We start from the raw sequence: 72,089 nt of genomic DNA, 5'->3' as shown, positions 1-72,089 counted from the left end.
GTTAAATAATTAACGGTAAAAGATAACGGAAAAAGTAGGGTCGTGACATGCTTCAATTCCCAACACTTCTCAACAATTCATTCATAATTAATACTTAGATTTTACTGAAGTTTCCAATATAATGGAATACTGAAAACACGAAGAGGTAGATAATTTCGGACAGGAATATTTATGAAAATATCCTCAAAAATATCGAAGATATTTATGATGATATTTTGGAATTTCTAAGTTCGGAAGTTGATGAAGAAAACTTTTTCTCAAGATTTTAACATGACTTCGGAGCAAGATATTCTCTAAAGATTTCATCGGATCCAGAATTACCTGGATTCTTTAAATATAGAGTTTGGTCCTTGTCTTTGTCCTTGGTCTCCTTCATGGTTAGCTCAATCCGTCTTTCAGTACCGAATTTTCTATCGAGCGTTCCCAACACTCCATTCTTTATCGTCAAACTCTTGGCCATTTAGGCCATCTACAATTTTACTGTTTCCTCTGCATTTAATGCAGCCATATCTGAATCATCGGTTATCAATCCGAGGTGGTTTTAAAAGAATTGTGTTTTTAGATGATTAAACGTTGATGGTAATATGGTGGACTATAAAAGGTTCTCTGGTAACAATAAATGAGCACGCATATATATCAAGGTTATAATAAGGGTGTTTTGAATGAAAAGTCGAAGTTGTCTTGCTGAAGCTGTGACAAAATTGGCTATTTTGAAAAAGAACTGCAAAGTTATTTTGGGTAATAATAACACTAAAGAAATTAGCACAGCTACGTGTTAAACGTTTACTCAGGTTCCGAGTGTTTTCAGGTGCATAACTATATGCATCAATCTTTTCTTCCGTAAATGAAGTGCGGTTGGTTCATCCTCTCGATTGAGGTGTTTTCAAGAATCATAAAAGGTTTGAACGCAGATTGGAATCGTCAAGATACAAATGAGGTTTAAGATGAAATCAAGTGGCAAACTTGAAGAATTGTTTAGTTTCATATGTTATAATCAATATTTTAATTCATTTTAATTGTCCAACGTTATTAGTCCACAGTTGATAGTCCACAGTTAACAGTCCAATAATTCATATATAGTTTAATTTATAATATTCGAATTAATTAATACGTATCATGACCCGTATACGTCTCAGACTCGATCACAACTCAAAGTATATATATTATTGTAGAATCAACCTCAACCCTGTATAGCTAACTCCCACATTACTGCATATAGAGTGTCTATGGTTATTCCAAATAATATATATATATGCGTCGATATGATATGTCAAAACCTTGTATACGTGTCCCGATATTTAAAGTGCGTAAAATAAATAACAGAAATTAAATGACGATAAATTAAATGCGTAAAGTAAATAACAGAAATTAAATGACGATAAAAAAATTGCGAGAATATAAATTGCGATAAATAAACTGCGATAAAATAAAATGTAATACGGAATTAACAGTTAGCTAGGAACAATTAGCTAGGATCTTGTTAGCGTGGTTTCTTAACAAAATTTCATATTGTTAATTAGTCTGTTTCTAATCAATTTTTATTGTGTCCATTATTTCTTCATTATGTCACTTGTTGCATTCTGATAGATCAAAATCCAAATATCAAATTGAAATTGAATGAAAATAGTTATTCTTTGGTGAACGGATACGTATATCGGTGATTGTAAATAGAATAGTAAATGATCGCTGAATCAAATTCGAAGAATGTACAGTGTAACTTATTAATGGGAAATCTAAATATTCCTCGGGTATTACCTACCCGTTAAAATATTTTCACCATTAACAGTTTGTACAAAAGAATTTTTAATTACAATCTTTATGAAAACATATACATATATATTTTCTTCAGATGTAATTATGGATTAAATGAGTTAATATAATATTAAACTCATTTGATTTACCGTTAGAATAAGAATATATAATCTCTAAAATATTAGAGATTACATAATCGCCATGTCGAACGAAGATAAAATAGATAGAACGATAAGTAGTACGATGATTATATTCGAGGTACATAATGAGATATTGAGGCATGAATTGTTGATGGTACTGGTATTGATGTTGATGGTACTGTTGATGCCGTTGATGTTGCTGAAGCTGGTACGTTTTGCACCATTTTTTTTTAGGCTACAACTCGGGCGCGTAGTTCGTTGACTTATTACTCCGGGATGATTGTCTGTAAGAACGGGCGAATGAATAAAGTTTAGAATTTTAGATAGAATATAATCGTGGCGAGATATTCAGGAAATGAGGCTGAAAATGGTGTTTCGAACTGGTTCACCGGTAAGTACTTCGGGTTCTTCGTCAAGAGGTAAATTCGGTTGGTGAAAAGGATCGCCTTCTTCGCATCTCCATTGATTAAGTCGACTACGAACCCATCAGAAGAATTGGGGATGGATGATTGGTTGATTCATTCTGGTGACTCTGCTTTCGGAGCTCGAGTGAAACTCTATGTCGGAATAGCTGTCGGAATAACTATCGGAATAGCTATCAGAATCTAAAGGACTCAAACTGGTTGAGGGATTCATCTCGTACGATCAGATGAAGGATTTTTTTTGATAAGAAATAGATTATAGGATGTAGATTAGTACCCTGCAATATATAATTTATATATGCATATATAATACTAAAATCCCATAAGTTACGGAGAAATCTACGGAAGCTGTCAGGCAAAGGTAACAATAAAAGATACGCTAAGATATGAATTCATCTATACACAGTCTATGCAATAGAGGCAGTAAGACGTGTCTAGACTTTAAGGATGATAAGCAAATAATTTTTGACACTAAATGATAAGCAAAACTTTTGACAAGCAGATACGGTCGAAGTCCAGACTCACTAATGCATCTAAACAACTATCAGTTAGACACACTAATATAAGACCTGGTTCGCTAAGACCACCGCTCTGATACCACATGTCATGCCTCGTCCTAATCCGTCCGGACGAAGTCACCAACATCTGGTTCCATTGCGATGATCTACTCCAAATAATGTCTTTACAATGAGCAAATGCACAGCGGAAGATTTCTTTCATACCTGAGAATAAACATGCTTTCAAGTGTCAACCAAAAGGTTGGTGAGTTCATAGGTTTATCATAAAACAATAAAATTCATCATTTTGATAGACCACAAGATTTAAATGCTGCATGGTACAAATGGGCCCGAATCCTATACCCACCTGTAATGTACATGCGATATCTTTTAAATACAGTACACCTTTCTTGTGTACGAAATCCTTTTTCATAAATCTTAGTAACCGTACACATATCTCGTGTACAAAATATAATGCACATAACCTGTGTATAAAATCATTCTCTCGATATATAACATTCACTTCAATTGGTGGCAATTATCATGTCCACATAATTCAATGGTGGCAATTATCATGTCCACATAATTCAATGGTGGCAATTATCATGTCCACATAATTCAATGGTGGCAATTATCATGTCCACATAATTCAATAATAATCCGCAGAACTTCTGTCTGCATAATAATTCATTCGAGGAATGTTTTGCTTGTGTTTATCTCGTCAAACATTTATAAAAGTATTTCATGTATTCGCAGTTCAAAATATATTTCAAAAGCATTTAATAAAGCAGTTGTAAAAACAGTGCATGTATTCTCAGTCCCAAAAATGTAAAGAGTAAAAGGGAGCAAATGAAACTCACGCATATAATTATTGTAAAACAGTTAATAAAGCATTTGCATGTATTCTCAGCCCTAAAAATGTAAAGAGTAAAGGGGGAGCAAATGAAACTCACGCATATAATTATTGTAAAACAGTTAATAAAGCATTTGCATGTATTCTCAGCCCCAAAAATGTAAAGAGTAAAGGGGGAGCAAATGAAACTCACCTAATGTATTTTGTAGTAAAAATGCATATGACTATATTGAATAATGCAGGGTTGGCCTCGGATTCACGAACCTATATCAGTTTTATATATATTAAAACATATAATGAACATATAATGGTGTTCAGACTAGATTATATATATATTAATTATTTAATATATTACCTATTTAATATAGTAATGTATTTATTATTTCCAATGTTATAGATGTATATGTTATTTTTATATTAAAATAGCAAATTACTTACGATATACGTAATATATATATTTCTATATAAATATCTCTTGTTTATAAAAATAATAATTATAATAATACTAAAATAATTTATAGTAATAATAATAATAATAATATTAATAATAATAATGATAATAATAATAATAATGTAAAAAAATAATAATTTAATACTAATACTAATAATAATAATAATGATAATATTATTTATAAACATGATAATAATCTTAATATTAATGATACTAATAATAAATTGAATTATTGATAATAATAATACTACCTCAAAGTAATAAGTTTCCAAAAAAAATGCCACTCTCCAGGCTCGAACCCGCAACTTCTCACTTAACCATTTTCCTCCTAAACCAATGAACCATTAAGTTGTTTATGTTTTAACTTGCTCTTGTATTTAGTTATTAATTACGAAATTGTGTCTCATCTATTATATCCACCCCATCATTTAACAAGGTTCTTTATCAACATATCTTCAGCCCAACGTCATATTCGGCCCAACATCATATTTTCTCAGCCCACAACAAATTTAAAAGCTTTGGCCCAACAACAATAGGATTCACAACCCATTAAGTGATCCATGGGATATCATGGATTCAGTAACAGCAAAAAAATAAATATATAGGTTAAGTTGTCGTGATTGTGGGAAACAGAAACAAAAAGAAAAATAATAATACGCAAGCCATCATTATCTCATGTTTGTAACATTATTATCATCATTCACGATATCATGCTATCATCTGCATCCCACCATCATCATACCATCATAATCTTTCGAGCTTCTCCATCGTCCCCTTTTTAATTACCAACAAAAATAAAATAGGAACAGAAAAACACGTACAACAGCTGCAGTAACTTCGATTGAGGATGGTGATGTTGTTGTGATGAAGGTGAGGTGATTAGATGGTGGAGACGGTTTAAGATGATGAAGGGTGTCGGTGGTTAGAAGGTGATGGCACTCTGTGATTTTGTTTACGGTTCGAATAAAAGCAGAAAATTTAGCTACAGTCGCAGCTATCTAGTGACGAGAAAAAAAAATAGATAGATAAATAAAGAAAGTGGCGGTTTAGGTGGTTTACGATGGTTGTTTGTTCCCGGTGGTTCATGGTGGTAACGGGGATTGTATATGGTGGTCTTAAGGGTGGCCAAGGGTGGTTTTTGTGGTGGTGGAAGTGGCTCGGTGGTGGCTGCAGAAACGGTAAAATAGAAAGTAAAGTGGCTTGGTTGTGGTTGTTCTCGGTCAGGAAACGTATACAGTGGGCTGCAGTAGAAAACAAACGGGTTTTCAATGGTTCTTGTTGGGTTCGAATATAAATGTAAATAGATAACAGTTAGAACGATGATGGTCGATTTCGTTGTTCGTAGTGAGAGTGAACTGAAACAGAAGGTAGAATAGCTTTAGTTACAGGGGTTGTGTTTTCGAATTCAAAATAGAAACAGAAGCATTGATTTGTATTGAACTGGAAAAAAAAACAAATATAACAGGAACATGAATATATGGCATCACTTCCATCTCTTATTGTTAAGGTTTTCCTCAACCATCATTTAATATATCCTGGCTAGGGTTTATAGCGAAATGGAGAAAAACTTTGGGGTCTGTTTCACGTGATTTCCAATAGAAAAGAAAAAAAATATGTAACAACAGTTATAGTCGATGCGGCTGTGATTTATAGCGAGGAACAAAAACATAGGTGACAGGTAACGTGATGGTGGGTTTGTTTTGAACAAAAATTAGAAACAACTAGCATAAGGTTGTGATAAAGATGGTGCGTTTTCTTGATGATTGTTGAGTAATCATGGCCGTAGAAATTTGTTGCTGCAAGTCGAAGAGGGAAGGAGCAATTTGATATATAGACATGTTTTCTTCATCTAACAAACAATAAAATATATGCGGGTATTCTTGTTGACAATTGAAAATTTAATTGTTGATAATTGAAGATATAAAAGGTGGTGGGTTTGTTGGATAACATAGAAAGGAGTGAAGTGCAAGTTGTAATTGTGATGGGTGATGATAATGTATGTCCACGTATATAGATAGAGATAGGTGACTTAAATATAATATATAATAAAATAACATATCTTCAAGTGAAACGGGTAGAGTAAATCCAATAGTAAGCCATCGGAATATTTTGGATTCTAATTACCGACAGTTTATCACGGATGGCCATATCGTGTTCATATCTAAACAGTTAACGTATAAAAGTGTTCCTAAAAATCCCAAACTTTTAGATTAAATATATTTAATTATTTCACTCATTAAGTGTTTGAAACCTGATCAAAAAGGTTCAATAATTATTTAATTTATGTTCCAATTTATATGTACGGAGTGCTAATATTTAATCTTAAAAGGGTAAAAATATTTTTAACAAATCTAAAATCTTCGTAATCAATTTACAGTTCAACTTTTATTTCAATCCTTCATGAACATGTACAATATCTATATTAAAACTAACAAATCGTCAACCGAGTGCTACTGACGTTTACTAATTAGACTCGAAATCATTTATTTTTAATATATTCTCTTTCTATATATAAAGAGTTTTAAATAGTAAGTTTAACTACTAAATAAATATATGATATATCTTTAAACCATTGAATTTAATATAATTTATATATTTACAAGTAATATTTATATACATATTTATATATATAAATATATATCTATATATTTATAATAATAGTTTTCATTACATAGCATATTATTTTTCATATTTATTTTCAACAATTAAATCATATATTATTTCAAATAATATTTTCAAATTAATGTATATGTATCTATTTATATATAGTTGTTCGTGAATCGTCGAGAATGGTCGAAGGTCAATTGAATATACAAAACAGTTCAAAGTTTTTGAGACTCAACATTACAGACTTTGCTTATCGTGTCGGAATCATATAAGAATTAAGTTTAAATTTGGTCGGAAATTGTCGGGTCGTCACAAATAGCCCCATCATTCCGGGACACCCTTCGGATATGATATAAATTTCGAAGTACTAAAGCATCCGGTACTTTGGATGGGGTTTGTTAGGCCCAATAGATCTATCTTTAGGATTCGCATCAATTAGGGTGTCTGTTCCCTAATTCTTAGATTACCAGACTTAATAAAAAGGGGCATATTCGATTTCGATAATTCAACCATAGAATGTAGTTTCACGTACTTGTGTCTATTTTATAAATCATTTATAAAACCTGCATGTATTCTCATCCCAAAAATATTAGATTTTAAAAGTGGGACTATAACTCACTTTCACAGATATTTTCTTCCTCGGAAATAAGACTTGGCCACGGATTGATTCACGAACCTATACAAATATGTACATATATATCAAAGTATGATCAAAATATAATTACAACCATTTTTGTTATGTTTTAAAGATTTGAGTGTATTAAATCAGTTGTCCTCGTTAGTAACCTACAACTAGTTGTCCACAGTTAGATGTACAGAAATAAATTGATATATATTATCTTGAATCAATCTACGACCCAGTGTATACACCTCTCAGGCTAGATCACAACTCAAAGTATATATATTTTTGGAATCAACCTCAACCATGTATAGCTAACTCCAACATTACTGCATATAGAGTGTCTACGGTTGTTCCAAATAATATATATACATGCATCGATATGATTGGTCAAAACATTTGTATACGTGTCTATGGTATCCCAAGATTACATAATATATTAGAATACATGTATAATACAATATAAGTTAGCTAAGATATGATTTGTATAGATTTGTTAAACAATTTCCAGTAGCTAAAAAGATCAAAAATATCAAATCTTGTTTTACCCATAACTTCTTCATTTTAAATCCGTTTTGAGTGAATCAAATTGCTATGGTTTCATATTGAACTCTATTTTATGAATCTAAACAGAAAAAGTATAGGTTTATAGTCAGAAATATAAGTTACAAGTCATTTTTGTAAAGGTAGTCATTTCAGTCGAAAGAACGACGTCTAGATGACCATTTTAGAAAACATAATTCCACTTTGAGTTTAACCTTGATTTTTGGATATAGTTTCATGTTCATATGAAAAATCATTTTTCCATAAGAACAACTTTTAAATCAAAGTTTATCATAGTTTTTAATTATCCAAACCAAAACAGCCCCCGGTTTCACTACGACGGCGTATATCAGATTTTATGGTGTTCATCGTGTTTCCAGGTTTTAAATCATTAAGTTAGCATATCATATAGATATAAAAAATGTGTTTATTTGATTTTAAAAGTTAAGTTAAAAGGATTAACTTTTGTTTGCGAACAAGTTTAGAATTAACTAAACTATGTTCTAGTGATTACAAGTTTAAACCTTCGAATAAGATAGCTTTATATGTATGAATCGAATGATGTTATGAACATCATTACTACCTCAAGTTTTCTGGATAAAACTACTGGAAATGAGGAAAATGGATCTAGCTTCAAAGGATCCTTGGATGGCTTAAAAGTTCTTGAAACAGAATCATGACACAAAAACAGTTCAAGTAAGATTTTCACTCGAAATAAGATTGTTATAGTTGTAAAAATTGAATCAAAGTTTGAATATGAATATTACCTTGAATTAGAAAGATAACCTACTGTAAATAACAAAGGTTCCTTGATCTTAGATGATTACTTGGAATGGATTAAAAAGCTTGGAAGTAGACTTGCAAACTTGGAAGTATTCTTGATTTTTATGAAACTATACTTATGGAATTTATGAAGAACACTTAGAACTTGAAGATGGAACTTGAGAGAGATCAATTAGATGAAGAAAATTGAAGAATGAAAGTGTTTGTAGGTGTTTTTGGTCGTTGGTGTATGGATTAGATATAAAGGATATGTAATTTTGTTTTCATGTAAATAAGTCATGAATGATTACTCATATTATTGTAATTTTATGAGATATTTCATGCTAGTTTCTAAATGATGATTCCCACATGTGTTAGGTAACTCACATGGGCTGCTAAGAGCTGATCATTGGAGTGTATATACTAATAGTACATACATCTAAAAGCTGTGTATTGTATGAGTACGAATACGGGTGCATACGAGTAGAATTGTTGATGAAACTGAACGAGGATGTAATTGTAAGCATTTTTGTTAAGTAGAAGTATTTTGATAAGTGTCTTGAAGTCTTTCAAAAGTGTATGAATACATATTAAAACACTACATGTATATACATTTTAACTGAGTCGTTAAGTCATCGTTAGTCGTTACATGTAAATGTTGTTTTGAAACTTTTAGGTTAACGATCTTGTTAAATGTTGTTAACCCATTGTTTATTATATTAAATGAGATGTTAAATTGTTACATTATCATGATATTATGATATATAATATATCTTAGTATGATATATATACAGTTAAATGTCGTTACAACGATAATCGTTACATATATGTCTCGTTTCGAAATCTTTAAGTTAGTAGTCTTATTTTTACATATGTAGTTCATTGTTAATACACTTAATGATATATTTAATTATCATTTAACAAAATTAACCAAGTGTATCAATATCTTAATATGATTCATATGTACCTAGTAAAACGTTGTTATAACGATAATCGTTATATATATCATTTCGAGTTTCTTAACTTAGTAAACTCATTTCTTATGTATATCACACATTGTTAATATACTTAGTGAGATACTTACTCATCATAATCTCATGTCAACCATATATATATGTCTATATATACCACAACATATAGTTTTTACAAATTTGTAACGTTCGTGAATCGCCGGTCAACTTGGGTGATCAATTGTCTATATGAAACTTATTTCATTTAATCAAGTCTTAACAAGTTTGATTGCTTAACACGTTGGAAACATTTTGTCATGTAAATATAAATCTCAATTAATATATATAAACATGGAAAAGTTCGGGTCACTACACTTAGGAACACGTTTAAACATGAGTACCGCGTATCATCCACAAACCGACAGACCAAGCAAACGTACGATTCAAATCTCGAAAAGACATGTTACAAACTCGTATTGTTGCCTTTAGTTATTTCCTCTTACAATATTAGTTACCACTCGTGTATTAACGCCACAATTTTCGAAACCTTATATGACCGCAAATGTTGCTCTCCTATTCGTTGGACTGAAGTAGGTGACAAGCAAATCACCGGATCCGAACCCATGTAGAAAATAACCGTTAAGATCGTTCAAGTCCGAGAAGGGCTCAAGATGGCCCGTAGTCACCAAAAGAGCTATGCCGATGTTAGATGTAAACCTCTCGAATTCCAAGTGAGTAACCGCGTAATATTGAAAGAAAAAAAACCGCACCTTGGAAAGGTGCAATCCGTTTCGGGAAATCGAGGAAAGTTATATCCACAATATTGATCCTTTTAAAATCTTGGGGTGTATTAGAACCGCCACCTACCGTTTAGATCTTCCGACTCAATTAGGTTCCCGTCTATCCTACATTCCATGTATCAAACTTTGAGAAGTGTCCTGTGGAACAGGAACTTATTATTCCTTTTAGATGAGCTTACTATTAATGACAAACCTCACTTCATAAGAGAATCGGTTGAAATTATGGATCGCGAACTCAAACCTTAAGACAACGTAAAACCCCGACTGTCCAAATTCGTTGGAATGCCAAAAGAGGACCCGAGTTTACGTGGGAGAGACAAGACCGAACGAGAAGGGAGTACCTTCACTTATTCGTAGAATTGAAAACACAAGGTATCGAGGAAGAGACATCGACTACTACTTCCAACTAAATTTCGGGACGAAATTTCTTTTAAGGTATGGGTAATGTAACATCCCGCATTTTTCCGTTAAATTATTTTAACGCCCGTCTTTTTTTTATATATTATCTTTCGTATCTAGATTCGTATCCTCCGTTAGCTAACGTTCTTAATATTTTCATTATTGGATTACAACATCTCCCGTTTACTCTCGTGTATTTTAAAATAATTTGTTTGGTTAACTCACGCACCCGCATCCGAACTCGAGGGACTAATTTCATCATTTGATCAAAGATGTGACTAGTTGGACTAGTCAACATCCACCACCACCATTCATTTCATTCATCACCTCCCATCTTTCTCTACTACTTCCATTTTTACTCTCAAACACCCATTTCACTAAATCATCATCCATTTTGAATCTAGCAAGCATCAACTAAAACAAACTACATATTTGGAATCCTTGCACCTTCCTCTTCAATTCCATACCAACTTCATCTATTTTGGGTAACTTTATAAAAACACTAGATTCGTTGTGCTTGATGTTTTTAACTTGTAAAAGTGTTAATTAGTGTCTATGGTTCAAGTCTAACATGAATATGTGATTTATATGCTTGTTCTTGTCATTTTGATGTAACTAGCTTAATCTTGAAATGGGTGTGTTTGATTTTGAGATTTGGTTGCTTAAATATTGTTAGATGTTAAAAGTGCATGTATTAAATGTGTTACTAGCATCACTAGCTTCAATTTGGTATGTAGGTTGACATGGAAAAGCTTCATAATCATAATTGTTAAATTTGTGATTTTGAATTAGGGTTTGATAGAAGTAAAATGAACTTTTAATGCATTAAATGTTTTGCAATGTTATTTGTAAGTGTTTGATAGTATTGTATGCGTGATTACCTACGAAACGGCGTATTATATGTGTGTAGTAAGTTCCCGAATCATCTTATGCGTTTTACGAACTTGAAACCTTGATAACGAGCTTTAAATGATCAATCGACGAGAATTCGATTATTGTAAATGATGTTTTTGTTTGATGAAAAGTGTTTAGTTGTATTCCTTGTTAAATTACCTTTCCAACGATATAAGATACGTGTTTTGAGTGTTTTCGGTTCTTGATTTATGTTTGAAAGAAGTTTGGCTCTACACTTGGAAAAATTCAGCATTTCAGCACCTGGAGGACCCAAATTGCGGCCGTAACCCAGGCCATTGCGGCCGTAACCCATGCCATTGCAGCCGTAACATTTTGGTCTGTCCAAAATTGTCATTTTTCGTTTAATTCTAACTATGCTACGCACCTCCGATTAACATGAAACTTGTTCTAACATGCTCATATATGATTATTAGACTTAGAAAAATAGTTCGGGACCCGACCCGAACGTGTTGACTTTTTCGTTGACTTTGACTTGACCAAAGTTGACTTTTGCCCAAACTTAACCAAATACTTATGCAATCATTCTAACATGCTTTTATCTTTGTATCTTGCATGAAACTTGATAAGTTGACTCACATGCTATATTTATCGAGTCGTAACGAGCCATAGGACTAATTGAGCACTTTGACCAATCGTGTTTACCGTTATTGATACAACCTACTTGTTTAGGTCAAGACTAGCAATTGTCCTTGCAGACGTTTACTTGTGAAGTACTTTATTACTCGTGCACTCAAGGTGAGATCATAGTCCCACTTTTACTCTTTTAAACTTACATTTGGGATGAGAAAACATAAACGTTTCATTTTACAAAGTGAACACAAGTATGAAAACAAACATTCTACATACGAGTTAGAACAAAATCCTCAATTCGATTATCATTAGTTACACTTGTCGGGTGTAAGCGAGAACTTATGTTGTATGGCCATATGGGTTTGACAAACCCTCATTCGGACGGTTCGCTACCGTTACTTCGGATGATATATATTTTCGAGAAACAATGTATGTTCTAACACTATTGTGATGGGGTTCTATGAAAGGAAAGTTAAGCCTTGATAATTGGGTGCTCGTGATAACAATTTTTGGAATGGTTTACTATTATTGAAATGTTATAAATCTTGAGGTTCATTTTACTTACTCACTTACTTAAACCTATGATTTCACCAACTTTTTCGTTGACAGATTTCTATGTTCTTCTCATGTCTTTGAACGATATGTGATACATGCTTCCGCTCATTATTTTGATACTTGCATTGGATGTCGAGTATATATGCATTTATGGAGCGTCTTTTGGCTACTTTTAAATTGTGTCGCATAGGTTTCATTGGTACTTATAACGTAACTTGTGGTTGAACTATTCTTGTAAACTTTGAAACAATCTTTACATTTGAAATGAATGCGACATGCTTTTGGTCAAACGTTGTTTTAAAGACTTATGACCACGTAACGGGACCTAAGTAGACGGCGCCGTCAATGACGTTTTTGTCGAGTCGCTACACAAACCATTAAAACAAACACCAACAAACAATTCTGACTCAACTCTTCGCACCACACCAGTCGAAATTCAACATAAGTAATTAGTCAACTTGCAGTTGATGGCAAAATCTGTGACAATCTGAAGAGATCAGAGGGTAGCCCTAATACCCGTTATAAGCTCTATAAACTACAGAAAGCGGTCCCGCCGTACACCTACACACAAAAATAAGAAGCGTAACACCAAAATCGAAGACGTTGAGACAATATAAACACACGCCACTAAACATGACAAAGTGAATTTGCAACAACGACATTCAGCTTCGCCCTGAGATCTCAAAAGGCCTTAACATCAAGGAAATAACATAGATGTATGTAATAAGTGAATAATGAAACAAGTTCACAAATTCTAAGAAAGTTGGGACCTATGTTTGAAAGGCCGGAATTAATGGACTTTAAAGTGAGAAGTCAAAGTTAACGATTTGTAGACGAAGTTATTAATCGATGTTAAAAAAATCGAGTTAAGCTCTTAATATAATATAAGCTAATCTGGAGTTAACTTTTTCTTTGTAGTTTTTCTTTTGTTTTTATTTTATTAATAAAATAAAATACTAATCACATTTTTTACTTCAATTTTAACATCAAACCACTCTTCTAAAAATTGTAGTCAGTGTTAAAATCCTTTTAACACCGGATATAACATTCAACATATTGTTTCACCTTAATCCCAACACGCAGTTATATTGGACATTTTAATTTTGTAATTAATTTATAAGAGACCACTTAAGCTTGGCTTGAGTGGTATGGGGGTGTGATCCAACTTGGGGTACTGTCAACTCAGCTTCGATTCCTATTCCAAGTAGGGAGTTTTCCAAACTTTAAGGGTACTGTCAACATCAATGCGATTTGGGAATATCTTTGGGGGTTTCTAAACCATCGATGGTACTGCCAACATCGTCGCAATTTGAGTTTCCTCATAACGCGTTTGTGAGTGACAAATGAGAGTATCTGATGTCGATATCGGCGTTAAAAAATTAATTAAAAACTTACAAGTGTACACCATATTTTCACCTAATTTTCAATCATATTTTGACAAAATATTCAACACGCCACCACATTATTTTCAGTTTACCAACACGTTTGCTATATCAGCGTCAAACACTCTCCAACACTCCCATATCACTTTAGATGATCTAAGGTAGCAATTCTCCATATATGGTTTATTCAACAACTATAGTATTAGTATGGACAACTAGATCGAAGACATAACTACATGAGACTACGACTGAAAGAGAATCATCTTGATTGTTTTTTTTCATAACCCGCGAGGCTCATTAATTGCTATTTCTAGCCTCCAAGAAAGATGTCTGTTTCCCGTAAGTAAAATATCTCAGCAGAATATATATATATATACAAAATTATAATTTTCAAATTATAACAAGGTTTTTTATAACTATAAACCCGGGTCCTTCTCATTACGTTATATTTAAAACACTAATATCAAATTCTAGATCGGTTAACTGTTAACGTATGATTCATGATGTCAACCGTTGGAGCCGATAATCTAATGAGCAGCCAAATAATTAATCTTTAGTTTTGCATTTAAACATAAATTTATTTATGATTTATCCATATCATTCTTTTACACAGTCTCCATTACATATTACATACTACTATTAAGTTAAGGATGTTAGTATTAGGTTTTAGGTATTCAAAATATTAGTTTCAAGTAAAAGCTAAGCTACGAGTGGAGTATATTTTAATGAAAGGGCATGAAAAATAAATGAAAGCATGTGAAAGGCCAATTAATGCAAACGAGTTGGTATTAATTAGGGTCCTACGATATATGTATTTTAAAACCAGTTGAAGATTCGAAGGGCTATTGGCTAATACATGACAAACAATATATTCGATTAGCGATGTAGTTTCATCATACGTCTTATAGTTCATGATCAATCTATGCACATGTGTCTATATAGCTTTATTACCCAAAGTTTTACCCTAAATGAGAAAATCAATATGCTTGTCATAGAGAAGTTTCTTCGCTAATTTTTTTTTTTAAAAAAAAAAGAAAAAAGAAAAAAGAAAAATTAGAACGGATACCCCTTTGAAGCTAAATACATAATTCTTGTATGCAAGATATAGACACATCAGTTCTAAATTTCTAATACTTCGTACAATTTATTGGATTGCTTTAGCCTAACAACATGTTGTACATGTAAAACCACGAGTTTCTTAGTTAGTGCTTTAAAATCAATTGGTAGTATTTCTTTTTTAAAATAAAAACGGGTATTTGAAATCACTGACGAGGATCGAACACCAATTGGTAGTATCTAAAACTAGTTGGTAGTAGAATAAATTAAGATTCCCTATACGTAAATGTAGACATTAGTTTTTTCTTATATCCGATATGCGACTTTGGTTTGCAACCACAACCACAACCACTACACCTGATATGTTTATGGGTTCGCACAGAAATTAAACCTCCTAACAACAACTACGTTGGGTTTGCACTTGCGAGTAAAATGTTGGAGTTGAAGTAGGATTAAACAAAACAAATAAATGAAAAGGCTGGTGAAACAGAAAAGAATTGTGGCATGTTTCATACGTGAGACAATATGTCACCACGTGACAACTAGGATCGAGCATAAATTGGTTTTTTATGGAAACATGAATGTCACCATTGGTGACATTAATCTCACCAAACGTGAGAGTGAGAATCATTTACAGCCATGGGTTTATTTGTATTCACGAATTGTTTTAGGGAAGTATATAATTAACTAGAACTTGGATTCATGGATCTAGAATTTTCTAGCTTGCTCCTTAAGCTATTGTTTTCTCCTATAAATAACCAAATATGTAACCCTGTAAATTGTACCCACAAAGTTCAATAATAAGAATACTCTTTGGTGGGTCGTGGATTAAACCAATAGCAATATTGGATATAACCACGTTATATTCCCGTGTTATTTTCGTTCTTGCAATTTATTTTCTTTGTTCACTTGAATTATTTGTTTATTGTTCGTGGGTTTGACAACTTGGGGTTATCAAGTTCTTGTTGGGGCTCACTAATATTCCTAACAAGTGGTATCAAGAGCTCGGGTTACGAGTATTTTCAGGAACAATGGCAGATGAAAATGATGTGAAGATAGATCGGTTTGATGGGACCGATTTTAGCTTTTGGAAGATGCAAATTGAAGATCTACTCTATAAAAAGAAGCTTTACCAACCATTAATCGGTGTTAAGCCGGAAGGAATGGATCAAGGCGAGTGAGAATTGTTGGATATGCAAGCCCTAGGAGTTGTTCTACTTTCTCTGACCAAGAACGTTGTTTACAACATCGTGGGTGAAACCACAATGGCGGGATTGCTTGCGGCTTTATCTAACATGTATGAAAAGTCATCCGCTTTGAACAAGGTCTTCTTGATAAGACAATTGGTGAATGCTAGGATGAAGGAGAGTTCTTCGGTGGCGGATCTTGGAACGAATTTAATTTAATTTTGACCCGGTTGAAATCGGTTGATATTAAATTCGATGATGTGCTACAAGCATTGTTTTTGCTATCTTCATTACCCGATAGTTGGGCCGGTACGGTGATGATGGTTAGTGGTTCATCCGAAACTACTAAGTTAACTTTTGAAGGAATCCGGGATTTGATTCTTAGCAAAGGTATTCATAGGAAAGATTCGAATGGGAGTTCGGGTTCGGTTCTAAGTGTTAGTCGGGGAAGAGCTAGGTCAAGGAGTCCATCAAGGAGCAAGAATGTGGTGTGTTGGAATTGTCAACAAGTTGGTCACTATAAGTCGAAGTGCCCTAGTTTAAAGTCGGGTGGGAGCGTATCGACTATGGTGATCGAGGATGCGTTGATGTGCCAAAAAGAGGTTCTTGACGGATCTTGGGTTTTAGATTCAGGTGCCTCGTATCATGTTACCCCATACATGAACGAGATGGTAAACTTTAAAGTATACTCTTGTAAGGTTCAAGTTGCGAATGGGAGTACACTTCATATTGCGGGTATTGGTGATCTCGTGGTTAGATACTTGAATTATGCTTAGATCTTGAGGGATGTGCGATTCGTTCTAAAGCTCAAAAGTCGGTTGATCTCGGTTGGGCAATTAGATGACGATATTTGTCATGTCCTATTTGGAGATCAAAAGTGGGTAGTGTTTAAGGGAGATTATATTGTCGCTCGCGGGTTTAAAAAGGGAACCATGTATATGGTTGAAGTTCCTAAGGAGGAATGACTAGGTGATTTTGTGGGTGTTAAAAGTCCTAGCGTGCTAATGCTTTTCGGTATTGTTGAGAGGTCTTGTTAGAGTGGGAGCTCGAAGGAAGTTAAAGCTAGTGGAAATTCGAGTCGAATTTGGTATACTAGAGTCTTTGTTACTTCAGGTAGATCTTCTCCAATGGCAACCTTGTTGCGATCGGCCAAGGAAGATGAACAAGCGATTTTCTTGAGAGTCACTGTTAAAGATACATCCGTACAGTGGGAGTTGGCTCGGGATAGAAAATTGGGTTTGTCAAAAGACGTGCACACGTATGTGGTCGGTGTTCTAATGGTGAAAGCTAAGGTGGTTATGTGGAAGATCAAGGGTGTGATTGCATTCTCACACGGCTGCCTTGATGGTGTTATCCACATGTTTGTTCTACCGGTAGGTTTATTCTTTATTGGAAAATTAAATCGGGTGGATGATATTGTGTACGAGTGGATCGCTTGGGCGATGGGGTTAATTGGGTCGGGTCGAACTCAAATGACCCGTTATCTTCTAAACTAAGGAGGTAGGTGCCATAACCAAAGAATTGTTCTTGTTTCCCAAGCTAGTAACATAAAGATCGTATTATAGCTCACCAGTATTTTTTGATGTCGAAAGACTTCACTTGTTCGAAGGTTATCGAATGAAGTGCGGCGTGATTCCGGTGTCTCATCCGGCGGTATCAAAAGGAGGTATAATGAAACGTCCTGTTCATAATAATTATAAACGTTTCATATTAATTGATTTCGTTGCAAGGTTTTGACCTCTATATGAGACGTTTTTCAAAGATTGCATTCGTTTTTAAAACAAACCATAACCTTTATTTTATCGACAAAGGTTTAAAGGACATAACCTGGGTTATCAAGTAATGATAATCTAAAATATCACGCTTACACACGACCATTACATAATGGTTTACAATAAATATTATGTTACAACAAAGAAAACTTTCGAATGCAGTTTTTAGACAATATCATACAAGCATGGACTCCAAATCTTGTCCTTAATTTAGTATGCAACAGCGGAAGCTCTTAACAATCACCTGAGAATAAACATGCTTAAAACGTCAATAAGAATATTGGTGAGTTATAGGTTTAACCTATATAATTATCAATCATAATAATAGACCACAAGATTTTTATTTTTATAAACACATCTCATATCAGGCATTTCGCAAATTGCATAGAGATAAAAATCATTCATATGTTGAACACCTGGTAACCGACATTAACTTAATGCATAGAATATCCCCAAACAGAACCTCTCGTCTGTATAATAATCTCGAAGTACTAAAGTCATCCATAACCTGAATGGGGGTTGTTAGGCCCAATAGATCTATCTTTAGGATTCGCGTCAATTAGGGGCCATTTCCCTAATTCTTAGGTTACCAGACTTGAAGGGCGATATTCGGTTTAATAATCCAACCATAGAATGTAGTTTCGCATACTTGTGTCTATTTTTTAAAATATTTATAAAACTGCATGTATTCTCATCCCAAAAATATTAGATTTTAAAAATGGGACTATAACTCACTTTCAAAGATTTTTTACTTCGTCGGAAATTTAAGACTTGGTCACGGATCGATTCACGAACCTATAACAAATATATACATATATATCAAAGTATGATCGAAATATATTCACAAAATTTTTTATTACGTTTTAATGATTTAAGTTTATTAAGTTAGCGGTCCAACGTTAGTAATCTACAACTAGTTGTTCACAGTTAGATGTACAGAAATAAATCAATATATATTATCTCGAATCAATCCACGACCCAGTGTATACAAGTCTCAGGCTAGATCACAACTCAAAGTATATATATTATTTTAGAATCAACCTCAACCCTGTATAGCTAACTCAAGCATTACTGCATATAGAGTGTCTATGGTTGTTCCAAATAATATATATATATGGGTTGATATGATATGTCAAAATATTGTATACATGTCTATGGTATCCCAAGATTACATAATATATGTTAAAATACACGTATAATACAATATAAGTTAGTTAAGTTATGGTTAGTCTAGATTTGTTACAAAATTTTCGTAGCTAAAACTAGCAAATTTATCCAATTTTGTTTTACCTGTCATTTCTTCGTTTCAAATCCATTTTGAGTGATTCAAGTTGCTATGGTTTCATAATGAACTGAAATTTATGAAAATAAACAGAAAAAGTATAAGTTTATAGTCGGAAATACAGGTTACAAGTCATTTTTTAAAGAGGTAGTCATTTCCGTCGAAAAAATGACATCTAGATGACCATTTTGAAAAACATACTTCAACTTTGTGTTTAACCATGATTTTTGGATATAGTATCATATTCATATGAAATATCATTTTTCCATAAAATAAACTTCCAATTCAAAGATTAAGATAGCTTTTATTTTTCTAACCCAAAACAGCCCCCGGTTTCACTACGACGGCGTATGTCCGGTTTTACGGTGTTCTTCGTGTTTCCAGGTTTTAAATTCTTAAGTTAGCATATCATATAGATATATAATATGTGTTTAATTGATTTTAAAAGTTATGTTAGAAGGATTAACTTTGTTTGCGGACAAGTTTAGAATTAACTAAACTATGTTCTAGTGATTACAAGTTTAAATCTTTGAATAAGATAGTTATATATATATATATATATATATATATATATATATATATATATATATATATATATATATATATATATATATATATATATATATATATATATATGAATCGAATGATGTTATGAACATCATTACTACCTTAAGTTTAGTAGGTAAACCTACTGGAAGTGACAAAAATTGATCTAGCTTCAAAGGATCTTGGATGGTTTGAAAGTTCTTGAAGTAGAATCATGACACAAAAACAAGTTCAAGTAAGATTTTTACTCGAATTAAGATAGTTTATAGTTATAGAAATAGAATCAAAGTTTGAATATGAATATTACCTTAAATTAGAATAATAACCTACTATAAATAATAGAGGTTTCTTGATCTTAGATGATTACTTAGAATGGATTAGAAAGCTTGGAAGTAGACTTGTAAACTTGAAAGTATTCTTGATTTTATGAAACTAGAACTTATAGAATTTATGAAGAACACTTAGAACTTGAAGATAGAACTTGAGATAGATCAATTAGATGAAGAAAATTGAAGAATGAAAGTGTTTGTAGGTGTTTTTGGTCGTTGGTATATGGATTAGTTATAAAGGATGTGTAAGTTTGTTTTTTTGTAAATAATTCATGACTGATTTATAATATTTTTTATAATTTTGTGAGATATTTCATGCTAGTTGCCAAATGATGGTTCCCACATGTTTAGGTGACTCAAAAGGGCTGCTAAGAGCTGATCATTGAAGTGTATATACCAATAGTAATACACCTAGAAGCTGTGTATTGTACGAGTACGAATACGGGTGCAAACGAGTAGAATTGTTGATGAAAATGAATGAGGATGTAATTGTAAGCATTTTTCTTAAGTAGAAGTATTTTTATATGTGTCTTGAAGTCTTTCAAAAGTGTACTAATACATCTAAATACACTACATGTATATACATTTTAACTGAGTCGTTAAGTCATCGTTAGTCGTTACATGTAAGTGTTGTTTTGAAACCTTTAAGTTAACGATCTTGTTAAATGTAATTAATTCATTGTTATTATACTTAAATGAGATGATAACATCGTGTATGAATATATCTTAACATCATATATATATGTTAAAATACTATTACAACGATAATTGTTACATATATATATTGTTTCAAAATCCTTAAGTTAGTAGTCTCATCTTACTTGTATAGTTCATTGTTAATGCACTCAATGATATACTTAATTATAATTTTATCATGTTAAATATAGTATATCAATATCTTAATACAATACATATGTATTTAGTAAGACGTTGCTATAACGATAATCGTTATGTATATCTTTTCGAGCTTCATAATTCAATATTCTCAGTTTTTATGTATATCACACATTGTTAATATACTTAGTGAGATACTTAATTATCATAATCTCATGTTAACCATATATATGTCCATATATATATCATCATGTCATTTTTACAAGTTTTAACGTTCGTGAATCGCCGGTCAACTTGGGTGGTCAATTGTCTACATGAAACTCATTTTAAATAATCAAGTCTTAACAAGTTTGATTGCTTAACATGTTGGTAACATTTAATCATGCAAATATAGTTTTCATTTAATATATAATCATGGAATAATCATGGAAAAGTTCGGGTCACTACAGTACCTACCCGTTAAATAAATTTCGTCCCGAAATTTCAAGCTGTTGGAAGTGTTGACGCATCTTCTAGAAATAGGTGTGGGTATTTCCTTTTCATCTAATCTTCACGTTCCTAAGTGAACTCGGGTCCTCTACGAGCATTCCATCGAACCATAACAATTGGTATTTTATTTTGCTTAAGTCTTTTAACCTCACGATCCATTATTTCGACGGGTTCTTCGACGAATTGAAGTTTTTCATTGATTTGGATTTCGTCTAACAGAATAGTGAGATCTTCTTTAGCAAAATATTTCTTCAGATTCGAGACATGAAAGGTATTATGTACCCCCAACGAGTTGTGGTGGTAAGTCAAGTCGGTAAGCTACTGGTCCAACACGATCTATAATCTTGAATGGCCCAATGTACCTTGGATTTAGGTTCCCCCGTTTCCAAATCGAACAACGCCTTTCCAAGGTGAAACCTTAAGCATGACCATTTCCCCAATTTCAAATTCTATATCCTTTCTTTTAATGTCCGCGTAACTCTTTTGTCGACTTTGGGCGGTTTTCAACCGTTGTTGAATCTGGATGATCTTCTCGGTAGTTTCTTGAATTATCTCCGGACCCGTAATTTGTATATCCCCAACTTCACTCCAACAAATCGGAGACCTGTACTTTCTACCATAAAGTGCCTCAAATGGTGCCATCTCGATACTTGAGTGATAACTGTTGTTGTAGGAAAATTCTGCTAACGGTAGGTGTCGATCCCAGCTGTTTCCAAAGTCAATAACACATGCTCGTACCATGTCTTCAAGAGTTTGTATAGTCCTATCACTTTGCCCATCGGTTTGTGGATGATAGGCAGTACTTATGTCTAGATGAGTTCCCAATGCTTGTTGCAATGTCTGCCAGAATCTTGAAACAAATCTGCCATCCCTATCAGGGATAATAGAGATTGGTATTCCATGTCTGGAGACAACTTCTTTCAAATATAATCGCGCCAACTTCTCCATTTTTTCATCTTCTCTCATTGGCAGAAAATGTGCTGATTTGGTGAGACGATCGACTATTACCCAAATAGTATCATAACCACTTGCATACCTTGGCAATTTAGTAATGAAATCCATGGTAATGTTTTCCCATTTCCATTCCGGGATTTCAAGTTGTTGAAGTAGACCTGATGATTTCTGATGTTCAGCTTTGACCTTAGAATACGTCAAACATTCTCCTACGTATCTTGCAATATCGGCTTTCATACCTGGCCAGCAAAAGTATTTCTTGAGATCTTTGTACATCTTTCCCGCTCCGGGATGTATTGAATATCTAGTTTTATGTGCTTCCTTAAGTACCATTTCTCTCATGTCTCCACACTTTGATACCCAAATTCTTTCAGCCCTATACCGGGTTTCGTCTTCCCGAATATTTAGATGTTTTTTCGATCCTTTGGGTATTTCATTCTTCAACTTTTCTTCTTTTAAAACTCCTTGCTGCGCCTCCTTTATTTGAGTAGTAAGGTTAGCACGAATAATTATATTCATAGCTTTTACCCGCATAGGTTCTCTGTCTTTTCTACTCAAAGCATCGGCTACCACATTCTCCTTCCCTGGGTGGTAACGAATCTCAAAATCGTAATCATTTAATAATTCAATCCACCTATGCTGCCTCATGTTCAGTTGTTTCTGATTAAATATATGTTGAAGACTTTTGTGGTCAGTATATATAATACTTTTGACCCCATATAAGTAGTGCCTCCAAGTCTCTAATGCAAAAATAACAGCGCCCAATTCCAAATCGTGAGTCGTATAATTTTGCTCATGAATCTTCAGTTGTCTGGACGCATAAGCAATTACCTTCGTTTGTTGCATTAATACACAACCGAGGCCTTGCTTTGAGGCGTCACAATATATCACAAAATCATCATTCCTTTCAGGCAATGACAATATAGGTGCCGTAGTTAACTTTTTCTTCAACAACTAAAACGCTTTCTCCTGCTCATCCTTCCATTAAAATTTCTTCCCTTTATGCGTTAATGCAGTCAAGGGTTTTGCTATTTTGGAAAAATCTTGGATGAACCTTCTGTAGTAACCAGTCATTCCTAAAAATTGGCGTATATGCTTCGGAGTTTTCGGGGTTTCCCACTTTTCAACAGTTTCAATCTTTGCCGGATCCACCTGAATACCTTCTTTGTTCACTATGTGGCCGAGGAATTGAACTTCTTTCAACCGAAATGCACACTTTGAAAACTTAGCGTACAATTTTTCCTTCCTCAATAATTCTAACACCTTTCTCAAATGCTCACCGTGCTCTTGATCATTCTTTGAGTAAATAAGTATGTCATCGATGAAGATAATGACAAATTTGTCAAGATATGTCCCACACACTCGGTTCATGAGGTCCATGAACACAGCTGGTGCGTTAGTTAATCCAAACGGCATAACCATAAACTCATAATGACCGTAATGCGTCCTAAAAGCAGTCTTTGGATTATCATTCTCCTTCACCCGCATTTGATGATACCTAGAACGTAAATCAATCTTCGAATAAACCGACGAGCCTTGTAGTTGATCAAATAAGTTGTCGATTCTCGGTAATGGGTAGCGGTTCTTGATGGTAAGTTTATTCAACTCTCGGTAGTCGATACACAACCTGAATGTACCATCATTCTTTTTGATAAACAAAACAGGAGCTCCCCATGGTGATGTGCTTGGTCGTATGAAACCACGCTCTAAAAGTTCTTGTAATTGGCTTCGAAGTTTCTTCATTTTGCTGGGTGCGAGTCTGTATGGAGCACGAGCTATTGGTGCAGCTCCTGGTATAAGGTCTATCTGAAATTCAACGGATCGATGTGGAGGTAGTTTCGGTAATTCTTTCGAAAATACATCTGGAAATTCTTTTGCGACGGGAACATCATTGATGTTCTTTTCTTCGGGTTTGACTTTCTCGACATGTGCTAGCACAGCATAACAACCTTTTCTTATTAGCTTTTGTGCCTTCAAATTACTAATAAGATTTAGCTTCGCGTTGCTCTTTTCTCCGTACACCATTAAGGGTTTTCCTTCTTCTCGTACAATGCGAATTGCATTTTTGTAACATACGATCTCTGCTCTCTCCTTTTTCAACCAGTCCATGCCAATTATCACATCAGAACTCCCTAACTCTACTGGTATCAAATCAATCTTAAACGTTTCGCTAACCAGTTTAATTTCTCGATTCTGACATATTTTATCTGCTGAAATTAATTTACCGTTTGCTAATTCGAGTAAAAACTTGTTATCCAAAGGCGTCAATGGACAACTCAATTTAGCACAAAAATCTCTACTCATATAGCTCCTATCCGCACCCGAATCAAATAAAACATAAGCAGATTTATTGTCAATAAGAAACGTACCCGTAACAAGCTCCGGGTCTTCCTGTGCTTCAACCGCATTAATGTTGAAGGCTCTTCCTCGGCCTTGCCCATTATTATCCCCCTGATTTGGACACATATTTTTATAATGGCCCTTCTTTCCGCATCCGAAACAAGTATTGTCGGCATAAATTGTTCCGGCATTATTTGTTCCCTTGGTCATTGATCCGTAGATTTCGCACTTTGTCGCACCATGGCCCTTTCTTTTACACTTAGTACACACTGCCGTACAGAGCCCAGTCAGATGGTATCCTTCACACCTCTGGCATGGTTTCTGCCTCTTGTTGTTATTGAAATGGTTGTTGTTGCGATTGTTATTATTGTTGGGACGGTGGTTGTAATGGTTATTGTTGTTGGGATGGTTGTTGTTGCGAAATTTGGTGCGATTGAAGTTGTGATTGTTGTGTTGATTGTTAAAATTGTGACCCTTGTCACTGGTTTCTTCCCAATTTCTCTTGACTTGTTTTGTGTTGGCTTCTTCGGCCGCCTGCTCTTTAATTCTTTCCTCAATCTGATTTATGAGTTTATGAGCCATTCGACTCGCCTTTTGTATGGAGGCGGGCTCGTGTGAGCTCACATCTTCTTGAATCCTTTCTGGTAACCCTTTCACAAACGCGTCGATTTTCTCTTCTTCATCTTCGAACGCTCTTGGACACAATAAACACAACTCTGTGAATCTTCGCTCGTACGTGGTAATGTCGAAACCTTGCGTTCGTAATCCTCTAAGCTCTACCTTGAGCTTATTGACCTCATTTATGGGACGGTACTGCTCGTTCATCAAGTGCTTGAATGCTGACCACGGTAGTGCGTAAGCAGCATCTTGTTCCACCTGCTCGAGATAGGTGTTCCACCATGTTAACGCAGCACCTGTGAAGGTATGCGTAGCGTACTTTACTTTGTCTTCTTCAGTGCACTTACTTATGGAAAACACCAATTCGACTTTCTCGGACCATCATTTTAATCCGATTGGACCCTCGGTTCCATCGAATTTCAGAGGTTTGCAAGCAGTGAATTCTTTGTAGGAGCATCCTACACGATTTCTTGTGGCGTTATTTGCATTGCTAGATTCAGAGTTATTGTTGTTGTTTTGCATTGCAACCTGTACTGTGGCTATGTTTGCTGCAAGGAAAACACGGAAGTCTTCCTCGCTCATATTCATGGTGTGTCGAGTCGTCGGTGCCATTTCCTTCAAAAATAGCCAAAAGAATTGAGTTAATCATATAGAATATTAAGAGTAGTCAATAGTATTTTGTAGCATAATATGAACTTATTTATAAAAGCTTTTTCTTCATATTAGCGTTTTATAAGTTTTAATTCGGGTAGTACCTACCCGTTAAGTTCGTACTTAGAAGTTAACATACAATTCAACTACTACAATTCTTTATGAAAAACTGATTATAATAAATTTCACGTTCAAACTTTTATACAATATTTTACAAATTTACAATACCGCTATTTTACATATAGCATAAAATATAGCACACAATAACTTTGATACAAAGTAGTTTCGAAGACAATCCTAGTTAATACGCAAGTCGTTCAACAAAGGCAATAAAGACACGTAATTCATAAGTCCAGAAACAAGTCATGCATTCTGGTTGTACTAATATTATTTCCCATCCTTGGTTATGTGGCAGATAACCATTGTGACCGTTAGCTAGGCAGCATGTTGTAATGTCGTCAAAAGGACGAGGGTTTCGTAATGTCCAACAGCCCCGTAACAATCTAAAAACCTTATTTCTCACCCCAACTACCGAATCCGTCACTTGTGGGAAGGTTTTATTTAAAAGTTGTAATCCGATGTTCTTTTTCTCACTTTGGTGAGATGCGAACATCACTAACCCGTAAGCATAACATGCTTCTTTATGTTGCATGTTAGAAGCTCTTTCTAAAGCACGAAGTCCTATGTTGAGATATGTTGAGTCAAAATAGGTTCTTAACCCGTAGCGTAAAATTGCACTTGGGTTCCCCGCATTTAACGCTTTAAAGAAAATACGGCGTAACTTAAGGTCTCCCCAATGTGATATACCCCATCTTTCAAAAGAAAGCCTTTTATAAACTACGGCATGCCTGGAATGTTCTTCAAATGTTCTACAAACTAATTTTGCCGTAAATAATTGTGCCGACAAATTCTGACCGACTCTAGACAAGATTTCATCAATCATGTCCCCGGGTAGGTCTTCTAAAATTTTTGGTTGTCTATCCATAACATCCATTTTGTGTTTTTATACTGTAAAAATAGACGAGGGTTAGATTCATAAAAGATACTTAACAAACAATACAAGCAATCTTTACATATATCATAAAAGCACAAGCACACTATATTACATATATTACATCGCATGATTACAACTCTTTATTCCGACTCACTTGTTTCTTCTTCTTCGGACTTGGTTTATTTCGCTAATTTCCTAGGGATATATTGTGCTCCCCAAATACGAGCCGTTCTTTTCACAAATTGTCTAGAAAAACCTGGTGGCTTAGATGTTCCCGGGTTATAGCTAAAACTTAAGAAATACGGGTGTTGACGGTATTTCCCATCGGGATATTTCATGTTAACATAGAGGTAATCGGGGTTGGAATTAAGTTTCTCTATTTTGATGCCTTTTTCCTTATTATTTTCTTTTGCCTTTTCAAATTGGGTCGGGGTAATCTCTATAACATCATCGGAATCCTCATCGGGATCCGATTCATCGAAAAAATTGGTTATCTTCCCAATATTTTGCTTCCTCGGCGGAAACACCATTGACCATTATTAATTTTGGTCCATTGGTTGAGGGTTTTCTTTTATTTATCTGTTTTTCAGTGGTTTCTAATATTTCCTCCTCCGGAACCTCTTCTTCTTCTGGTTCCTCTTCTTCCAGTTTCTCTTCTTCCGGTTCCTCTTCTTCCGGTTCCTCTTCGGGAATTTGTGAGTCTTCCCGATATATATTCGACTCTTCATTATTATTAGGTGAGTCAATGGGATTTGTACTAGAGGTAGACATCTATCACACAATATCAAACACATTAAGAGATTAATATATCACATAATATTTACATGTTAATAATATATAGTTTTCAACAAAAAGTGTTAAGCAATCGTTTTTAAAGAAAAATATACGGTCGAAGTCCAGACTCACTAATGCATCCTACAAACTCGATAAGACACACTATGTAAATTTCTGGTTCTCTAAGACCAACGCTCGGATACCAACTAAAATGTCCCGTTTATAATAATTATAAACGTTTCATATTAATTGATTTCGTTGCGAGGTTTTGACCTCTATATGAAACGTTTTTCAAAGACTGCATTCGTTTTTAAAACAAACCATAACCTTTATTTTATCAACAAAGGTTTAAAGGACATAACCTGGGTTATCAAGTAATGATAATCTAAAATATCACGCTTACACACGACCATTACATAATGGTTTACAATAAATATTATGTTACAACAAAGAAAACTTTCGAATGCAGTTTTTAGACAATATCATACAAGCATGGACTCCAAATCTTGTCCTTAATTTAGTATGCAACAGCGGAAGCTCTTAACAATCACCTGAGAATAAACATGCTTAAAACGTCAACAAGAATGTTGGTGAGTTATAGGTTTAACCTATATAATTATCAATCATAATAATAGACCACAAGATTTTTATTTTTATAAACACATCTCATATCAGGCATTTCGCAAACTGCATAGAGATAAAAATTATTCATATGTTGAACACCTGGTAACCGATATTAACTTAATGCATAGAATATCCCTAAAAAGAACCTCTCGTCTGTATAATAATCTCGAAGTACTAAAGCCATCCATAACCTGAATGGGGGTTGTTATGCCCAATAGATCTATCTTTAGGATTCGCGTCAATTAGGGGTCATTTCCCTAATTCTTAGGTTACCAGACTTGAAGGGTGATATTCGGTTTAATAATACAACCATAGAATGTAGTTTCGCATACTTGTGTGACAACCCAGAAATTTCCGACCAAATTTAAACTTGATCTTTATATGTTTCCGACACGTTAAGTAAAGTCTGTAAGGTTAAATCTCAAATATTTTAAACTATGTTCATATATTCATTTAACCTTGACCAAATTCCGACGATTCACGAACCATTATATAAATGAATATGATTATATATATATGTATATATATTATAACTTGAGAATGTTAACAAAGTATTAAACGTATAATACTTTACACGAAAACATTTCTTCAATATATTTAACAACGGAATTACAAGATAATATCAAATGATTGAATTATTAGATACATTATGATATGATTATGGGTCTCTGTTGTGAGGTCCACTATGATTTAAGAAATCTCTCCTTTTTAACAATATGCGGAATAAATGGTAAATTGATCTACATGTGAGAACAAAGTGTCAATTAACGATAACTAGACAAAAGTTAATGGAGATTCCTATTTGATTTCCAGTACATGCTTTACAATAATTTAACCGTGACCTTTGATAATGTAACTATTTAATTTTCATATTAATTAATGGTGAAGTTATGAAATGTAGATTACTTAGAAAATGAATATCGATAAGTTAAGTAAATCGACGTTTATATAATTTCAAACACTTAACTATCCATTGGACCTTACCCGACAATTCACAAACAATAGTTGTAAATAAATATGTATATATATAAGCTTATATAATCAAATGAAATAATAAAATACAATTTAATCAATTGATTTAATTATGTAAAACATTACACAAGATAAAAAGTTGTTATTAAAAATGAAGCTATATATAAACATATATAATTTCTATATATAATTATTATTATATGATAATATATATAAAATGTATAAATAACAAATATTCAATAAAGGTTAAAATACAATACATTATATATTACATAGGTAATAATACATATATATATATATATATATATATATATATATATATATATATATATATAATACAACTATAAATATAATTGTTATAATAATATGGTTATTACTTTCAACATTAATATCAATACTAGTGTTATTAATATTATTTAAATCTATAACATTCAGATGTGAATTTGATATATATATATATATATATATATATATATATATATATATATATATATATATATATATTTTAGTTATTATTGTGATAATTATTATATTTATAATTATTATTACTATTATCATAAAAATTGTTAGTATTATTATAGTTATCATAAATAATATAAATTAGCATTATTATCATGAATAATAATATTATTATTATTAATAAAATGGTTATCATTAATATTAGTATTGTTTCTATTATTAATATTTTTTTAGTATTAATAATATTAATAGAATTATTAAATTTAACATATTATATTATATATTTATTAATTTTAATTATGAAGCTTAATATAGATATCAGATTTATACGCGTAGCAATTATAATCACTGATTAATTTTTTTTTCTTCTTTCTCGCCTATTACCCTCACACCCGTGATATATTGTCGAGGGGAATCACCATTATTAAGCAATCGATTGTATCATGTGTTTATAAAAATTGTGCAATTCTTCCATCATCTTTTATCTGTATCACAGCCTTTCTTCATTGAATTAATCAGAAATACAAATTAAACTGCTCGATACCTCTGTACGTATAACTTTTCACCCATAAACCGATTTTGAATTAAACTTCAATTTCTGTTAAAGCAGATATGTTAGGAATCTTATATTCGAAGTATCTGCAAGTTTTCATCATTCAATTCGTCCATTTGGTTTAGAATTTAGGAGTCAAAGTATTTTTGTAAAAAAAGTCAAATAACGAGTTCATCATGAAATTTGAGTTCATGTTTGTGTTTCAAGAGCAATTAACGATTCCAATAGTTCCTATATACGATTACCAAACTATTTTATGTTATAACCAAAGTCTAATACGCGTTCGAAATTGAAAATCATATTATTTTTTTTGTTTCCAACAGCGACAGCAGCGAAGCTGCAATGATTTTTTTTATTTTTTATTTTTTTTCTCGATTTCAACTAAATATAAACATGTGATATTGATTTATGTTATCTGGAATATTTAAAAGTCACGTTTTGGAGGATTATTAAATTCCTGATCGATGGTTTTCATGGAAGAAGAAGATGATATTATAAAAAGGGAAACGGGTTATATTGTTTTTGGGAGGGATTAATTTCAGAAAGAAAGAAATGGAGGAGTGGTGTTGGGAGTTTGTGTGTGAGCGGGAGATCTCGGGTTCGATTCTCGTTTGGGCCATTTTTTTTTAGAAAAACTTTCAAAGGGTATATACTCTTAATTTTATTTCCATTATTAATGTTATTATTCTTATTATTATTAATATTGTTATTGTTATTAATATTATTGTTATTATTGTTATTGTTACTAATTATTAATACTATTATAACTATTATTGTTATTGCCATGATTATAAGTAATATAACCATTATTGTTATTATTAACATTATTAATGTATTTATTATTATAAATTTTATCATCTAAGTATTAGTTATCATTATTATTATTATTACTAATATATTTATTAACGACTAATATAAGTATTATCATTATTATATTCTTAACACAATTACCCTGATTAATATTATTATCATATTTGATTATATTTTTGTTAATAAGTAACATCATTAGGTATTAATAGCATTATTATTGTATTATTAATATTGATATAAGTATTATTATGATTAAGATTATTATTATTATTATTGTTGATATGAAAATAATACAAACTATTATAATTATCATTAATATTAGTATAAGTAACATTTAGAATTTTTATTATTAACAAAAGTATTATTATTAAGATTGCCACTAGTAATAAGATTGTTATTATTATCATTATTATGATTATGTATTAGGTATTATTATCAAGATTATTATTTTCATTACCATTACTATTAAATTATTCACTTTATTAAAAGCTTCTATTATTATCATTATTATGAGATTTATTGTATAAACTATCATTAATATTATCATTATTATTAATATTAACATTATCATTACTATTATTGTTATCACTTAAAATATTATCTTAAAATACTACTTTAACAAATAAATGATATTTATATATAAATATATTTAATAAATATAAAATAACAAAATTTAATATTCTTATGTACAAAATGAATATATGAAACAAATACATATTATTAATATAAGAAGGATATACCTCGCGATGTAATCATATGTTATTGTATTCATTCCTATGGATTAGGACGGGTCGTCTCAACTTGTGTCTATTTTGTAAAATATTTATAAAACTGCATGTATTCTCATCTCAAAAATATTAGATTTTAAAAATGGGACTATAACTCACTTTCACATATTTTTACTTCGTCAAAAATTTAAGACTTGACCACGGATCGATTCACGAACCTATAACAAATATATACATATATATCAAAGTATGATCGAAATATATTCACAACATTTTTTATTACGTTTTAATGATTTAAGTTTATTAAGTTAGCGGTCCAACGTTAGTAATCTACAACTAGTTGTCCACAGTTAGATGTACAGAAATAAATCAATATATATTATCTCGAATCAATCCACGACCCAGTGTATACAAGTCTCAGGCTAGATCACAACTCAAAGTATATATATTATTTTAGAATTAACCTCAATCCTGTATAGCTAACTCAAGCATTACTGCATATAGAGTGTCTATGGTTGTTCCAAATAATATATATAGATGGATTGATATGATATGTCAAAACATTGTATACGTGTCTATGGTATCTCAAGATTACATAATATATGTTAGAATACATGTATAATACAATATAAGTTAGTTAATTTATGGTTAGTCTAGATTTGTTACAAAATTTTCGTAGCTAAAACTAGCAAATTTATCCAATTTTGTTGTACCCGTCATTTCTTCGTTTCAAATCCGTTTTGAGTGATTCAAGTTGCTATGGTTTTGTAATGAACTGAAATTTATGAAACTAAACAGAAAAAGTATAAGTTTATAGTCGTAAATACAGGTTACAAGTCATTTTTTAAAGAGGTAGTCATTTCCGTCGAAAAAACGACATCTTGATGATCATTTTAAAAAACATACTTCAACTTTGTGTTTAACAATGATTTTTGGATATAGTATCATATTCATATGAAATATCATTTTTTCAGAAAACAAACTTCCAATTCAAAGATTAAGATAGTTTTTATTTTTCTAACCCAAAACAGCCCCCGGTTTCGCTACGACGCCGTATGTCCGATTTTACGGTGTTCTTCGTGTTTCCAGGTTTTAAATCATTAAGTTAGCCTATCATATAGATATAGAACATGTGTTTAATTGATTTTAAAAGTTATGTTAGAAGGATTAACTTTGTTTGCGGACAAGTTTAGAATTAACTAAACTATGTTCTAGTGATTACAAGTTTAAATCTTCGAATAAGATAGTTATATATATATGAATCGAATGATGTTATGAACATCATTACTACCTTAAGTTTAGTAGGTAAACCTACTGGAAGTGACAAAAATTGATATAGCTTCAAAGGATCTTGGATGGCTTGAAAGTTCTTGAAGTAGAATCAAGACACAAAAACAAGTTCAACTAAGATTTTTACTCGAATTAAGATAGTTTATAGTTATAGAAATCGAATCAAAGTTTGAATATGAATATTACCTTGAATTAGAATGATAACCTACTGTAAATAACAGAGGTTTCTTGATATTAGATGATTACTTAGAATGGATTAGAAAGCTTGGAAGTAGACTTGCAAACTTGAAAGTATTCTTGATTTTATGAAACTAGAACTTATAGAATTTATGAAGAACACTTAGAACTTGAAGATAGAACTTGAGAGAGATCAATTAGTTGAAGAAAATTGAAGAATGAAAGTGTTTGTAGGTGTTTTTGGTCGTTGGTAAATGGATTAGATATAAAGGATGTGTAAGTTTTTTTTTTTTTTTTTTTTTTTGTAAATAATTCATGAATGATTTATAATATTTTTTGTAATTTTGTGAGATATTTCATGCTAGTTGTCAAATGATGGTTCCCACATGTTTAGGTGACTCACAAGGGCTGCTAAGAGCTGATCATTGAAGTGTATATACCAATAGTAAATACATCTAGAAGCTGTGTATTGTACGAGTACGAATACGGGTGCATACGAGTAGAATTGTTGATGAAAATGAATGAGGATGTAATTGTAAGCATTTTTGTTAAGTAGAAGTACTTTGATATGTGTCTTGAAGTCTTTCAAAAGTGTACTAATACATCTAAATACACTACATGTATATAGATTTTAACTGAGTCGTTAAGTCATCGTTAGTCGTTACATGTAAGTGTTGTTTTGAAACCTTTAAGTTAACGATCTTGTTAAATGTAATTAATTCATTGTTATTATACTTAAATGAGATGTTAAATTGTTATGTTAACATGATAACATGGTGTATAAATATATCTTAACATCATATATATATATATATATATATATATATATATATATATATATATATATATATATATATATATATATATATATATATATTAACATATATATATATATATATATATATATATATATATATATATATATATATATATATATATATATATTGTTTCTAAATCCTTAAGTTAGTAGTCTCATCTTACTTGTATAGTTCATTGTTAATACACTCAATGATATACTTAATTATCATTTTATCATGTTAAATATAGTATATCAATATCTTAACACAATACATATGTATTTAGTAAGACGTTGTTATAATGATAATCGTTATGTATATCGTTTCGAGCTTCATAATTCAATATTCTCATTTTTTATGTATATCACACATTGTTAATATACTTAGTGAGATACTTACTTATCATAATCTCATGTTAACTATATATATGTCCATATATATATCATCATGTCGTTTTTACAAGTTTTAACGTTCGTGAATCGCCGGTCAACTTGGGTGGTCAATTGTCTACATGAAACTCATTTCAAATAATCAAGTCTTAACAAGTTTGATTGCTTAACATGTTGGAAATATTTAATTATGCAAATATAGTTTTCATTTAATATATAATCATGGAATAATCATGGAAAAGTTCGGGTCACTACATATAATTAGCGGGTCAAGTTGTTATTGTGGGATGATATTGATGGTAACAAAGTCAGGTTAGAGATGAGTTTGTTTAAATACTCCTTCAAGTGGGAGATTGTTGGAGTTGAAGTAGGATTAAACAAAACAATTAAATGAAAAGACTGGTGAAATAGAAAAGAATTGTGGCATGTTTCATACGTGAGACAATATGTCACCACATGACAACTAGGATCGAGCATATACTGGTCTTTTTTTTTTTTTTTTTTTTTTTTTTTTGGAAACATGAATGTCACCAATGGTGACATTAATCTCACCAAACGTGAGAGTGAGAATCATTCACAGCCATGGGTTTATTTGTGTTCACGAATTGTTTTAAGGAAGTATATAATTAATTAGGACTTGGATTCATGGATCTAGAATATCCAAGCTTGCTCCCTAAGCTATTGTTTTCTCCTATAAATAACTTCATATGTAACACTATAAATTGTACCCACAAATTTCAATAATAATAATACTCTTTGGTCGGCCGTAGATTAAACCAATAGCAATATTGGATATAACCACGTTATATTTTCGTGTTATTTTCGTTCTTGCAATTTATTTTCTTTGTTCACTTGAATTATTTGTTTATTGTTCGTGAGTTTGACAACTTGGGGTTATCAAGTTCTTGTAGGGGCTCAATAATATTCCTAACATAAAACCCCTATGTGATGAGCTCTCGAGCGACAAGACCTGTAATCAAATGAATTACGCACATTGACGCCCCATGCGGTCAAGAACCTATTTAATTCGATCTTGAGCATTTCGAACATGGGTCAACAGCTAATATGCTAAACCAAGTTATACATGTACAAACTTAGTAAGCCTGTTAAAAATATATAAACTAATAACTGATGTGTAGTAATAATAATCTATTAAAAAAATTCACCATTAGCTGTAACAATAATTCAATTCTGTCAAAACACGTAAAATTTTATTTCATTTAAGTTTAATTATATATTGTATATGATAATAATACTAAATACTAACAACGCGTTGATTTAAGTTACTATAACAAAACAGTTAACGTGCTACTAATATATAAATAAGCACAAAGAGCTCACTACCATTCTTCACATACCAAATCTTGGTACACCTCATTCTCTTTATCATACTTCCCAACACACACACACACACACACACACACAAAATGGCACCTGCAGGGCATTCTCCATGCGCATCATGCAAATTACTACGAAGACGATGCACCAAAGATTGCATTTTCGCACCTTACTTCCCACCGGAAGAACCTCACAAGTTTGCCATTGTTCACAAGGTCTTCGGTGCTAGCAATGTTAGCAAAATGTTACAGGTACATATTAACATTGTGTTGGATTGCGTTTGCTTTTGAAAAAAAAAGAAAAAAAAAAAAAAAAGAAAAAAAAAAAACATATGCACATAAATAATGTTACCACCTCTGTTTATTATGTACATGGAAACCAAGGGCTGTAACATAAATTTAACACATGCTATCCTTTTCGATATATGCTTAGGTGATTATACATGTTCTTTTATTATCGTTTTATATAACGTATAAGAACAATACAAAAAGTAGCTAAATTTAAACGTTTCTTTTAGGAGCTGCCACGTCATCAAAGAGCGGATGCAGTGAGCAGTCTAGTCTACGAAGCAAACGCAAGAACGAGGGACCCGGTGTATGGATGTGTAGGAGCTATTTTCTACTTACAAAACCAGGTTTCACAGTTGCAAGTGCAACTAGCCATGGCTCAAACAGAGATGCTATGCATCCAGATGAACCAAGAGCCATTAGCACCTGCCTCGGCATCATCGGCTAATCATTTAGTCCCTATTCAACCGGCGCACAACAGTATTGTAACAGATCAGGATGTTATTTCTAGGGTTTCATCAGATGACGTATCGTATTCATGTCTACACAACATCACTAATCATCATCAGTACTTTAACTTTAATTCTACTAATGTAATTCAGTATAACAATCTAAAGAGAGAATCTTCTTCTCTTTGGACATGAAAAACCTCATTTTGATTGGTTCAATTATAATATTAGTTTCTAATTTTTTTTTTTTTTTTTTTTTTTTTTTTTTTTGAAAGGCAAGTTAGTTGTTAGTTGTTAGACTCGAACCTGGGTCACTCTCGAATCCATGAAACATGGATACCAATGAAGCAAGGCCTCATTGGCATTAGTTTCTAATTCTAATCTTGACTTTTATTAAGTCTTACATTAGTTGTTTTTGTGTGTGATTTCCATGGGTGTGTTAGTGTGTGAAAGAGTTTATTTAATTTGTCTTCATTAGAAATAGAGACAAAACAATAGTACCAAGTTAGGAGCAGATAAATGTTTGAAAACATGGGTAGTTTTAATGAAGTCAACCATAGCATGTGCCACAATTAAAAACTCAAAATATGATAAACAAACATCGATTTTTTTTTTTTTTTTTTTTTCTGAATCAAGCGCGTTATCAATTCGCGAAGTGTAGAAATTCTTTGATTAGGTATTCAAGGTAAATTAGTTAATTGGCTAGACTATCATTTGAGTAAAGGATAATCCAGTTAGTCTGCTCGCGTACATCTGAGTAAAACTATTCCCTTCTCCATCCATGTAATCTGAATGGAAACCTTTATATATTTACGCGTTTAGACTACATCTAATCACATAATGAGCCTAAGTATATTTGATGGGTGAAAAATCGGGTCGCGATAATGGCAATAGTCAAACCAACCATAAAAAAACGTAACTAGTGAAAGTTAATGTAGAATAATTATAATTCTATGATATGATGATTAAACCAATATGAATGTCTGAATCTTTGTATTCTAAATTTCTAATATCCATAATGTCAAATTTACATATTAACTAATAGACAAAAGTTATGGATAGTATTAGGGGTATTTTTGACTTTTCATTTTTTTTTAAATTATTTTAACTAAATTTCATTTTACCAACAAAGACCCCCACATTTTTTTGAAAAATTCAAATCGACCCCCCAAACAGGGGGTAAAGTGTCAAATAACAATTTTCATAAAAAATCTTAAATAAACTCCACTCAAATATTCAACGGGTCATATCTTCTCGCTCGCAACGAGTTAAAATTTTCCGACACCATCGTTATACTCGAAATAATTTTAGGAACACAATGTCACTAGATATACGCAAAACGGACGTTTTTTAAAAAACGCTAAATATTTGGGGTACTTTTCATACACGTTGATTTTGCGTTAAATTTTTAAAAGTCGACAATTCCATAGCGAAACGCGGAGATACACATATATTGTTAATTTAAAATAACATTTAAATCTCTCACGGGTTATACCTTTTAGTTCGACTCGAGTTACGTTTCAACGATATCATCGTTAGCCACAAAATAATTTTACTAAACGCAATAAAATACATTAAAAATCGAACCCCGGCGCGAAGCGAGGCATTTGTGAACTAGTAGTCCATTATATCAAGCAACTAACTGAAATTTATTTATTTATTTCTTGTATAAATAAACTGCTGATGAGCCTTAATTGATTTCTTAACGGGTCGGTGCTACTGTGAAAAGGACAAGATCTGCTAATTAGAACCAAATAGCATGTTCTCAAATCAGACTTAACATATTATTAAAGGACTAAAAAAGCATCTTTACTTAGATTCTTTGCCAAATGCCAATCACATAAACCTCAAACAATCTAAATGTTTAACTTTGTATATCATAATAGAACTATAGATTCTGAGGTGCATTGAACACTTTGTACTTGCTGCATCCATAGCAGGACAAAGTTTGTGATGGGTCTCCACTCTCCAACGTGATCAATAGAGCTTGTTCACGTGAAGAGGGTGGTTTAGGATATTATGAAATATTATGACTAATGGGTTAATTAACCTTTTCATATAATATGAAGTCAAATATTATTTTTTAAACCTGTTTCTACAACGATAACGTGTATGCTATATATAATGATTCAATCAATCCAAGTCATGTTAAGATAAATTAAATGAATACAAATGCAAGTGAACTTGCTACAAGATTCCTCATATACATATTTTAATGACCAAGGCATTTTTTAAAGTCAAAACACTGCTAAGAAAAATAACTCCAATAGTTTATACAATCAATGTCATATAACTGCCCCCACCTATGCATTAGAGAAAGTGTTAGTGCTAGGGATGGCGATGGATGTTTCATCCATGGACATCCATCCGATCCGATCCATTTATAATGGATATGGATGATTTAAATGAATGATTAACGGATATGGATATGGATATGGATATGGATGATCTAAATATTTCGAGAATCGGATATGGATGAAAATTTATCATCCACGGATATATCCATTATCACCCGAAATACATCTATATATACATATATACGTACTAAAATATATGCATATATATCTACATATCGATATAAATATACATATAACCTACAAATTCTTAATTTATTAACGAAAATGAGAGTTGTGATAGTCACAATTATTATATTGTTACTAACCATATTCAAAGTTACATATTTAGATTAGTTTAGACGTATATTTCTTTATATTATAACGTATTTTGCTCAACTAAATTCACAATCTGCGAGAAATTACAATCCAAACATGTGTAAAAGATCAAAAACATAAAGATTAAATATTTACATTTGTTGTAATCTATATTAAATTGATAAAATCGTCGTTAGATTAACATTTCATTTGATATCCAACTTATATCCATTAATCCGCTTAATCCATCGGATATGGATATGGATGGATGAACTGAAAGTAAATGGATATGGATATGGATATGGATGAACAGAAATTAAATGGATATGGATGTGGATATGGCATCATCCGATCCATATCCGATCCATTGCCATCCCTAAGTGTTACAGATTAAAAATTATATCTTAGATCTACATGATTGATTGAGTACTACAAAAATGTCCAACAGTTACAATTCATATTTACACATGCAATATAATCCCAAGAAAGAATAAAAACACAGTAACTGACGCATAGTAATTTCGAAACTTAACCATCTTTACAGCTGATTTAAGTTGAAAACGTTATTTCAAGAAGATACAAGATGCCAACTTTCTGAAAACTTCTAATAAAGCTAGAAAAAATCTGTGCTAAAAAGCTAAAACACGTGCAACTAAGCTAATCAAAACATCAATGTTAGCATTATTATGTATTATGTATTAGTACTATTTTGAGTCCGTGACAATATCTGTGTCACAAAAGACAAGTACTACGAAAATTATGTTTATGTGGCAACAAAATACTATGAAAACAAAGTATAGAACATACCAAGAAGAAGTGGGTTAGAATGATTATTAAGGACAAACAAAAAGTCAAGAAGGTTAGTCAACATGATTGAAAATTAAATAATTGGAAAAGAAGTGGTTCATTTTTAGGTATAAAAAATCTTTAACTTGTAATAACCCATTTGACTATGGAGGGCTCGAGGGGAGATGCTTCCAAATGTGGGTTGGTTTATGTTTCAAAAAACATTACCCTGTTTTGGGTTTGGTTTCTTCTCCAAAGAGAAAACATACCCGAAAGGTGTGTTGGGTTCACATTTAGTGTGGCAAAATACTTGGTACCAAAGTCCAATATTCTATTTCTTTCTTCTTTCTTCTTTCTTCTTTCTTCTTTCAAGAAAGATATGTCAAATAACCATCTTATGACTTATGAGCACATGTGATGTGCTTAACAATTCTTAATCTATCAAACCCTTACTATTCATCCTCAAATATATTAATACATTAACATTAATATTACAGTAATACATACCATCACAAGAAGACCTCGTGTTGACGTCATGATATCCTTATAAAAGATTTTAGGTTCAAATCCACTAACAACATATCTTAAAGTGGCTTGGTAAAAAGTCATAAACGATCACCTGAACACCTAAATAGGTCGTGTACCTCCGAGTAAAAAACTGAACAGTAAAACCTTCTTTGTTTACATCAATATTGACACATTAGACAAACTTTATCGATCTATCAAAAGATTACCACTTACATGAGGAATTCGTAGATTTCAAACCTTAATAAATCCTTATAGAATGGCACCTCTTTACCATTAGTTAAGGGGTATTCATTTTTGAATATCCAAAGGACTTTTTCTCCGTTGGTCCCTGTATTATACCCCATATTGCTAACAGAGTCCCTCGATTTTTAATTTGGCTTTTAGAATCCTCTGTTTATCAAAAATTTGCAATCAGCATTCCTCCGTCAAACTGTCGTTAAAATATTCCGTTAAGTCTTGACATGTGTCTTGCATATGAGGGTAAAATCATCTTTTTACATCTCTTTTTCAACTTTATTAAAAATGAGGGACCACCAAATCTTTATTATTTCTCACACATGTCACAAACAAAAAACATAAAACAATCAAGAAACCTCTATCTGATCACTTCTCACACATTATCACCAAATCTTTATTATGTTGTCTTTTATTACATGATTTATATGGATATTGTTACTATTAATTGTTAATTAATATTGCAATCTGTCTGTTATTAAATTAAAATACATATACTGTTGCCGAATACACAAATCGTGTGGTCCTCAGAGTGATTCCATCAATCTCATATTGAATTGAACAGAGATTCAGGTTTATATTCGATCACTCAAGCTTCGTGATGCTTTAATTCGGATTGAGAATCACTATCACGAGCTAGATCCGAAGGTCAAAGGCTTGAAGATTTTGCTCAAACTTTCAATTACATCCTCGAGTGTTGTACATTCGATTTGAAACATATCTCATGAAGGATTCGTGTCCTGAAAACAACTGAATCGAGCTTTTAATTTTGGTGTTCTTCATATGCAAACCGTCACTGTTCCAGCTTTAATTTCTATTTTTATGATGTTTTTGGATCTGAATCCTCCTAAGAAAGTGTTAATCGCCATCACAGGAAGCTATTAGAGTTGATTTAAAGTTCTATTTCGACTGATTAGAGTTTTTGATTTTGATTTTCATACTTTCATACTTTCGCGGATAGTAAATCACTTTAATTTAAGTTAAACCGATTGTATGTAAAATACATATATAATCCACACAGGTGAATCTATACATTGAAATAAACCTCCAGTCCGTATCATCATTTTGAATTAAGGTTTCTAATTTTGAGTTTTTTTGTTTGATTTTGATGAGTTTTGAATTTGGGGTCTTGGATTAGATTTTAGGTTTTATTTTTGTTTGATTTTTAGGGTTTTGATGGGTTATTGATGAAGATGAAGAGGCTGATGAAGATGATGGGTAAAATGAAAAATTTGCCCTCGCATGCAATGCATGTGTCATGACTTAACGGACTTATTTAACGAAAGTTTGACGGAGGGATGTTGATTGCAAATTTTTAATAAACAGAGGATTCTAAAGGCCAAATTAAAACCGAGGGATGCTGTTAGCAATATGAAGTATAATACATGGGCCAACGAAGCAAAAAAGTCTATCCAAAGTTTCAGGTACCCGAAGTTCAGATATATCAAATTTGAATACTGGATTTCACTGCCCAGACTTAATCCAAAACTACAAAACTCGAAATGTTGCCATATGAAGCGGTTCACCCAAGTTAGTTTAAAGGTAAGCCGGCTAAATGGACTAGGAGCTTAGCTTGCTGGCGAGAAAGGGTGAGTGTTCAGTACGCTCTTTAGCCTTTAACAAGGGCTAAGCCGCTAGGAATGGCTTGCTGAGTGGAACGAAGTGATTCTCATTAGAGAAGCACGAGTGGAACGCTTTTAGTGTTAGTAGGTGTCTAAATGAAACGATTAAGCGTCGGGGGCTTTGATGGCTATTGAGATATATGAATACGCAAATAAATTTTTTTTTAATAAATTTTTAAATTAAATAAATCAAAGATATTTAATGATTGATTTAAGATCTAAAAAAAAAACCATTTAACATTCAACGAATAAACTAAATAACTACAAAATTTGAATTATATTATCAAATTTTAACAAAATTTGTACTACGTTATATAAATCTGAAGTTTATATATAAATACATATCCAACTTGCCTAAACTTTTTTTGAAAATCACTACTCAATACCCCAACTCAAAAGTTCAGATACCCGGAAATTATATATTATATATCTATATCTAAAAAGCAAAGGCCAAATGAATATTACTATTCCTTTTTTCACTTTTCGCAAACTTAACTTCCCAACTTTTATTAAAATACAAATCACACCCTCACTTTATACTCTTATTAAAATACAAATGGCACCCCCACTTTATACGTATATTTTTTCCCAAATTATATATTATATATCTATATCTAAAAGGCAAAGACCAAATGAATATTACTATTCCTTTTTTCACTTTTCGCAAACTTAACCCCTCAACTTTTATTAAAATACAAATCGCACCCCCACTTTATACGTATATTTTTTCCCAAATTTCACAAACTTAACCCCCTAACTTTTATTAAAATACAAATCGACCCCCCACTTTACTAACTTTTTTTTTTACTAATATTCAATTTTCACAAACTTAACCCCCTAACTTTTATTAAAATAGAAATCGAACTCCCACTTTATACGTATATTTTTTTCAAATTTCACAAACTTAACCCCCTAACTTTTATTAAAATACAAATCGAACCCCCACTTTACTAACTTTTTTTTTTTAAATAAAACCCGAACGCTAAAAGAAGCAACTTTCACAAAAGGAACAACCCTTCAATGTTAGATGTCGAAAAAAATTCTTTTTTACAAAATAGATCAAGACTTTTTTTTTTAACTCGCATTCAAAACGGAGCCCCCGGCGCGAAGCGAGGGCTCCACAACTAGTTTAATCCAATCAAGAACACATCAAGAGCATGATACATGGTCACGAAATAATATATAATATCAGAAGATTCATTTTACAAAGAGCAATAAAGCAGAATAATCTACAAACCTTCAACATGAAAACGAAGAAACAAAGGCATCAAGAACTAGTTTAATCCAATCAAGAACACATCAAGAGCATGATACATGGTCACGAAATAATATATAATATCAGAAGATTCATTTTACAAAGAGCAATAAAGCAGAATAATCTACAAACCTTCAACATGAAAACGAAGAAACAAAGGCACAAACTTGGACGATGAATTCGAGACTTGAAGCACCCCTTGCAACCAAAGTTCCGGATAAGCTTCCACGAACGCTACTCTTAACATACTTTAATTCTTGTGATGACTCGCTTGATCCAGTTTCCCATGTATACAGTACATGGAAAACAAAGAAGCAACCCTGCTAATCAATCTCCACAGGATATTAAGATAAACAGTTTTAAACTTTTAATAGAAATATGACCAAGAACTGCATAAAATTCTGATGATGATGAAGTAGCTTGGAGAAGTGATTCACATTTAGCGTTTAATTTGTAGCACACAGCATGAATTCCAGGTGATGTCATACAGCTAAGAATTTGAAACGGCACCAGCTTGGAGAAGGGATATAATTTGCTTATGTATGTCTGTTAAAAAAGCGCATCATACAGGTAATTTATGCTTATTAGGTACCCGAACATATAGCACATGTTTCAGTTAACAAAAAGACAACACAATAACAACCCACCATGAGATTGGGGTTCAAGCCCTGGGATAGACACATGTGTATATATTTGTGATATGTGGTGCTGTGTAAGTATTTGCCTTTCTAAAAAGAAGAGACAACACATTGAAAAATTTAGGAAAAACTTCATTTTCAGAACACCTACCACATAACTATAGATCCGGGCATTGAAGAATGCATAACCTAGGTTAAATACCTGATATATTGTTTTACAATAGGTATCTTTTCAGTGTCCAAATTCACCTCATTATTTATCTTTTAAAATCGAATCAAACAGAATTTTTAGAACACACATAAACGTAAGGTAAAAACAACAAAGCCTTGCCCATAACAATTCCCCATTTACAAATAAGAAGAAATGCACACATTAATTATTTTGCATAAACCATCACTAGATAGCCCAGTGGTTAGGGCCCTAACAGGGAAAACCTTCTACCTTTTTTAAATATTTTGCATACATAAGAGTATTACTTCGTACTAATTATAATGGTCCTGCCATATATCTCAATTGGATCTTTTAAAAAAGTAAACCTTCTACTTATAAGATTTATTTTCTTATGATCAATGACACAACTCCTACACAATTCGAGTTGAAAGTTCTAGTGAAACGACCTCGACTCATTTTCAAAAAATGACAATTTTTCTTTTTCTAGATCCCATTATGGGATCCCAGATCCCACTATGGGATCCTGTTCTGATCAAAACAGTGAATATGGCCACATTTTTGCGCCTTGACCCATTTCGACATCAGACCATATGTCATTTCAAATTTATTTAAACACTTTTAACAAGTTTATATCCACTTGATATTAGACTGACCCGTGGTGGCAAATTCAACCTATTTTAATAAAATGTGGCTATTTTGACCCAAATGACAAAAAGACAACCAAAAGATCAAAGCATGATTCTTGGGATATCACTATCCCACCCAAAGCGCCTACCAATGGCATCTAGCATCCACAACTAATCCATAAGCAAGTCATCCAAAAGCACATTATAACATTAAATAGCTAATCGTCCATCATACTCTTTCTTGTCCAAACCGGAACCTATAAAAAGTTAAACAACGGAGTAAGCGAAAACGCTTAGTGAATACAATATGTGCATACGAGTTAATAACATCCATAAAGATAGTCAATTATCCGCATATCACAAAACAATCAAGTAATACAATTCACCATCACATATGGTTCCCGATGCGTTCCCAACGTGAACCGAGAACTCTCTGGATCCTGATGCGTTCCCAACGTGAACCGAGCCCTCATACCAATCAACATAGACAATTTCACACAAATATCAACTTTATTAACATGTATAGACAATTACTCACATACCACAAATAATCAAGTCCCTCTATATGCAATCACATATGGTTCCCGATGAGTTCCCAACGTGAACCGAGAACCCTCTGGATCCTGATGTGTTCCCAACGTGAACCAAGATCCCGCCCGATGCGTTCCCAACGTGAACCGAGCCCTCATACCAACCACAATACAAACAATCGCATACCAATACAAATCTTATTAACAAGTAAACACACATTGTACTCACCTCGATTTCCAAGCAAGCAAATATTCAACGATACTTCCAAATGGTCACTTTCAATCTTTCAAGCACAAGTTACCTAGTAACAAGCATATCCACACACATATATCACAATTTACTCATACATAGTCTTCAAGACCCAAATTCACTAGGGTTTACTCCATTGACCCATAATCATTTTGACACCATTTAGACAGGAACACAAGTCTTATAACTTGAGTCTTTCAATTTTACAATCAAAATACAAATTACTCCAATATGGTCAACCAAGACCAATTAAAACTAGGGATTATCCTTAAAACTCACAAAACACATTTTGACATCTTCTAGACATGAACACAAGACTTACAAGTTGTAAGTCTTCTTATCTCATTACCAAAATCATACAAGCCTTTAACTTGCACATAAACTTTCTTAACATAATCAACAATTTCTTCTAAAAGTGAAGACTTAGATTTTGACCTAAACTAAACCACTTACAATTTTACTAGTTAAAACTACCAATTTCATTAAACTAGTTCACCATCTTTACAAAATCCCCAATTCCATAACCCTAACCCTAATTTCGAATTAGGGATTTTAAGAAATCAAAAGCTTGATTTCTAACAAGAACAACACCATCTAACTCATAAATTTCGAATTTAAAGAGTTAATTGTTCATACCTCAAGTTAGGGTTTTCAAAACCCCCAAATTGCTAGAAATAAGAAGAAGATGGAAATTCAAGACTTCTAGTAGAGCTAGAAAGCTTTAGAGATGTTAATTACAGTCCTAAATCCATTTGCATGAACATAAATCAAAGGATTCTTAGACTTACAATGGAAAAAATTACCCTTTTAACCTTCTCCTCTTAAGGTATCTACAAAAATGGGTTCCCAACTAGTCAAAGTGGAGTCAACACTTAATTAAATAAATAAATATATCTTAAAATAAAAATGGTATGTTACATCTAGCTAATGAGATTCTGTCCTATTTTGCAAGACGTGTAGAAATTGAACCCGAACGTATTCAAGCATATGTGTACAGAATCTAGAGTTTTAAAAACAGAAAATTATAGGAATAGTATTGATCGACTTTGAGTACATCCCACATAAAAAGTGAATAGTACATGTGATAGTGCTCCAAATGAACATATATTTAGTAGCAATATCCTCCCAATATGTAAATTATTTAGTTGTAATTGTCCTATTTTAAGTTGTAATCGTTTATATTAAATAAGTGCGAAGACAAAAGGCGAAAACGACGATTTGAAGACACAAATGACCAAAAAGCTCAAATGTACAAGATACAATCCAAGTGGTTCAATTTATTATGAGAAACGTCTAAAAATGACAAGAGTACAAGTTGCGGAACGCAAAGTACACGATATAAAATAATACGCAAGGACGTTCGAAAATCCGGAACCGAGACATGAGTCAACTCTCAACGCTCGACGCAACGGACTAAAAATTACAAGTCAACTATGCACATAAATATAATATAATATTTAAATAATTCTTAAAATTATTTATATATTATATTTATTTATATATTATGTCGGCAAAGCTAAGATCCAAATTGATGTGAGCTGGAAAATCAAACTCCACGACTCGCGGAGTTTGAAGGCCAAAAACTCCACGACTCGCGGAGTTTGAAAAATCAGAAATCCCTATAAAAGGCCACGAATTCTGCGAGTTTAAATAACATAATAATAATAATACTCCGTAGTATAATATATATATATATATACATATATATATATATATATATATATATATATATATATATATATATATATATATATATATATATATAGTATAGATTAGTGTTATATTAGATTATTTGGGTTATGTAAAAGTTATTTTTACGGGTTTTAAGGTCGGAGCTCTGTCCGTGTAACACTACGCGAAAAATAATCAATGTAAGCTATGTTCTCCTTTTTAAATTAATGTCTCGTACTTAAGTTATTATTATGCTTATTTGAGCCAAAGTAATCATGATGTTGGACTAAATATTAAAGACGGGGTAATTGGGCTTTGTACCATAATTGGGGTTTGGACAAAAGAACGATACTTGTGGAAATTAGACTATGGGCTATTAATGGGCTTTATATTTGTTTAACTAAATGATAGCTTGTTAATTTTAATATAAAGATTTACAATTGGACGTCCCTATAAATAACCATATACACTCGATCGGACACGATGGGCGGGGTATTTATATGTACGAATAATAGTTCATTTAACCGGACACGGGAATGGATTAATAGTCACTAGAATTATTAAAACAGGGGTGAAATTATGTACAAGGACACTTGGCATAATTGATAACAAAGTATTAAAACCTTGGGTTACACACAGTCGATATCCTGGTGTAATTATTAAACAAAGTATTAAAATCTTGTTACAGTTTAAGTCCCCAATTAGTTGGAATATTTGACTTTGGGTATAAGAATAATTTGACGAGGACACTCGCACTTTAAATTTATGACCGATGGACTGTTATGGACAAAAACCAGACGGACATATTAAATAATCCAGGACAAAGGACAATTAACCCATGGGCATAAAACTAAAATCAACACGTCAACCATCATGGTTACGGAAGTTTAAATAAGCATAATTATTTTATTTCATATTTAATTTCCTTTATTTTATATTTAATTGCACTTCTAATTATCGTACTTTTATTTATTGTCATTTTAATTATTGTTATTTATTTTATATTGTTATTTAAATATCGTCATTTACTATACGCTTCGCTTAAAATATAAATCGACAAACCGGTCATTAAACGGTAAACCCCCTTTTATATATTATTATATATAATTATATATATTTTGTACAAATATAGTTATTTAAAAATATAGTGTGCAATAAGCCCGCTCCCTGTGGAACGAACCGGACTTCCTAAAAACTATACTACTCTACGATTAGGTACACTGCCTATAGTGTTGTAGCAAGGTTTAGGTATATCCCATTTGTAAATAAATAATTAAAACTTGTGTAAAATTTTAGCATATTTAATAGTATTTTCTAGTAAAAATATAAACTATTTCGTACCCCTAAGCTTTAACATCAAGTTTTTGGCGCCGCTGTCAGGGACTCGGCGAAACGCTATATTTTTAATTTATTTTTGTATAAATATATTTATATATATTTTTAGAAAAACAATATAAAATTTAAAAAAAAACACGTTTTTCAAACTCCACGACTCGCGGAGTTTGCAGGCTTAAAACTCCACGACTCGCGGAGCCACCCTGACGCGCCTGCAGAAACCCTAAATTTGCATTTATTACGGAGTTTTAATTATTATTATTAATTATTTAGTATTTAGGGTTAATTAATTTAGTATTTAATTTAAGTTTTAATTAATTTGTAATAATTAATTTTAATTAGTTTTATTTAAATTGTAAAATTAATAGTTTTATAAAATAAATAATATAAAAATAATATTTTTATAAAAATTGTACTTTTTACAACTTTTAGTATATTTTTATATTTTGTTCCTTTTTAATTGTTTTAGAGTAATTTTTGTATTTTTTTATTTAGTTTTAAGATATAGTTTTTTTGCCATAATTATTTTTACTTCTAGATTTTTAGGCTTTGCCGTAAAATCCCTTAAGTGCTTTTTCTTTAGACTAAGATCTAGGTGCTTTAGAATTTTGCGACGCCTTTTTAAGTTTTAGTACCTTTTTAAGTTATTGCCATTTGGGATATAGTTTTACTTGTAAGCTTTAATATTTTTAGACGCAACTTTTAATTTTTTAGTTTTTAGTATCTTTTAAGTTACGACGCGCTACTTTCTTTTTATTTTCAACCTTTTATTTTTCGACATTTTTCGACGCGCAATCTTTTTCTTTCTTATTTCTCGACACGCTAGTTTTTAGGACTTAGAATTTTCTCTATTTCTTCTCTATAATTTCTTTAAAATTTCAACGAAAAATTATTTTAAGCGGTTAAATTGATAGACATCCAAATTTTCTGCTTGGTAGTAATAGTTGGATTTGTTAGTGGCTGAGTTGTGAGCTTCCGATTTAAAGGGTTCTGGCTCCCTGCTCATCTTTTGGCTATTCGAAACGTGGGCAAAAGCAGAAAAGTCTATTAACTGGACAACTTATATAAGTTTTTCTATTTTTATAACTAATAGGATAATTAGTAAATGCACCACATTGTAGCTAAAATTTGGCCATCGCAATAAAATGGAAAATTTTGAAAACAAGGCTATGGAAACTCTTTTTGATATCCAAAATCAATTAAATCAATACTCTCAAACGGGTGTTGATGACAATTCGTTCGGTCAATCTTGGATCACGAATGACGAAACAATAACTGGTTGTGAAATCTGTGGAGATTATCACTCAACATGGGAATGTTATTATTACGTTCCTATGGAAAATTACGCACCCACGGAACCCGAATGGAATGATTATGAAGAATACAATTCAAATTGGGATTATTCCCAAGAATATTTCTAAACTCAACAACCAGTAGACGAGGAAAATTACGTGTCTGAAAATTTATTAGACAATATGAAAATCAAACTCGAAGAACTCAATGCTCAAAATGAACAAATGAGAGAGTTTGTAAACCGGCAAGCTGAAACTCTATCAGACTACACACCTGTTGATCTGAGGAGTATTGTGCAAGAAAATCTCATATCATCGAATTTTGATGAATTCGAGAGCTCCGAAATCACCAACTATCCCGATGATACTTTTTATTCAGTTTTACCAATTTCACAACATATCGATACATTAGCCTCTACCAACGAAATCATCGATCAATCAATAAATGAAGAAGAAGTAAGGGTGACAAATTGGTACTCTTGGGAAAACGATAACGTTGAAAATTTTACCCCCGAGACCAAAATGGTGAGACCAATAAGTACCATTAATGAAGAAGAATTTTCTTTGATCCCGAAATTCACGATTCCACAATCTTCCAACCCAATATTCTCAATAGACGAGTCATCTACCAAAGATGAACTACAAGCTGTAATAGATATTGACACCTCGAATTTCACCCAAATGGGTAATAGAGGTGAAAACTTTGATCCCGAGAATAAACAGAAGGAAATGTTAGGAATTGTCCACCCTATAGTATGTATGTCGGTGTATATCGATCCATTTGACCAAGAACTAGAAAAGAGATATATCCATTTACTAAAAGCTACACTTAAAAAAGAATTAAGTAGTGACAATCGGGCGAGTCTAAACTTTAAACCCATTGATATATTATACACCACCCGAGATGTAAATAACTGGCTCACTACTCTAATTCGTGGAACTCATTCTACCGACTTCACATGTCGTCAGCTAAGTGTGGGGAAGTTTAACCCCACTTAACGTTAAATTAGGGGTTCGGGTTAGTGCATAACTCGTTAATAAACATGCATAATAAATTAGGGTAAAAGACGCATTTTTAAAGATTAGCAAACAGTTCAGAAAAGCAACCGTTTTTGAAGAAAAATATGTGTGATAAAACAAGAAAGAATGAACGATGAGGCGCGCCATCTATCATTCGACGAGCTTTGTAATTACAAACTGGGTATTTTTAATCACTTTTCTACACTTATCACCCTCGTGAATTTATAATTAGAGTCTGATTTCATGCAAATGAGGGCATTGCATGATCTCAAGTGTGGGGAAGGGTTATAAATTCTCTCGGGTTTATACGCCAAATTTTATGAAAATTTGAAAAATTTTCAACTAAATGAATTCAAAATCATGTTTATACATATTTATGAACGATGAAAACTAGGTGTTAATACCGAAATTATCGTTACCTCGAAAAGGACATAAATTGAGAAACAACTAAAACGCTTGAATTTATTTATTAAGATATAAAAAGACGCATGAAAAAAGTCAAGTGTGGGGAGAATGTACCAAGTTATTCAATTAAAAACTATCTATCACATGTTTCTGTAAAGTTATTGCAGGTGCTTTTGTTTTGGACTAAATTGACAGTTTTACCCGATTTACTGTAATACATTTGAAAGAAAAGATGGATCTACACGATGAATCAATTCCATCATTAAAAGGAAGTAAAGTCTTCCGAAAAAGAAAGCGCTTCTTGATATAGGTCAGGAAGTTGTCGTCCAGACCAGCTGTAGGTTGACGAAAAATCTAGAAAAGTCATCTCTAAAATCAGCAGGAAATCCACCTACCTCAGCATCAAACAGGGTCGCCAAGTGGTCAGATTTATCCTAACCATGAGAAGGATTTATCTCGTACAATGGGGGGCACCGTGCAAATTAGCTTGATAAGACTAATGAATCAGATCCCCAGAAAGGATAATCTCCTTAAAAGATCAAAAATCAGCTTTTAAGCCTGATATTACTCAATCCTTGTGATTGACCTTAAAGATTGAGAATTCAAACTCATGGAATTCAATGATATCTAAACTCGAGCTTGAACGAGAAAATATTTTGATCAAATTATAAACCGATTTGTTTTCTGAAAACCCATTTTCAATGCGTTCATTACCATTGAACGTAAAATCCTAGAAATTCACCTGGAATTCATTAGGTCACCTGAACCAAATCGGGTGTCAACCGTAAGAACGGTGGTTGCATAGCATGTGTAGTGACCCGAACTTTTCCATGTTTATATATATATTAAATGAAATTGTTATTTACATGATTAAGTGTTTCCAACATGTTAAGTAATCAAACTTGTTAAGACTTGATTAATTGAAATAGGTTTCATATAGACAATTGACCACCCAAGTTGACCGGTGATTCACAAACGTTAAAACTTGTAAAAACTATACGATGACATATATATGGTTATATATATAGTTAACATGATTTTATTATAAGTATGTATCTCATTAGGTATTTTAACAATGAGTTATATACATAAAAATGAGACTATTAATTTAAGAAACTCGAAAACGATATATATAACGATTATCGTTATAACAACGTCTTACTAGGTACATATGAATCATATTAAGATATTGATATACTTGGTTAATTATGTTAAATGATAAGTAAATATATTATTAAGTGTATTAACAATGAAATACATATGTAAAAATAAGACTACTAACTTAATGATTTCGAAACGAGACATATATGTAACGATTATCGTTGTAACGACATTTAACTGTATATATATCATACTAAGATATATTATTTATCATAATATCATGATAATATAACAATTTAACATCTCATTTGTTATAATAAACAATGGGTTAACAACATTCAACAAGATCGTTAACCTAAAGGTTTCAAAACAACATTTACATGTAACGACTAACGATGACTTAACGACTCAGTTAAAATGTATATACATGTAGTGTTTTAATATGTATTCATAAACTTTTGAAAGAATTCAAGACACTTATCAAAATACTTCTACTTAACAAAAATGCTTACAATTACATCCTCGTTCAGTTTCATCAACAATTCTACTCGTATGCACCCGTATTCGTACTCGTACAATACACAGCTTTTAGATGTATGTACTATTGGTATATACACTCCAATGATTAGCTCTTAGCAGCCCATGTGAGTCACCTAACACATGTGGGAACCATCATTTGGCAACTAGCATGAAATATCTCATAAAATTACAAAAATATGAGTAATCATTCATGACTTATTTACATGAAAACAAAATTACATATCCTTTATATCTAATCCATACACCAACGACCAAAAACACCTACAAACACTTTCATTCTTCAATTTTCTTCATCTAATTGATCTCTCTCAAGTTCTATCTTCAAGTTCTAAGTGTTCTTCATATATTCTACAAGTTCTAGTTACATAAAATCATGAATACTTTCAAGTTTGCTAGCTCACTTCCAATCTTGTAAGGTGATCATCCAACCTCAAGAAATCTTTGTTTCTTACAGTAGGTTATCATTCTAATACAAGGTAATAATCATATTCAAACTTTGGTTCAATTTCTATAACTATAACAATCTTATTTCAAGTGATGATCTTACTTGAACTTGTTTTCGTGTCATGATTCTGCTTCAAGAACTTCGAGCCATCCAAGGATCCGTTGAAGCTAGATCCATTTTTCTCTTTTCCAGTAGGTTTATCCAAGGAACTTAAGGTAGTAATGATGTTCATAACATCATTCGATTCATATATATAAAGCTATCTTATTCGAAGGTTTAAACTTGTAATCACTAGAACATAGTTTAGTTAATTCTAAACTTGTTCGCAAACAAAAGTTAATCCTTCTAACTTGACTTTTAAAATCAACTAAACACATGTTCTATATCTATATGATATGCTAACTTAATGATTTAAAACCTGGAAACACGAAAAACACCGTAAAACCGGATTTACGCCGTCGTAGTAACACCGCGGGCTGTTTTGGGTTAGTTAATTAAAAACTATGATAAACTTTGATTTAAAAGTTGTTATTCTGAGAAAATAATTTTTATTATGAACATGAAACTATATCCAAAAATTATGGTTAAACTCAAAGTGGAGGTATGTTTTCTAAAATGGTCATCTAGACGTCGTTCTTTCGACTGAAATGACTACCTCTACAAAAACGACTTGTAACTTATTTTTCCGACTATAAACCTATACTTTTTCTGTTTAGATTCATAAAATAGAGTTCAATATGAAACCATAGCAATTTGATTCACTCAAAACGGATTTAAAATGAAGAAGTTATGGGTAAAACAAGATTGGATAATTTTTCTCATTTTAGCTACGTGAAAATTGGTAACAAATCTATTCCAACCATAACTTAATCAACTTGTATTGTATATTATGTAATCTTGAGATACCATAGACACGTATACAATGTTTCGACCTATCATGTCGACACATCTATATATATTTCGGAACAACCATAGACACTCTATATGTGAATGCTGGAGTTAGCTATACAGGGTTGAGGTTGATTCCAAAATATATATAGTTTGAGTTGTGATCAATACTGAGATACGTATACACTGGGTTGTGGATTGATTCAAGATAATATTTATCGATTTATTTCTGTACATCTAACTGTGGACAACTAGTTGTAGGTTACTAACGAGGACAGCTGACTTAATAAACTTAAAACATCAAAATATATTAAAAGTGTTGTAAATATATTTTGAACATACTTTGATATGTATGTATATATTGTTATAGGTTCGTGAATCAACCAGTGGCCAAGTCTTACTTCCCGACGAAGTAAAAATCTGTGAAAGTGAGTTATAGTCCCACTTTTAAAATCTAATATTTTTGGGATGAGAATACATGCAGGTTTTATAAATGATTTACAAAATAGACACAAGTACGTGAAACTATATTCTATGGTTGAATTATCGAAATCGAATATGCCCCTTTTTATTAAGTCTGGTAATCTAAGAATTAGGGAACAGACACCTTAATTGACGCGAATCCTAAGATAGATCTATTGGGCCTAACAAACCCCATCCAAAGTACCGGATGCTTTAGTACTTCGAAATTTATATCATATCCGAAGGGTGTCCCGGAATGATGGGGATATTCTTATATATGCATCTTGTTAATGTCGGTTACCAGGTGTTCACCATATGAATGATTTTTATCTCTATGTATGGGATGTGTATTGAAATATGAAATCTTGTGGTCTATTATTATGATTTGATATATATAGGTTAAACCTATAACTCACCAATATTTTTGTTGACGTTTTAAGCATGTTTATTCTCAGGTGATTATTAAGAGCTTCCGCTGTTGCATACTTAAATAAGGACGAGATTTGGAGTCCATGCTTGTATGATATTGAGTAAAAACTGCATTCAAGAAACTTATTTTGTTGTAACATATTTGTATTGTAAACCATTATGTAATGGTCGTGTGTAAATAGGATATTTTAGATTATCATTATTTGATAATCTACGTAAAGCTTTTTAAACCTTTATTGATGAAATAAAGGTTATGGTTTGTTTTAAAATGAATGCAGTCTTTGAAAAACGTCTCATATAGAGGTCAAAACCTCGCAACGAAATCAATTAATATGGAACGTTTTTAATCAATAAGAACGGGACATTTCAGTTGGTATCCGAGCGTTGGTCTTAGAGAACCAGAAATTTGCATTAGTGTGTCTTATCGAGTTTGTTAGGATGCATTAGTGAGTCTGGACTTCGACCGTGTTTTCTTTAAAAATGATTGTTTAACATTTTTGTTGGAAACTATATATTATTAACATGTATATATTATGTGATATATTAATCTCTTAACATGTTTGATATTGTGTGATAGATGTCTACCTCTAGCACAAATCCCATTGACTCACCTAATAATAACGAAGAGTCAAATATATATTGGACTGATTCACAAGTTCCCGAAGAAGAACCGGAAGAAGAATCAGAACCGGAAGAAGAATCAGAACCGGAAGAGGAGGAACCGGAGGAGGAAATAGAACCGGTGGGGGAAATAATAAAACGGTTAAGTAAAAGAAAATCCTCAACCAACCGACCAAGGTTAATTATGGTCAATGGTGTTTCCGCCAAGGAAGCAAAATATTGGGAGGATTACCAATTCTCCGATGAATCGGATTTCGACGAAAATTCCGATGATGTTATAGAAATTACCCCAACTGAATTTAAAAAGGCAAAAGAAAATAATAAAGGAAAGGGCATAAAAATAGAGAAATCTAATTCCAACCCCGATGAACTTTATATGTATCGTCAACCCCCGAAGCCCTTAAGTTGTAACAATGACCCGGGAACCTCTAAACCACCAGGTTTTTCTAAACCGTTGTGGAAAACGACAGCTCGTATCAGGGGAACATCATATATCCCTAGAAACTTGGCAAAACGAACCAAAACTGAAGAAGAAGAAACGAGCGAATCGGAATAAGATAGTTGTATTCGTGTGGTGTAATATATGTAATATAGTGTGCTTATGCTTTATGATATATGTAAAAATTGCTTGTATTAATAAGTATTTTTTTTATGAATCTAACTCTTGTCTATTTTACAGTATAAAAACACAAAATGGATAGACAACCCAATATTTTAAGAGACCTACCCGGAGACATGATTGATGAAATCTTGTCTAGAGTCGGTCAGAATTCTTCGGCACAACTATTTACGGTGAAATCAGTTTGTAAGACATTCGAAGAACTTTCCAAGAATGTCTTGGTTTATAAGAGACTTTCGTTTGAAAGATGGGGGATATCACATTGGGAAACCCATAAGTTACGATGTGTTTACTTTGACGCATATATTGCGGGGAACCCAAATGCTATTTTACGCAACGGGTTAAGAAATTATTTTGACTCAATATATCCGAATATAGGACTTCATGATTTAGAAAAAGCGGCTAACATGCAACATAAAGAAGCATGCTATGCTTACGGGTTAGTAATGTTCGCTTCTCACCAAAGTGAGAAAAAGAACATCGGGCTACAACTATTAAACAAAACGTTCCCACAAGTGACGGAGTCGGTAATTGGGGTAAGAAATGAGGTTTTTAGGTTATTACGAGACTGTTGGTCATTACGTAACCCTCGTCCCTTTGACGACGTTACAACACGCTGTCTTATCAACGGCCATAACGGTTATGTTCCACAAGACCAAGGATGGGAAGTAGTCCTAGTAAAACCAGAATGCATGATTTGTTTCTGGACGTATGAATTACGTGTCTTTATTGCCTTTGCTGAACGACTTGTGTACTAGCTAGAATTATCTTCACAACTATCTTGTATCAAAGTTATTGTGTGCTATATTTCATGCTTTATGTAAAATAAGCGGTATTGTAAGTTTGTAAAATATTGTATAAAAGTTTGAACGCGAAATATTATTATAATCAGTTTTTCATATAGAATTGTAGTAGTTGAATTGTATATTAGCTACTAAGTATGAACTTAACGGGTAGGTACTACCCGAATTTAAACTTATAAAACGCTAATATGAAGAAAAAGCTTTTATAAATGAGTTCATATTATGCTACGAAATACTATTAACTTCTCTTAATATTCTGTATGATTAACTTGTTCCATTTGACTATTTTGAAGGAAATGGCACCGACTACTCGACACACCGTGAATATGAATGAAGAGGAATTCCGTACTTTTCTAGCTTCAAACATAGCCGCAGTACAGGCTACGCTACATACCAACAATAACCTTGGATCTAGCAGTACATGAAATCGTGTAGGATGCACCTACAAAGAATTCACTGCCTGCAAACCTTTGGAATTTGATGGAACCGAAGGACCGATCGGATTGAAACGGTGGATCGAGAAGGTCGAATCGGTGTTTGCCATAAGTAAGTGTACTGAAGGGGACAAAGTGAAGTACGCTACACATACCTTCACAGGTTCTGCGTTAACATGGTGGAATACCTATCTAGAGCAAGTGGGACAAGATGATGCGTACGCACTACCGTGGTCAGCATTCAAACACTTGATGAACGAAAAGTACCATCCCAGAACCGAGGTCAATAAGCTCAAGACAGAACTTAGAGGGTTACGAACCCAAGGATTTGATATTACCACATACGAAAGACGATTCACAGAATTGTGCTTATTGTGTCCGGGAGCGTTCAAAGATGAGGAAGAGAAGATCGACGCGTTTGTGAAAGGATTACCAGAAAGAATCCAAGAAGATATAAGTTCACACGAGCCCGCCTCCATACAACAGGCATGTAGAATGGCTCACAAACTAGTGAACCAGATTGAGGAAAGAATTAAAGAACAGACGGCTGAAGAGGCCAATGTGAAGCAAGTCAAAAGAAAGTGGGAGGAAAACGGTGATAAGAATCACCAATACAACAACAACAGCAATTACAATAATAATCGAATCAATTATCCCAACAATCGCAACATCAATCGCAACTACAACAAACGGCCCAACAACAACAACAACAACAACAACAACAACTACAACAATCATCCCAACAACAATAACAACCGCAACAACAACAACAATCAGAAGCAGCTATGCCAAAGGTGTGAAAAGTATCACTCGGGGTTCTGCACCAAATTTTGCAACAAGTGTAAAATAAATGGTCATAGTGCGGCGAAGTGTGAGGTCTACGGACCAGGGGTTAACAGAACGAAAGGAATAAATGGTGTCGGAATGAGTAATGGCGGAGCAAGTAGTGTCGGAGCAAGTTATGCCAATGTAGTTTGTTATAAATGTGGAAAATCAGGCCACATTATTAGAAATTGCCCGAACCAGGAGAACACGAATGGACAAGGCCGCGGAAGAGTTTTCGATATTAATGCGGCAGAGGCACAGGAAGACCCGGAGCTTGTTACGGGTACGTTTCTTATTGACAATAAATCTGCTTACGTTTTATTTGATTCGAGTTCGGATAGAAGCTATATGAGTAGAGATTTTTGTGCTAAATTAAGTTGTCCATTGACGCTGTTGGATAGTAAATTTTTATTCGAATTAGCAAACGGTAAATTAATTTCAGCAGATAATATATGCCGGAATCGAGAAATTAAACTGGGTAGCGAAATATTTAAGATTGATTTGATACCAGTAGAGTTAGGGAGTTTTGATGTAATAGTTGGCATGGACTGGCTGAAGAAGGTGAAAGCAGAGATTGTATGTTATAAAAATGCAATTCGCATTGTACGAGAAGAAGGAGAACCCTTAATGGTGTACGGAGAAAAGGGCAACATGAAGCTACATCTTATTAGTAATTTGAAGGCACAAAAACTAATAAGAAAAGGTTGCTATGCTGTTCTAGCACACGTCGAGAAAGTACAAACTGAAGAAAAGAGCATCAATGATGTTCCCGTCGCAAAAGAATTTCCCGATGTATTTCCGAAAGAATTACCGGGACTACCTCCACATCGATCTGTTGAATTTCAAATAGATCTTGTACCAGGAGCTGCACCAATAGCTCGTGCTCCTTATAGACTCGCACCCAGCAAGATGAAAGAACTGCAAAGCCAACTGCAAGAACTATTAGAACGTGGTTTCATTCGACCAAGCACATCACCATGGGGAGCTCCTATTTTGTTTGTCAAGAAGAAGGATGGTACATTTAGGTTGTGTATTGACTACAGAGAGTTGAACAAACTTACCATCAAAAACCGTTATCCACTACCGAGAATTGACGACTTATTTGATCAACTACAAGGCTCGTCGGTTTATTCGAAGATCGATTTACGTTCTGGATATCATCAAATGCGAGTAAAGGAGGATGATATTCCAAAAACTGCTTTTAGGACGCGTTATGGTCATTACGAGTTTATGGTTATGCCGTTTGGATTGACTAACGCACCAGCTGTGTTCATGGACCTTATGAACCGAGTGTGTGGGCCATATCTTGACAAGTTTGTCATTGTTTTCATCGATGACATACTTATTTACTCAAAGAATGATCAAGAGCACGAAGAACATTTGAGAAAAGTGCTAGAAGTATTGAGGAAAGAAAAACTGTACGCTAAGTTTTCAAAGTGTGCATTTTGGTTGGAAGAAGTTCAATTCCTCGGTCACATAGTGAACAAAGAAGGTATCCAGGTGGACCCGGCAAAGATCGAAACCGTTGAAAAGTGGGAAACTCCAAAAACTCCGAAGCATATACGTCAATTTTTAGGATTGGCTGGTTACTACAGAAGATTCATGCAAGATTTCTCCAAAATAGCAAAACCCTTGACTGCATTAACGCATAAAGGGAAGAAATTTGAATGGAAGGATGAACAAGAGAAGGCGTTTCAATTATTGAAGAAAAAGCTAACTACGGTACCTATATTGTCATTACCTGAAGGGAATGATGATTTTGTGATTTATTGTGACGCATCAAAGCAAGGTCTCGGTTGTGTATTAATGCAACGGACGAAGGTGATTGCTTATGCGTCTAGACAATTGAAGATTCACGAGCAAAATTATACGACGCATGATTTGGAATTAGGCGCAGTTGTTTTTGCATTAAAGACTTGGAGGCACTACTTATATGGGGTCAAAAGTATTATATATACCGACCACAAAAGTCTTCAACACATATTTAATCAGAAACAACTGAATATGAGGCAGCGTAGGTGGATTGAATTGTTGAATGATTACGACTTTGAGATTCGTTACCACCCGGGGAAGGCAAATGTGGTAGCCGACGCCTTGAGCAGAAAGGACAGAGAACCCATTCGAGTAAAATCTATGAATATAATGATTCACACTAACCTTACTACTCAAATAAAGGAGGCGCAACAAGGAGTTTTAAAAGAGGGAAATTTAAAGGATGAAATACCCAAAGGATCGGAGAAGCATCTTAATATTCGGGAAGATGGAACCCGGTATAGGGCTGAAAGAATTTGGGTACCAAAATTTGGAGATATGAGAGAAATGGTACTTAGAGAAGTTCATAAAACCATATACTCAATACATCCTGGAACGGGGAAGATGTACAAGGATTTTAAGAAACATTTTTGGTGGCCAGGTATGAAAGCCGATATTGCTAAATATGTAGGAGAATGTTTGACGTGTTCTAAGGTCAAAGCTGAACATCAGAAACCATCAGGTCTACTACAACAACCTGAAATCCCGGAATGGAAATGGGAAAACATTACCATGGATTTCATTACTAAATTGCCAAGGACTGCAAGTGGTTATGATACTATTTGGATAATAGTTGATCGTCTCACCAAGTCAGCACACTTCCTGCCAATAAGAGAAGATGACAAGATGGAGAAGTTAGCACGACTGTATTTGAAGGAAGTCGTCTCCAGACATGGAATACCAATCTCTATTATCTCTGATAGGGATGGCAGATTTATTTCAAGATTCTGGCAGACATTACAGCAAGCATTGGGAACTCGTCTAGACATGAGTACTGCCTATCATCCACAAACTAATGGGCAGAGCAAAAGGACGATACAAACGCTTGAAGACATGCTACGAGCTTGTGTTATTGATTTCGGAAACAGTTGGGATCGACATCTACCGTTAGCAGAATTTTCCTACAACAACAGCTACCATTCAAGCATTGAGATGGCGCCGTTTGAAGCACTTTATGGTAGAAAGTGCAGGTCTCTGATTTGTTGGAGTGAAGTGGGGGATAGACAGATTACGGGTCCGGAGATAATACAAGAAACTACCGAGAAAATCATCCAAATTCAACAAAGATTGAAAACCGCCCAGAGTCGACAAAAGAGCTACGCGGACAGTAAAAGAAAAGATATAGAGTTTGAAATTGGAGAAATGGTCATGCTTAAGGTTTCACCTTGGAAAGGCGTTGTTCGATTTGGTAAACGTGGGAAACTAAATCCAAGGTACATTGGACCATTCAAGATTATAGATCGTGTCGGACCAGTAGCTTACCAACTGGAGCTACCTCAACAACTCGCGGCTGTACATAACACGTTCCACGTCTCAAATTTAAAGAAATGTTTTGCTAAAGAAGATCTCACTATTCCGTTGGACGAAATCCAAATCAATGAAAAACTTCAATTCATTGAAGAACCCGTCGAAATAATGGATCGTGAGGTTAAGAGACTTAAACAAAATAAGATACCGATTGTTAAGGTTCGATAGAATGCTCGTAGAGGACCCGTGTTCACCTGGGAGCGTGAAGATCAGATGAAGAAGAAATACCCGCATTTATTTCCAGAAGATACGTCAACACCTCCAACTGCTTAAAATTTCAGGACGAAATTTATTTAACGGGTAGGTACTGTAGTGACCCGAACTTTTCCATGTTTATATATATATTAAATGAAATTGTTATTTACATGATTAAGTGTTTCCAACATGTTAAGCAATCAAACTTGTTAAGACTTGATTAATTGAAATAGGTTTCATATAGACAATTGACCACCCAAGTTGACCGGTGATTCACAAACGTTAAAACTTGTAAAAACTATACGATGACATATATATGGTTATATATATAGTTAACATGATTTTATTATAAGTATGTATCTCATTAGGTATTTTAACAATGAGTTATATACATAAAAATGAGACTATTAATTTAAGAAACTCGAAAACGATATATATAACGATTATCGTTATAACAATGTCTTACTAGGTACATATGAATCATATTAAGATATTGATACACTTGGTTAATTATGTTAAATGATAAGTAAATATATTATTAAGTGTATTAACAGAAATACATATGTAAAAATAAGACTACTAACTTAATGATTTCGAAACGAGACATATATGTAACGATTATCGTTGTAACGACATTTAACTGTATATATATCATACTAAGATATATTATATATCATAATATAATGATAATATAACAATTTAACATCTCATTTGTTATAATAAACAATGGGTTAACAACATTCAACAAGATCGTTAACCTAAAGGTTTCAAAACAACATTTACATGTAACGACTAACGATGACTTAACGACTCAGTTAAAATGTATATACATGTAGTGTTTTAATATGTATTCATAAACTTTTGAAAGACTTCAAGACACTTATCAAAATACTTCTACTTAACAAAAATGCTTACAATTACATCCTCGTTCAGTTTCATCAACAATTCTACTCGTATGCACCCGTATTCGTACTCGTACAATACACAGCTTTTAGATGTATGTACTATTGGTATATACACTCCAATGATCATCTCTTAGCAGCTCATGTGAGTCACCTAACACATGTGGGAACCATCATTTGGTAACTAGCATGAAATATCTCATAAAATTACAAAAATATGAGTAATCATTCATGACTTATTTACATGAAAACAAAATTACATATCCTTTATATCTAATCCATACACCAATGATGCGAAGCGAGGTGTATATAAAATAGTTATTATTTTACTAGGAAAATACTATTAAATACGATACAATTTTACACAAGATATTTATTTATTTATAGAATGGATATACTTAAACCTTGCTACAACACTTATAGGCAGTGTACCTAATCGTACAGTAGTGTAGTTTTTAGTAAGTCCGGTTCGTTCCACAGGGAAATCTTTAAACAAAGCTCAACGCTATATTAGTTTACTTTTATAAAAATACAAATATATATATAAGTAATATTATTATTATAAAGGGGGGTTTTTACCGTTTAATGACCGGTTTGTCGATTTTAAGACTTTAGTCGCAGTTAAAACCTAATGTAAAATATAAAATAAATACAAGACTTAAATTAAAGCGTAAAGTAAATAACGATAATGAAATTGCGAATAATAAAAATGCGATAAAATAAACTTGCGATAATTAAAAAGTACGATAATTAAAAGTGCGATAAAATAAAATAAATAAAAGTGCGATAATTAGAAGTGCAATTAAATATAAAATAAAGGAAATTAAATATGATATAAAAGAATTATGCTTATTTAAACTTCCGTAATCATGATGTTTGACGCGTTGATTTTAGTTTTATGCCCATGGGTTAATTGTCCTTTGTCCTGGATTATTTAATATGTCCGTCTGGTTTTTGTCCATAACAGTCCATCAGTCATAAATATAAATTGCAAGTGTCCTTGTCAAATTATTATTATACCCGAAGATAAATATTCCAACTAATTGGGGATTCGAATTGTAACAAGGTTTTAATACTTTGTTTAATGAATACACCAGGTTATCGACTGCGTGTAAACCAAGGTTTTACTACTTTGTTAACAATTACACCAATTACCCTTGAATGTAATTTCACCCCTGTTTTAATTATTCTAGTGGCTATTAATCCATTCCCGTGTCCGGTTAAATGAACGATTATTCGTACATATAAATACCCCGCCCATCGTGTCCGATCGAGTGTATATGGTAATTTATAGGGACGCCCAATTGTAAATCTTTATATTAACATTAACAAACTTTCATTTAGTTAAACAAATATAAAGCCCATTATTAGCCCATAGTCTAGTTTCCACAAGTGTCGTTCTTTTGTCCAAACCCCAATTATGGTACAAAGCCCAATTACCCAATTTTAGTAATTAGCCCAACATCATGATTACTTCGTTTTAAATAAGCATAATAATAACTTAGCTACGAGACATTAATGTAAAAAGGTTGAACATAACTTACAATGATTAAAAATAGCGTAGCGTTACACGGACAGAATTTCGACTTACACCCTTACAACATTCGCTAACATACCCTTATTATTAGAATTATAATTAAAATTAAAATATAAATTATAAATATAAATATATTTACGTATGAAGAGGAAGAGAAAAAAAGATGATTAAAACTCGGCAGAAAACTGGCTTTATATAGGACCTGACCAGCAATCTCACTCCATGCGACTCGCATGGATTTGTGCTTCTGGCCATGCGAGTCGCATGGCCACCCTGGATCCAGCCAAATTGCTTTGTTTTCTTCTTGCCGACGTAATATAATAATAATAATATATATAATATATAATTATATATAATTATATATATATTATATTATATTCTTGTGCATAGTAGACTAGATATTTTTGGTCCGTTGCGTCGGGCGTTTCTTCTTGGCTCAGGTCCCGGTTCCGGATTTTCGGACGTCTTCGCGTATTATTTTATATCGCGTACTTTGCGTCTTGTAACTTGTACTCTTGTCATTTTGAGACGTTCCTCATCAATATTTTGAACCTTTTTAGTTGTATCTTGTACTTTTTAGCTCTTTGGACCTTTTTGTCTTCAATTTGTCGAATCTGCCTTTTGTCTTCACTTTTTAATATTTAAACGAATATTGCTTGTAAATCGAACAATACCAACTAAAATCTTGTCTTTCTTGGGGAATAATGCTATGAAATATATGTTTGTTTTTAGCATTATCAAATATTCCCACACTTGAGCGTTGCTTGTCCTCAAGCAATATTGTCTTGAAATACTAGAATCACTTTTTTATTCTTCACACTTTGTACATCAGTGATTTCTATACGGCGGTATAAACAATGGTAGTAACGATATGGTTTACAGTCCCACATGACTATAAAAATTTAGATCCATTAAGGAAATTGGATCTTTATGAAAACATTTGATCTTTTGAAAATTAAATCTAGTTTTTACCCTAGATAAGTTTTCCGGAATAACCCTTTACCGGTGTTTGCAAAATATTTTTGTGGGTTTGGTGGGTTTCAGATTTGAAAATTTTAGCTCAAAACTTGCGGTTTTGTGTCACCCACTTGCTAACCTTGTATTTGGAAAGCAACACGTCCAGTTTACTTGTTCCGTATATTACCTTTCGGCAAACTACCGTCCGGTTGTAAAGGAAAGCGTTGAACAAGCAACTGTTAAAGCAATGTCCCGTGACATGCTTTTGATTATGGTCTATAACGTGTCGGACGCAATTACTATCCTTGGTAGGAGCAATAGTAAAGCTCACCCTTATAATTTTTCGGTCTGGCACAAGGTCCTGTCTTTGACCATGTTATGCAACCACCGTTCTTACGGTTGACACCCGATTTAGTTCAGGTGACCTAATGAATTCTAGGTGAATTCCTAGGATTTTACGTTCAATGGTAATGAACGCATTGAAAATAGGGTTTTCAGAAAACAAATCGGTTTGTATTTTTGATCAAAATATTTTCTCGTTCAAGCTCGAGTTTAGATATCATTGAATTCCATGAGTTTGAATTCTCAATCTTTAAGGTCAATCTCTAGGATTGAGTAATATCAGTCTTAAAAGCTGATTTTTAATCTTTAAGGAGATTATCCTTTCTGGGGATCTGATTCATTAGTCTTATCCAGCTAATTTGCATGGTGCCCCCCCATTGTACGAGATAAATCCTTCTCATGGTTAGGATAAATCTGACCACTTGGCGACCCTGTTTAATGCTGAGGTCCGTGGATTTCCTGCTGATTTTAGTGATGACTTTTCTAGATTTTTCGTCAACCTACAGCTGGTCTGGACAACAACTTCATGACCTAAATCAAGAAGCGCGTGTCTTTTTCGGAAGACTTTACTTCCTTTTAGTGATGGAATTGATTCATCGTGTAGATCCATCTCTTCTTTTCTTTCATCGGGTAAAACAGTTTAGTTTAGTCCAAAGCAAAAGTATTTTTAGTTATTTGTTACAGATATATGTGACATATGTTTAAAATAACTTGGTAAATTTTCCCACACTTGGCTTTTATTTTCCTTTTTATCGTCCTCTATTCCATTTTAAATGAATTTTAACATTTTCGTTTGTTTCTCAATTTATGTCCTTTCCGAGGTAACAATAATTTCGGTGTTAAAACCTAGTTTTATCGTTCATAAATATGTATAAACATGATTTTAAATTCATTTAATTGAAAATTTTGAAAAATTTTACTAGAATTGGGTAGTCAGTATATAAGACTAGGGCTGTTCTTTTTTATTAGAGAGCACTAGATTCTAATACAACTACTGCTTTACTAGTATTTTTAATAGTAACCAAGTGTTTAATATAAAAATTTTAAAATCCGAAAGAATTTGACCCCTTCCCACACTTAAGATCTTGCAATGCCCTCATTTGCAAGAAATTAGTAACAATTTAAATTATTGAGGGTGATTAGTGTGAAAATGATTAAATTTTTACCAAAGTTTCCAAATATATTGGCGTTTGTTTGCTGAATGATAAATGGTGCACGTCATTTGTTCATTCCGTCTTGTTGTTATTTCACATACATTTTGCATCATTGTCGTCAAAATTACTTGCTTTTGCTGAACTTAATGCCAGTCTTTGAAAATGCGTTGTTTTACCCTGTTTTGTGCATAAAATAGAATACATACAATACAAATATAATCATACATGCAATTTGAAATGGAACTTTGGCATCCCACTTTCAAACTATAAGAAAAATATTAGTACACAATAATAATAAAATATCAAACATTACATAAACGTAATAAAATGTTAAGTGTTTAAAATAAAAATAAAAATTACCAACTTATCTCTACTGATCAGGAGGTGGGTTAGGAGGATAATTAGGATAGGGATCCCAATTCATGTTCGCGTCCGGGTTCCATGGCTGATTATAGGTGAACTGGTATGCCGCGTCATAATCATATGAATCATAGGGTGGTCTCATTTCTGGCTGATGTGCGGGATAGTATGCGGGTCGGGTCGGATAATACATCTCGCCAGGCTGCAACTGGCTTATAATTTGGCGCTGATGATAATCCCATCGGCCATGCTCTCGTTGCCGGGAATGCTCGTAGTCATTCCGACGTTGCCATGCCTCGTACTGCATATGCCTATCATAGTTCGTCATGTATTCATCCTCCATACGAACGCCTAAATCAAGAGCAGTCTCCCGAACAACTCCTATAATGTTGTTCGCCTCTTCCATCTCGTCATCCGAACCTCTCTCTACCTGTCGCTGAGGTCCCTCGTATCGATATACCCGACCACGTCTCATCAATAATACCCTTGCACCGTGATAAAGGTTTGAACTTATAGTTTCACCTCCGTCCTCTATTTCGTTCATTGGACCCCCTTGGTGCTTATCTACACCTAAATACTCTCCAATGAGAGTAATGAAAATACCACCACCTATAATACTCCCCGATTTCATCCCCGAAACTACATTAGCGAGATAATAACCAACACAATAGGGAATGTTAACGAAACTCCTCGGGTCTCTAATACACTTAAGGTAGAACAAATCGTTTACGGTCAATTTCTCCTTATTTCTTCCCCTTTGTGTAATTGTGTTTGCTAAGAATCTATGAATCACCCGGAGTTCAGCTCTGTCTATATCTAAGTATGTATGATTTCCACTGGCGTGAAATTCATTAAAGTGGGACATACGCCTCCAGATGGCGTTAATATCAAATTCCCTATCTACCCTTTCTCCTTGGGCAATCAGGCTATTACAGTCGGGGCTCAAAAGTTCAGCAGGGGTGTAAATCTGTAAGGCCCTGGCTAAATCTATCATGGACATTCTGTACATGCGTCCACCTAACAGAAATCTAATAAAGCTTCTATCATCTATCCTCCTAACATCACTGTTTAACTTAATAGTACTAAGTAATTCTATACACCATTCCCTATATATGGTTCTACGAATGGAAAATAGGCGCATCCAATCGTTAAACTGAGAATTACCATACCTTTGCACCAATAATTCCCGAATCGGTTCGGCAAGGTTAACTGTTTCCAAAGGTACCCAGTCAATTGCCCTTGGCATTTCAACAACCTTAAAGTAGAGAATGTGCATGTTCTTTTGATAATCTGGATACTCTATCCAACATCGATCAAATCTTAGATTTGGGTGTAACTGATCTTCATTAATGTCTAAGCTCAGAATCCTTTGATGTGGAGCGAATTGACGAAACTGATTCATGAATAATTGATCTTGATCGTGATATGGAATATGTTGCTCCTCCTGTTCTTCTTCTTCTTGTTGCATATGTTGTTCTTGTTCATGAAACATTTCCGGTTCGGGCTCTGGTTGCCTGGACGATGATGCACCTGAACCTCCAGTATCGGCTTTCTGTAAAACACATTAAACACAAAAATTGTGCATCCAAATATGCATTAGTGTTAGCAAAATAATAACTTGAAACAATTATGATGACATGTTCAATTCATAACACATTTTATACACATTTTCTTAACAATAACAATTCTACATTTTTACATACGAAAATGTATACAATGTTTTATCACATTTAAACTCTTAAACATGTCAACAATAATCATTATAGCAATTAAACACTTGTTACATGGCATTCAAATCAAACTAGTGCTCATTTTCATATTTTTGTCAAGTCTACACTTTGTCAAATAAGCATATACGAAAAATGTACATCAAGTTCATAAGCATTTATCTTAAATAACATGCCAAAATAATCACTACTAGCAATGAAACAAGTTTCAAATGGCCTTTATATCAAATTATCCAAGTTCATGAATTTTTAGACTTAAAAAGTCCACTTTAATTCTCAAAAACATGTTTAGGCTCAAAGTTTGGATCAATTAACTACCTAAACATGTTACACTACTTAATTTAGCAACAATTCATGACAAAAATCGGCCATAACCTGTTTATATCAAAAAGCCCCAAATTGCTCAAGAACACAAACCCTAGATTCTTAAAAATTTGAAGTTTTTAGCTTCAATTCATGTTAAATAGCTTCTATCTAGGATATACATGCATAATATAACAACAATTTAGCTCTAATTACACCTAAATTTAACAAAATCAAAATATAAATTTTCTAGCTCAAGAACACAAAAATTCGAATTTAAAGAGATTAGGGGTGAAATCTTTACCTTTCTCCTGAAGGGGTTGAGACTACTGAATCTAGGCATGATTGTTGTGAAGTTTTGCAAGAAATTTGGTGAAAAATGGCGGATTTTTGAGAGGATTTGGGAGAGTTTTCGTGTTTGTGTATGTGTGTTATTGTGAAAGAAGCAGAATCGCTGGATAATTTGATCCTGTCCAGTTTTTGGCTTCCATGCGACTCGCATGGCATAAGCCTTTCCCCCATGCGAGTCGCATGGGGGTATTTTCCAGGTTTTTTTTTTTTTTTTTTTTTTTTTTAATAACCTTATACTTTTAAAACATAAAATTTAATAAAATTTTAAAAATTTTGTTTCTTTTTAAGACGAGGTCATTTCGGGACGATGCCCTAGTCCGTCCCTCGACAAAATTTTAAAATTTATCAATTTCAAGCAATTGTTTTAAAAGCTTAGATTTTTGGGTTTTTTAATGTTTTTGGCATACTTTAAATCAATAAGATTAAAAATAATGATAATAAAAGTTCTCGTCCCTCCCTCGGGTAAAGCAATTTCGGTTCAAAGACCTAGTCTTCAACTTACGACGAATTTTAAAAATCATATTCTTAACTTAATGAGATAAAGTAAATTTTTGTTTTTAAATTCACACAACTTAAATATAAAATTCAAAATTAATAAAAAAAATCACACCAAACTTAAAATTTGAAATGCATAAAATTAAAAATTCATATTTTTTTAAAAATTAAAAATTCACACCAAACTTATATTAATTTTTCAAATATTTACAATTTTAAATATATTGTTTTTACAAAGTTTACAATATTAATTTAAGATTTAAATATTAATTTTAAAAATATGGTAAAAATAAAATTAAAAATCTTTTTGTCTTTTTATCCCACTTTAATCAATCAAATATTATCAAAAATATGCGCCCCTCTTTTCGGTAAAGTAATTTCGGTTCCAAGACCTAATTTAACTCATGACGAATTTTTGAAATATTTTGGGTTGATTGATTAAAGATATTTATACCTTAAGAATAAACGTTAAATTTCGCAGTGATGTAATAAATTTTTGAAGGATATCAATAATTTCGGTCGCCAAACCTAATTTTATTTAATACCAATTTAATACTTTTTAGCGAACAAATTAGCGTTTATTATCAAAAGGTTAAAAATAAAAATAAAAATAAAAACTGTACAGACATACCTGTGAAATAGATTTCTTAGTTATATGATCTATTATATTCATAAGATAGTCGGTTTAATTGGTTTTCCATGGCTGCATAGGCGTAACCTCGAGCATTCATTGTCTTTTCTTCTAAACATATGAACGGTCCGTCTCTGCATAAAGTAACAAATTCGGTATTTGAATAGGTTTGATTATTTGAACATTTACCTCCATGTGACCATTTTCCGCATTTGTGACATCGTTCTAGGTGTCGTGCTCTTCTTTTCGCTGCGGATTTTGATTTTCCTTTACCAAATTGTAACTTATTATCTTCGCATCTGGATCCTTTTCTAACTCCGTCCATTCTTTCTCTGATTACTGATACTAATTCGCTCGGTAGTATGTCATTATTTCTTTTAGTGATCAAAGCGTGTAGCATTAGACCATGGTTTAGTTCACAGGCAGTCTTCATTTCGTAAAAACCTAAAAAAATAAAAATTCAGAATGGGGGGAGAAGACTAGTTCTTTAGGGTCTGCTAGGGAAAGACCATACGTGTTCCATTTTCGAGAACTACACGAAAACAGATAATCTAACTCTAACAGAAATACATATTATCCTTTAAAGACTTGATTCTCCCCACACTTAGTTAGCTGTGGTGTCGAAATTGTGATTAACTTCGTTGTCGACTTCCATCGGACCATGTATGTAATGTTTAACTCTGTGACCATTAACTTTA

The 72,089-nt window shown here is 32.8% G+C and overlaps 1 protein-coding gene across 1 annotated transcript; it reads left to right on the top strand.

The window, feature by feature from the left end:
* The first annotated feature begins 26,925 nt into the window (after positions 1 to 26,925).
* Positions 26,926 to 37,111, top strand: LOC139863214 (LOB domain-containing protein 12-like). Its single transcript, XM_071851859.1, has 4 exons — positions 26,926 to 26,953; positions 36,283 to 36,431; positions 36,698 to 36,903; positions 36,958 to 37,111. The coding sequence occupies exons 1-4, from the start codon at positions 26,926 to 26,928 to the stop codon at positions 37,109 to 37,111; spliced, it is 537 nt and encodes a 178-aa protein (XP_071707960.1).
* Positions 37,112 to 72,089: the final 34,978 nt, after the last annotated feature.

Source organism: Rutidosis leptorrhynchoides, chromosome 8 (assembly GCF_046630445.1).
Source record: "Rutidosis leptorrhynchoides isolate AG116_Rl617_1_P2 chromosome 8, CSIRO_AGI_Rlap_v1, whole genome shotgun sequence".
NCBI lineage: Eukaryota > Viridiplantae > Streptophyta > Magnoliopsida > Asterales > Asteraceae > Rutidosis > Rutidosis leptorrhynchoides.
The sequence above is the reverse complement of the archived record's forward strand: the minus strand, read 5'-3'. Positions and strand labels throughout refer to the sequence as shown.

What these genes read in the sequence shown, in the direction of transcription:
- LOC139863214 (XM_071851859.1), top strand. Translation starts at nt 26,926, where the DNA reads ATGTTAGAAGCTCTTTCTAAAGCACGAA. An exon ending in AGCTCTTTCTAAAGCACGAA is followed by an intron (nt 26,954 to 36,282) that starts GTCCTATGTTGA and finishes TGGCACCTGCAG; the next exon opens with GGCATTCTCCATGCGCATCA. An exon ending in ATGTTAGCAAAATGTTACAG is followed by an intron (nt 36,432 to 36,697) that starts GTACATATTAAC and finishes CGTTTCTTTTAG; the next exon opens with GAGCTGCCACGTCATCAAAG.